General features: G+C 37.6%; 3 protein-coding genes and 1 long non-coding RNA gene across 4 annotated transcripts; 2 read left to right on the top strand and 2 right to left on the bottom strand.

Moving 5' to 3' along the window:
* Positions 1-25093: 25093 nt before the first annotated feature.
* fam83fb (family with sequence similarity 83 member Fb) lies at positions 25094-32764 on the top strand. Its single transcript, XM_017421074.3, has 5 exons — positions 25094-25809; positions 28544-28711; positions 29681-29802; positions 30519-31243; positions 31596-32764. Exons 1-5 carry the CDS (start codon positions 25336-25338, stop codon positions 31640-31642), a joined length of 1536 nt encoding a protein of 511 aa, XP_017276563.1. The 5' UTR covers positions 25094-25335; the 3' UTR covers positions 31643-32764.
* A 3621-nt stretch (positions 32765-36385) lies between these two features.
* On the bottom strand, positions 36386-48763 carry cyth4b (cytohesin 4b). The gene is made up of 13 exons (XM_017408271.3): positions 48631-48763; positions 46193-46275; positions 45993-46057; positions 44685-44751; positions 43685-43803; positions 43337-43417; positions 40845-40957; positions 39900-40048; positions 39374-39485; positions 38969-39045; positions 38568-38639; positions 38304-38458; positions 36386-37322 (listed from the first exon to the last, which is right to left on the bottom strand). Exons 1-13 carry the CDS (start codon positions 48647-48649, stop codon positions 37241-37243), a joined length of 1194 nt encoding a protein of 397 aa, XP_017263760.1. The 5' UTR covers positions 48650-48763; the 3' UTR covers positions 36386-37240.
* A 1220-nt stretch (positions 48764-49983) lies between these two features.
* Positions 49984-62492, top strand: rac2 (Rac family small GTPase 2). Its single transcript, XM_017408258.3, has 7 exons — positions 49984-50126; positions 56632-56703; positions 58462-58579; positions 59141-59203; positions 60888-61047; positions 61258-61391; positions 62078-62492. The coding sequence occupies exons 1-6, from the start codon at positions 50092-50094 to the stop codon at positions 61386-61388; spliced, it is 579 nt and encodes a 192-aa protein (XP_017263747.1). The 5' UTR covers positions 49984-50091; the 3' UTR covers positions 61389-61391; positions 62078-62492.
* On the bottom strand, positions 62159-64126 carry LOC119616919. The gene is made up of 2 exons (XR_005233007.1): positions 63095-64126; positions 62159-62805 (listed from the first exon to the last, which is right to left on the bottom strand). It is a non-coding gene; the product is annotated as an uncharacterized LOC119616919 (long non-coding RNA).
* Positions 64127-72089: the final 7963 nt, after the last annotated feature.

Below are 72089 nucleotides of genomic sequence, written 5' to 3'. Positions count from 1 at the left end.
TTTGCTAACAGATAGACAGGGATGCCCGTAACAGTGAAGGTTTTCGGCAAAGATGTTGCTCAGTGAATAATGTCATGACTATATGATGATGTATACGGTGAGGATTTCTCTCAGCTTTGGCCGCGCCAAATTTTTGCACAGTTTCGAATTTACTAAGTTAAAGCAATTTTTGACTTATCTTGATTAGCTGGGGCAGACATCCTGAAATTGACTAAATCCAAAAGTTAATCATTTGTTTATGTATATTCAGTGATTACTTTCTGAAAGTTTGACTACAATTCATTAAGTGGTTCATGAGATATTTTGCTAACACTACAGGCAAACAACCACACACATGCACCAACACAATCGAAAACAGTATTGCAGCTTTGCCTAAAGATAAGTAACCTACAAAACTGAAGTATTAATCAGAAGACGTCTGTGTAATAATTGGTAATTGGCTCTGTGCTCATTTTATGCACAAACACAAGAGGCTTGTTTACCAACTATTGACTTAATATGAAAATCACATTCTTAACAATCTTGTGTTCTTAAATTGCATTCAATCAATGATTCTGAGAAGATAAAGTATCATTATCATTGCCTATAAACACAGTTTGCTTTGTTTACAAGTTGTTGAAGACTGCTTATGCTGACAAAAATACTTTGTTGTAATTTAAAAATGGGGGAAAGTATTGAATTTTGTGGGCCTCATTAGAAAATATCTTTGTTAGATATCAAAAGCTACACTTATCACTTTGTTGTGTTTTTAACTTAATCTGGATTTATAGTCTATCTTTAAATGTAGTCAGAACAAGCTCAAACTTTGTTTAATTTAGATCCAATCAAGAAAACCTATGTTCAATAAAAAGTTAATCTTCAACTGTTTACTCCTTACAAATAAAAAAACAAAAAAAACTGGCTAGTCTGTGCCCATGGATTTGATGGTGTAGCCACTATAAATATCTGTTATACAGTTAATGTCTGGTAAAATGTTTGGAGTATATAAAACCCAGAACTGCAAACATAAGAATTATTTTCTGTTTTCTTTTCTAAAGGTAGATTTAGAAATACAGAGTTGGCTGACAATGTGCAGGTGAGGTGTTACAATGGCTTTACGAACACAGAAGCAAAAATAACAGGATAATGTGTGCCAGTGAATGTGGGTGGATTTGCACAGCAAGAAAGAAAGAACATCTAAAAAAAACACACACATTTTGAAAAACCTAAATTAGATGGTTTCAATAAAACCACTGAACAAAATTAAAACCGGAGCCATTTTAACTCAAACACACAAAGCCCCATTCTTCCAGGAGGCTGTGTACCCTTTTTGCTTTGTGCACACTTGTTTCCTCTCGTTGCTAATTCCTCTCATCTGTCTGTCTATCTCTGTTCAGCTCTGCTTTAATTATCAGCTGGCTGCAGCAGACATTGAGTAACCACTCCTGACAAGCAGGTGTGGAATGACAGGGGTGCACACAAATTGGTTGCACATACACACAGAGAATCACACTTTAACAGAATGCATGCAATCATCTGCCTCTATAAACATAAACAATGGGAGACACCGGCAGATATGAAATTAGGACTGCCTCTCTCACACACATACAAACACCGTATTTCTTCCAAACAGGGTGGCGGTAGCAGCAAACAATGTGGCCGATACTGCAGGCTGGTTGGAAAAAAGAGTGGGGGTGAGTGAGGATTAATTACAGGTGTGAAGGAAATAGAGAGTAGAACAGAAGGACAGGAGGAAAAAAAAATATGAGACAAGTGAAGTTAGATGAGAGAAAATGTGGTAATGCAAACAGTAAATGTCAGTTGTAAGTTGCCTGCATTACTCTGTCTTTATGTACCTCTAAGAATAAACTCAACCACAGAGGAAATAAACTGCTGAAATGAGCATCTTTTCTTGTGTATTGGGGTATTTAATATGTAAAAATTGCAAGCCAGTACTACATAAAATAAAGAAAAAGCATTCAGTGCATTAATTATCTAGTGTTGTTTTTCTGCAGATGTGTGAAGAAGTTTAAATAAAGTAAATTAAAAGTGACAGCATGCTATAAGACTGGGAAGGACTTTTGACTAAGGGATCAAACCAAATTGTCTTGGTTGACTCATATAATGCGACCACCACCAAATCTATATGGCAAAAGTAGAGTTTGCGGGTGTTTATTTTACTTCAGTTGAACAAGACCAATGCTGCGTCCAGCCCAGTGCATAAAGTTCTTTGTCTAATAGAAAAAACAGGGAAATTAATTTCCATTTTGTTTATTTCTACGATGCTAGCACATAATTTCATAGGTTCCACAAGAGGGTGACCTCATGAAGCTTGTTTGATCTGTGCCTCTGGCCTGACACCAAGTTTCTCTAACACAGGCAAGGTATACGGGCTGTTTGATGTGTCAGTCATACTGAATTGTGATTTGTCTGGCACTTCACCCACGCCCGGTTTCCCTTAAGAGACCCCGTAAGAGCTGAACTCACCAAGACAATTTAACTTCAGGGACTCCACTCAAACTGTTCTATCATGGAAAGGTGGAAATTCACAGAGTGGAATGGATGGTGATCTAAGGTAAGTCCAGTCTCCAGCTGTTGAAAATGGCTATACTTGACTGATGAAGAAGGACCCTAAAACAGAGCAGGCAAGAATCAATAGGTCTCCACTTTCGTTGGCTTATAACTGCAACTTTGATTTTTGAAGTTTGTGTGACACTGTTGGCTTCATTGAGGATCTAGAACGTTTTGAGTGGGAAACAGAATGTGAATTAGTTCTTTCAAATCTGAGGCAACGTCTGCTACTTCAGACTGAGAGTGAGTTGGTCTCTAAAGAGGACGAGGTCATAGATCCTAGGAGGATTGTTCATGAGTTGGGGTAGAAGCGTAAGAATAAGTTCTACTGAGATCAATACTCCTTTATGTGTTCACTCCATATTGTGACGTTGTCGCACCTTTGTTCTAGCCCCTCTTTGTTGCATTATCTTCTCATTGTGTTGCATCACAAGGAAGTGCTAGACTTCAAAGATCATTTTTCGTATCTTGTTTTACATACACGGCAATGAAATAATGAGCAGCAAAGTTCATATTCATGGTTCTCTGGAGTGATCATTGTTTTAGTCATTAACTAATTAACAGTTTGAATGCTATGATTTTTTTAATTAACTTTTTTAAATAATATAAAAATGATGCCTTGGTTTTATTTATGCATTTCCCAAAATGCAAAATATGGTGTTGTAATATGTTCCAATTAAATACAAAACTTCCTGTAGCTAGACTGAAGGCAGAGTTTGTTCATCTACTAAGAAATCAATGCAGTTTGGAATAAACAGTCTATACTTAATAATATTCCACACTTGTATCTGAATTGTACTTGTAGGTGTATTCATTACAGGTTATCTCAGTGCAGGACTTGTTTACAGACGGCAAGAACACCTAACCTGTAAGCATACTAATGAAGTCTGAACTGATGCTTTTCCCCCGTGCTCCACTTTTACAAAAGTGATCCTAGGTAATCAAAACTATAAAAATTGAAGGAAAAGAAAGAGTCTAACAAGCATCTTCCAGCTAAATGGATTTTACAGATGGCAGGTGTTATAATAACTGGTAAAATGAAGAAGTGAGAACCAAAATGTGGACGTGACATACAACCATAGACAAAGAAATTTAAATGCTATTTAAAGCTGCCCTGTGTGTATCTAATAATCTCATCGCTCCAGTATTTTCTATCAATTAGCTTTGCAGAAACCCTCAAGAGACACATGAATGCATACATAAACAGTTCTAATCAATCTAGTTGATTGGGGACCAAATCAGAGACAAGTATTCAATTTTGTGTGATTACTCCTTTTATTGCTGGACCACGAATGTCAGACTTTTTGTTTCTTTAATCACATTTGCATAAAAGTCTACTTTCATCTGATAAAAAAAATTAAAGAAAATCACAAAATACAACAGTCACCATCCCAACCAGAGACCTATATGTAAAAGAAAACTGCATTAGGAGTACATAGAGTAAGTTTTTTTCTTGTGGATGTATTAGTGGAAAAGACAAATCAGGGACTGTTATTCAGTTAGAGTTTTATTAGAGTTTTTTATTTTATTGAAGATGAGAAACTGTTTAATTAAAATAATTTGAATGTGTAAACAAAGTACCATGTATTCATTTTTACAAAAGGTTAATCACACAATGTCATATTATAAAGAGTAAAAAACAATAAAAACTATTTTATGTGTATTTCCTAGTACAGTAGAAGTATTAACTATTCTATAAAAATATGAACAGTAAAAGAGTTTCATATCTGTTTCTCTATGTTTCTTCTTGTAAAGTTTAAAGTCTTTTGGGATGATCAGGAGACACCACAGACAACGTCTTAGCATGAGTGAGGAGGCCTGCATCTTGGTATGGGTTTGTGAGTTGGCCTAGTCTCCAGAGGGACAATAATGATCTGAGGTCAGGGTCGGGGGGCTGTGAGTTATGAGAACATATCGATCCCTGTAAGCCTCGCAGTGATTGACGGTTGTTTGTAAGTCGAGTAGTTCTGAGCTCCATAATCTGAACTACAAACCCTAAAAATGTGTTTTTCAAAGTGGACGTAGATTGTATCTTTGGTGCATCTGTAAGGTGGGATTTCAGTGAATGATCTAGCTAACCTATTAAGCCAGTATAGCACTGCATTAGGAGAATGTGCATAACTCCAAGGTCTCTGGACCCTGATTAGCAGATGTGTTGAGTGATATTTTCACCAAATATATAGTTTCAGAGCCATCACGCAATGTGTCAATGAATCACCTGCTAAATGAAATCCAAGCACCAACAATCAAACTGAAAATGAAGACAGCATGGAAGTGGAAGTTACTCAAAGTATGTAACCTCTGTTTCTGGTTACTCCTGTTTTCTTCCACTACCCAAAAACATGCCCATTTGGTTAATTGATGATTTTTAATGGACTTTAGAAACCTGTATTTTTGAATGTGTTTACATTTCTTACATGTCTTTCAGTTGGCCTTGTGATGGGTTTGCAACCTCTCCAGGATGTATCCTTCCTCTTACTTGTCCACTGCAGGAATGGACTTTGTGAGATTAGCATTGAACACTAAGTTTGATGAGCTTACTGAAGCCATGTTGCAGCACCAATGATTAAGACCATCATTGTCACATTTATGCACAGCTGAGGGAGTGTGTGTGGTTCGGTCGGATGCTAGCTTTGACATGGTACTCATTAGTCTCCCCATGCTGTTACACAGTTAGACACACAGCTCCTCTTCCTGTTTGAAAAGGTAGTTTATTTTCCACCACCAGCTACTCAGTTAGCACAACTACCAGATCAGGAGCTGTCTTTGTCAAGGATAAAGCCTGAAGCCACAAGGACACAGCGTCTGCCAACAGCTCAACACTTTTAGTTTGCCATATAAACACATTTGGTTCCAATACACTGCTAATCACTGTCAATTTATTTGATGAAATCAATACGTTAATATGAAGTCATGAGCTGGTTTTACTCCTTGTGTTCAATTTGCTGATGGTCCCTTTGCAATTAATTTTACAAATAGATAGCAATTAAGCCTCAAAGAGCTGCAGGTCTGTGGGTGTTACTGGCTTGAATGACATGTCTGACACTGTAGATGTAGGGGAGAATGACAAGCTGTTTGGGCGAGACAGGCGAAGAGGTTGATTCACTGGTGAAGCAGAGTTTCTTGCACGCTGTTTTGATTCAGCTGTGACATAATGACTGTGATTTTGATGTAATCTGTCACACTCATAAGCAAAGCGTTTTTCAAAAACAATCTGATGTTTGCATGGTTATCCATTGTATTTACAACTGGTTCTATGATTATTTCGTCTTAGAGACCCTCAAAGGCTGTTGGTTTTATTAGTGATGTCAGTGCAACATGTGAATTGTTTACCATGTTCTAATATTCCAAGGATTCTGCACATTAGAAACTACAACATTGTGGTGGCTGCACTTTGCTGTCCATATTTCCATATGTAGAAGTCCTCAATGGGACTTCTAAATTTGGAAATATGCTTCAATAAGGCATCAGACATAAGATCAAATATATTTAAACACCTTTGCTAATCAGAGGTTGATGTCATTACGTTCTATAGCCATATCCACAAACAAATGCACATATTTATTCTCATCAGTTTTGTTTGTAGACAGTAATTCCTTCCAAAGGTTTTTTTTTTAAATAAAAGGAAGTCTGATTTATTGCTGATAATACCCTAAAATAAACAGGATGAGGGATGACTTTGCAGCAAGTGACAACTTGTTGCTTCGGAGTAGACAATTTATTGTAAAACAGAAAGAAGATAAAAATACCAAGTAAAACAATATTAAGCCTACAATATATTGTAATAAGTTGCAAATCAGCTACAACAGATTTTTTTATAATACTGCTGCTCACATTTCAATGTAAAATCTGGAATATGACTCTTACTCGGCATCTAAAATGTTTTGTTTCAGAGCACGATGTTGAAAGATGGAAAAGAGAAGGCTCTCCTGGATAAAAGAGTTGTTTCTAAGTCATAAGGGGAAAAAACAGTAATCAGAGTGAAAAATCAAATGTGTTTGGGAAAAGAACACAAAAAAATAGGTGATTTAGTTCAAGTTCTAAGACCAGTAGGTCAAATTTGAATTGAAGACACTTTTAATCAGCAAGGCTACACACCTTGATGTTTTTTTCTTGTCCCATTTTGCAGACTTCATAATTTGGCCCCAGTAAAGATTTCATTGCATATGTGCCTCTGTGAAGCCAGATGTGAAAAGCCTCCTCCTCTAATTGCATCTTAGTCTACTTTAGTCTGTGAAGCAGAGACATGAACATCCTTCAAAGCATCGTTGCCTTTAAAGAACTAAACATTTGCTAGTGCAAATACCAACAGGTAGAATGTGGCTGTTTTAATTAGGTCTGACAATGCATCTTTGTAATTGTCTTGTGTTTTAAAAATACCTTGAGGCGAACGAGGTCTTAAAAGGCAGTTGGTGCTTAAACCGAAGGTGCATATCTGTCACAAAATCTGCTAAATTATATAACAAAGCAGAGACGTACACAGTATTTTGCAGAGAGGAAAGTGGAGCGGCAAGTCAAAGGACGCCGACAGGAACAGATGGAGGTTTCACACACACACATACACAAAAGACAGTATAATTTACAGGCTCCAAAAGGGAACCGAGGTTTATAAATCAACAACTCTGTGACAGTCTCGACCCAGACTGTCAAAGTACTCCCAAAGCACATGTTCATAGCAGGACTGTCAATCAGAATCAAGCACCAGCACAGAAATGACACATAACCAAGAACCTGTAAGTATATAAAAGTAATGTAATTCTCTTTTATCTCTTCACCCACATCTGCTCAGGTTTACTTTTGGAAGCAGCCAGAGGGCATCTTTAACTCACTGTGAACTTCTTCTGTGTGTCATGATGGTGCTGCTAAAACATTCCTCAGAGTCATGAGGTCAAAGAACTACTGCCAGGATACTGTATTCATAATTTAAAACACTCAAGGTTTACATTGACCCCTGACCCCTCACATAACAGAGTAATGTCCGGAGCATGCTCTCTAAAACAAATTTGTAGCTTTTATAGCAACATTAATGGGATTCAACACCTTACTTGGCCTCACCAGATCTAAACATCATTAAATCTTTAAATAAATGTCTTCGGCCTGCAAAGGTTAGTACATTTCCATTTCCTTCAATTCCTCAAAGAGCTGGAGGCATTAATATGAAAGAAGATCCAATTTGTTCTGACAAAGTTCAGCACAAGCGAGACCAACATTTAAAGACAGCTGCCCCTCACATGAAAATGCATTTAATCTGTGGACGTTTTAATTGCAGAGTGAGGGAAGAGCATGTTTGACCAAGGTGATGTTTTTTTGGGGGTTGTTCTTTGGGTGAGGAGGTTCATCAAAGTATAAGCATTCTGACACAGTCACCAGTAAAAACAAAAACATTTTATATTTGTAGAAACCAATGTATTTCCTAGACTAGTCAAAGTGTACAAATTTCACATACATTTTTAGACATACAGGATCTACAATGTCTCCATTTGTTTTTGTTTTTTTTGTTTTTTGTTTTTTTAGTTCCACATAAACATCATAGCTACTTTGCTGTATTAAATTAGGATAGGATATAAAATGTCTGGTCAATCTGGTCACAAAGAAAGAAGGCTTGTACACAAATTGTGTTAACATGCTAAAAGAGAAATATAGGAATCTACATATTATATAGAATAGATTTTTTTTCAGAAAACTTAAAATGACTATGTCTTTTCAAACCAACTCGGTTGTATAAGCAGGTATAAACTAACACTGTGGCCATTTTATCTTGGCTTTTTTGTGATAATGATGATGAGCTATAAAAAACTCCCTCTGATTATTTGCATAGCAGTGTGTTCAGTGAGAGACTGCTGTCACTATCATGCTCAGCAGAAAGACTAATTTGTGTTCCTGTCCATATGGTTTCAATTCCTCCACAGCTGTAAGAAGTCTGAGACAGTCAAGATGCAAAAATATGATCTACCAATTGATTAACTGAGTTGGATTAATGTTTTAAAGTTAAAACGAATATTCAATTGATTAGCTTATTTTAAAAGAAGTTTAAAAGAGATATATTTTTAAAATAGAAAGTTTAATGTGTTTATTACATCATAACTGAACATTCAGTTGATAATTTTACTTTATATAAAGAGTTTAATGTTATGATAAATATTCAGTTGATTATTTGAGCTAATTTAAGGAGTTTCCCGTGTTTATTTAATGCCATTATGAATATTCAATGGAATTTTCTTTAACCGAATCATGTTATTGCAAATTGTATATTTTGTTTTGCACTGTTGTCAGAATGTGAACCAACACTTTTGATATGATGACATTTAAATCTGCAAACTAAAATAAAATAAAAATTTATTTTTAAAAAGCAATAATAAAGCCACTCTTTTAGTTTTGTTCGTTACCAGAACCTGAGAAGCACAGAAGTTTACCAAACAACCATATGACATTCCAAATAATATAATGTGCAAACATCTGCACAAACCTTCTACCAGTGTACCGCTGCATACTGGAACAGACTGCCACATGTCCACATGTTGAACTTTTTTTTTTTAATCTGTAAAAATAATGCCTCTAAACATAAAAGTCATGTATGAAAATTAATTTGCTGGAGTTTTGGTCTGAAAAGAAACATGGAGGATTTATATTGGCCATGTGCTGCATTCTAAGTCAGTTTTGCAAAAAATAAATAAATAAATAATAAAAAATGCAACCATCGTTCCTCTTCCAGCATGCCTGTCTATCATCTACCCATGACAAACAATGCATTTTAGGCGACATGCATTGGGAATCATGTACCAAACTGCCATAAGATGTCAAAACCATCACCGAATCAGCTCTTCAGAATGCTGAGAGGTAGAGCTGACAGGGCAAAGATGGAGCCTGCGAGTTATGGAGAATCAGGAGCATCTCAAGAAAGCAGCAGCAGGGGTGGACTGTATTGTGAAAATGTCTTGATAGAGTCCTCCACATATTTCCAAATGTACAAATAATGGTTTAAAAAAATTACTATGTGGTCACTGACCTGAGACCCCCACTATCACTTGGAAGCCACCTCAGCCAGAGAGATCACGCCTGACCAACATTCAGTGGAAAATGGGATTATGTGTCTGTGTGAGGAGGGCGACCTTGAAGAAGTGTTTGTTTTGGTTCTAACTCTTTCTCTGTGGCTTTCTTAATGCGCATTCCACCTCAGCAAAGTGATTTTAAAGCCAAATCTCCTCCTTGTCAAATGGAGTTGTTTTTTCTACAAGCAGAATGCAAACAGAACGTCTTGTTTCTGCTGCAGGTTTGTGTCAGAATAGAAACGACTTTTTGATCGTCACAGCAGTCAATACAACAGGTTTTTATTATACTTTTATTCTGACTTTTCTTTTCTTTTTAAATGATAGTTATAGTACTCAAATTCAGGTTGTTTAACACATTGCAATTAAATGTTATTTCTTCTAAAACCACATGTAAAGTTTTGTTTGCTAATAGAAATGTGTTGCTCGATAGAAATACAACAATTAAACTGACATATAATAAAATACTAAAAAATGCAGGCATTTCCTGGCAACAACGTTTTTTTTATTTTTAAGATTTCAAGCTAGTCAAATATGTCTTTGGAAATATTAGTCATTAGTGTTGTCTCTGAGTCTACAGCCAACAATGAGAAACAGAAATTATCCCAGATTCAATCAAAGCCAATTTCTTGCAATGATCTGAAAAATATTAAATTAAAAGATCTGCAGCGAACATTAGGCAAAACTAAAACCAAACCAGCTCCGTAAGGTATCAAATGCCACTGTAGCAGTGTTCAGTGCTTTTAGCTTCACATTAATGGACCAAACAATGTGTCTCTTTCAACCTAGAGGCTGGTGATTTCCAGTGTGTTGGATGTAGTTTGAAGTTCGTGGTAATTCTTCTCTGCTGCACCGGAGGTGCCTTCATGAAAACACAAGAATTGATACACTGTGGTAAAAAAAATAAATAAATAAATTGTGGAGTTGTGGTCTGGTTTTAAAATGATCACAAACACAGACATGATGCAAAAGGCAATTAAACTTGCAACACATTCTGAATGAAATGTAAAGAAAATCTTACTTGCGTATGTTACATAAAAATCAATGTTCTTTGAGGCAGCCAGCCTTGAACTGCAGTAAACTTTCTATTAATTTCAGTATTTGGCCACATTTTCTAAATAGTTCATTATGGCTCATGCATTTTAACCTCCCATTGAATGATCAAGAATTCAGCTCTGGCCAGTAGCTCAATATTTAGCATCATCTGTGATCATTCAAAATCTGCTATTTCAAATGGAATATGTATCTTAGAGTTGACTAAGTATCTGTATCACAGAGTCTTTCTTTGTGTCTAAAGACAAAACTGAGAGGGGAAAGACAGCTCAGAAAACACAACTCTAGCTGTTATGATCTAGTTTTATATTTTGGTTCAGTCAAATAAATCACATGATTTCTATGTGTAAAATGTAAAAAATAATGTTTATTTTTTTATTTATTATTTGCATAAGCAAATGGGTAAAGAAATGTGGGTTCCATTTTATCAACAACTGGAAGATATTGAGCTAAGGCACTTAGCAACTAAATGTGTTGTTCAAAGCCATCACAACAATGGAAAACATTTGCCGCTCTCCCACGATTCATGTCTTCACAGGTTTATTCTGACAGTCCAGTGTGGTCACATAAAACAGCTAGTGAGAACCAAGGCTCTCAGTAGAAATCTTTTCGTTCTTGTTTGTTTGTTTCATCTCATTTTGCACAAGGTACTCTGGAGGGATGACATCTAGTGCTGACTTTTTATCAAAATCATTTTTCATGTCATGCAAAAGTATAAATTACATGAACATGACAGGTAAAATCTGGCAGAGGCAATGTGGAATTTTATTAAACAGCCATGTGGTCAAAAACCTTAACATGATAAAACCCACCCAGATTAAAGTCAAGCAAAATCAAGATGCTTTCACCAAACATAACCAATGAGCTCTATCTATCTATCTATCTATCTATCTATCTATCTATCTATCTATCTATCTATCTATCTATCTATCTATCTATCTATCTATCTATCTATCTATCTATCTATCTATCTATCTATCTATCTATCTATCTATCTATCTATCTATCTATCTATCTATCTATCTATCAACCAGGAGACCATAGCAAGTCTATTGCATGTCTTTTTGGCAATGAATTCATGTTGTACAATAAAAATCAGTGATGGAAGACAATCCTAATTACTTGTTATAGCCAGGTCTTCCTTTTTATAACCTAATATAAAAATGTCTCAAAGCAAATGATAATATGTGGAACTTGATGTAAACCTGTTAAATCCTTTATATATATATATATATATATATATATATAAAAATTTTTTAAACATGTTATTTCGTATCAGCTGATAGAGCGCCCCCTGTCGTTTTTTTAATCAATCTTTTTTATATATAAGTTTTCTTCAAACACTGGAGTCAACGTTTTCCTAAACAGTCGTTTTTTTCTGCCACATCACGATAAAGTTGGATTATTGCTATGTTTTTTTATATTTATATGTTTCTTCATATTTCCTCCAATGAAACTCTGAAGGTACAAGATAAAAGTGCTGTCGGACCTGTTGACCCAAAGCCATGTGCTGAAAAAAGAAAATCATTATCCACGTTTGGACCGAGCATCCTGGATAATTAAATAGCGCGTCTCATTCAGTGAGATCAGTTTGTCCCTTGCTTTTAACATTTCAGACACCATAAATATATGCATTATAGTCCAAGAAATAACGTAATAATAAAATATCTAGTTTCATTTGGGGGCTTTAAGCTCAAATTGTCATTTTTTTCCGTCTAGTGGAGATCAGCATCTTATTAAATGTTGTTTCTCAGTAAACATTGAATTTTTTAAAGCTACAAATGTGTAAAAAAAAGTGTATTTTTCACAAGGTTTTTGTGATGCACCTAAAAAAGCATCTTTCTGACACTGATCGTCTTGTCAGCGACACGTCTGATGAAATTTTACCTGCGCTTTTCACCTCACCGCACCAAAAGCAACAGGAAGACTCGAAGAACACAGCGAGTTGCGCTCTCTTACCTTCTCAGACATCAAAGAAGAGCACGCGCACTCGTGTTCGAGAGAATAAAATAAGATCCCAGTAATCCGCCGAAATGTGAGCTCCACTTTCCAAATTCTTCTCCCCCCTTGCTTCCTGTTAACTCCTGAGCCTTTGCTGCGTCTCCGCTGCCTGGGGAGCTATTGATTTATTTTCCAACTACTTCCTCTCAAATCCAAAGCAAAAATCCCATCAAGACCGTCCCTGTGCAGGAAATAATTCCACTTATCGTCTTATTCGTCATTTTACATCATTTTGCGAAACAAATTGTCAAATATTTACAAGAGGAGGAGGAAAAGGCTCATAAATTGGACACCGACGCGCATTTGGAACGACTGTGCGCCTCGAGATAACCACGTGCCCCCCACCCCCACTCTTTTTTTCTCTCTCCCTCCCTCTCTCTCTCTCTCTCTCTCTCTCTCTCTCTCTCTTTCCTCCTCTCCAGTCTTTTTTCCCAGAAACTTAAGGGAAAATGCTGTGGGCAAGATCAGGAATTGGATCCAAGTTGAAACGATGGAGACCTGTCTCCATCAGCGCAGAGTGACGCGCTGCGCCCCGGTGGTTCGAGGGGTTCTCGGAGTGGCAGGTCGGTGTCGTTGCGCATAAAAATATCAAAGATAAAGGAGGGACATTTGAGGAGGCATAAAAAGACGTTTCATGTTTTGCCCCCGGGTGATTTCCATGTCCTCAGCTTCAGCCTTACGATCCAAAACGGTCCCCCTGAGTGTCCCCTGACGCTGATTCCTGCCGACAGTTATGCTTTGAAGCTTCCTCTGTCTCCTGGCTCGACTCGTCTCTGTAAACTCGGGGAAATCCTCAGCTGAGACGCATTATTATCTGAGAAAACTAGTGTAGCCTGTTGACTCTTGGGGGGGTCCGGAGGAACTCACCTGCCTGTTGCGGCTATTTTTGTGGAATCCGGGCGCACATTTCAAAGCGGAGGACTTTAGCAGCAATCGTTAGAGTGCGCGCGCACAAAAGCACGGACGGGCTCTGTGGGTGATTTCATCTCAGCCAACGCAGCGTCTGAGCCACTGAAAGCTCCCCTCTTATTCCTCTACGATCCGAGGTCCAAATGATTTGTTGAAATAAAAAAGAGGTGTTTAAATTATCCGCTTTTCGGGGATGCCAACCCCATTTTATCAACATGAACTAATCTTTGGTGGTTATTCCCACACAGTCTGTCCGTAGCAGAGGATACAGGTAGGGTGGGAGGCAAAAGGGCCTTTGAGGTGCTGCGAATGAATATTTTAAAGGCAGACGCGTGCACAGAGACAGAGAGGCGCGGGAATCCACCACTGTTCAAGTGTATGTGCGTGCATGCACGTGTGTGTAAGTGAGCAAGAAAGAGCTACAAAAAGGTGAAAATCTCCAGAGGGAGATTGTGTTTGCTGAAAAGATTCTCAGATCAGCACCAAGGACAGTGACCTTTCAGTGGAACGGTGCTTCTTAAATATTTTTTGTTCTGTTAAGCGTTTTGAAATTTGAACTGATCATTTTTCTTCCTAATGTTTGCAAGCACAAGTATAATATGACGTAATAAATAAAACATTTTTTTTTTCCTTTGGAAAATCTGCAGTATGGTAAGATTGATTATAAAGTCAACCAACATTAGGTGTATTAGATCCAAATAGTTCAGCTTCTACCTCACATTAAGAAATTTTAGGAAAATATTGTGCAAGATTTTTTGTGACTTAATGTTAAATTAACTGTTATTTAATTAATTGTTTCAGGTAACCCTGTTTATCCGTTAACAAAATGTGCCATGAACTACTTAATGGGTTTTGCTGGCCTGTATTGGTGCTGTGGCTGGAAAGCAGCTGGGCTGATGTGCAACTGAGATGGTAAATTGATGTTCCAATGAAGCAACAGCCATATATTGTATTTTGTATATCTGCTTCATGTCTTTCAAGACTGTATTGGATTATTTATACCTTTAATATGTAAAAAAAAAAAGTAATCATGACCAACTATTATTTAAATCTACTATGAAGACTAACACTCACATCCAGGTGATGAATTATTAACGAATGCAGTGATGAAAGCAATCAATTACTTTGTGTATCCTTTTAATACCTTAAGTTTATTATTTTTTATTGCTATAGCCAGAGGTGCCTTTTAAAGATTAATTTGACTGTGAATCATGAAGACAACAAAAGTTACTGTATAGCAACTAAAGCACACATCCATTCATCAAACTGTGTACAGCCCTTATTGTTTGTTCAAGTATAAAACAGCATAAACATAGTTTATTAAAATATTCTGTGCCAGGTAACCTGTTGTTTTCTGTAACATTGTACATTTGAACTTAAAGGGCATTCTCAATTTCCTGTTTGAGGAACCTTTCTGGTTTTGTGTGTTAACCCCAAAGGCTGTCATTTGAACTTGCTGTACAGGGCCATTATACTTACTCATACCTTTATGGTAGCATCGCTTCATTTCTTTATCTCACACACAGACAATTACATGAACATATAGACGGTGGCAGCATGGTTCATCAAAATCATTTAGGATGTCTTCATGTCCCTTGGGACCACAAACAGAACAAGGAAGGTCAAGTAGCCTCTGAGACACAGCAGGACAATCTCACCCAGGAGGTAAAAGCAATGTTGTGTACCTCTGTCACGTTCTTGCTGTCTGCTCAATGCCCAGTTGTCCCTTTTTACATCAGGTTCTCATACCGGTGATGGACCACATGGATTAGAACAAGGTGGGCCAGTGATATATGGCCAGCAGCATGAAACAACACGCCGTGATTGATTTATATTCTAAGCATCCTGCGCACATTCTTCTTCAAGGCAAACATACAAGAAGAGCTGGGGGAGAATAAGCTAAGTGAATCCTAGAGGAACACATGTGAATGGTTAAGTGACAAAGCCGGAGAAGACAATCGATTAGAAAGAAAAAATAATGATAAAACAATGAAAGTCTTAAGAATAAATATATAAAATATTGTGTAAATGTTAGTGTTGGCGGGTAATTAGCAAAAGTTGATTTATAAAGACATGATTTGTTGCTGGATCTCAAAAACTCAGTTTAATGCTAGATTTACACTCATCTTTTACGACGGACTGTTTACTTTCCCTTATCAGTCAGTTCAAGTCAAAGTGAATATGTTTCTGATGTTTTCAGCCGATCCAAAGTTTTAACAAATTTTGCCTTGGGCAGTTTAAAGATTTTTCAGTTCAGTCAAAAAGTACATGTAAGAATTTGTGTGCCATTGTTCCATTGTAACAACTTATGAGACTGCACTTATCTCTTCATAAGAGGTTTAATCCTAAATTATCCCAAACTATCAGAAAAATATGCACATTATGTTCTGATATGTTTGTATTCATATTGGCCATTATTCTTCTAACATTTAACATAATGATACATTACATTTTAATGATACAGTAAATAAAAGAATAGAAAATTTGGCATCAAATGAAATAAATAAATGAATTAAATTATATAAATTAAAACAGTCATGCATCATTTTGATTCTAAAGCCATACTAAAATCTTATAATGTAGAAAGAAAAGCTACTTATAAATATACAGTTTATCATGTTAAATATTGAATTTAAGTAACTTTAATCCTGTTTACTCAAACAATATGCCAGTCACGAGCAGCAAAGCTCTGGTCACACATGAAGAAAAAGCCTCCTGAGGAAACTTCATTAAAATAAGGACTGGCTTGAGTTTGTCCTCTACTAAATCACCTCTTCGCCCTCTCACCATATGACTGCTGCACTCTGTCTGTCTGAGATCTTATCTTGACAAGGCTTTCATCGCTGAGGAGTCTGGAAGACCCATGTTTGTTGGTGATGCTAATGCAAAATTTATAAAACTTAAGTTATAAAAATGATCAAATATTTTATTTTACACTGAAGTAAAATGCCTAAATACGTATAAAATAAAATAGATTGTTCCTTTTAATTTACCTATTATTACTTTTCATCTAAAAGCATGCAGAAGGACACTTAATAACTGCTGGATATCGTCAGCTTAATGGACCATTAAAAAGCTTAGTGGGGGGGGGGGAATCTTTGCTGATTAGTCTGGTTTTGTACTGTTTAAGATACCTTTTGGCTCTGGTCCATTCCAGTGACCTTGATGGTTAGGTGCTTTTAAGAAAGGTATTTATTTATGTCAAGTCATGTCACATATGTAATAAATTATATATAAATTATTAATCCTGGTAAAATAGGTTGTCAATAACAAAACATTACTTTTTAATACGCTGACCTTTCTAGCAATGAAGAAATCGCCCCTTGAGCTAATCAAATATTCCAAACTACATTTAGGGCTTATTTATTTATTTATTTTTGCTTGACAGGTTAGAAATGGGATTTGTTTCACATGAGGTGATGAGTGGATAAAGCTTCACTTCAACATGAGGGTCTGACTAAAAATCAATATGAACCACTAGAAAGCCCCAATGTCCTCTTAACTTTTCAAATTGAAATTAAAAAGTGAAAATTCACACACAAGTGCTGTAAAGGTTAGCTTTAAATCCCAACAACGCAAGTCAGAAGTGAAGCAGTTTTCTTGGGTAAAATATCTTCTATATTTAGTGACATTAAATATCTATTGTGGCTGGAATGAAAAAGTTAACTGCAGCTTCAAAGTACTCTTATGCAGGGTAATACTTATTTTCTCCATCGTATCTCAGTGCTTTCTTTCACCTGTTGCAGGCGTTTTACAAGTGCCAGATTCAAGTATGAAACAGGCTCATGAAATGCTTTAAATAAATCAGGTTAAGATTTACTTTTATCTGCACTGTCGTTGTTGACCGAGTAAGGCTTGGAAAATGCTTGGGGTGCTTTCACCCTGCTCTATTTTTAATATATGTCTCTTTTGTGTGATTTCTTTTTTTAAAGAGATATTACAGACTCACATGTTTTTAATCTTAAATCCTCTCATAAAAATGCACAATGAAAATGAAACAATCAATCTTAAAAGAAAAAACAAAAACAAAATAACTGTGATAACACACTGGTGATAGGAACAGTATATTAGGATACAAAAAAAGACAATCTGATTAGAAAACAAGAGACAATTTATTTTTTAAAGAAAAGTTACAAAGGCATTATGTCATATTGACAATATCTAGCCCATATGTTTTTAAAATAAAATAGATTTAAACAGAAGTTTATAATTTAAAAAAGTAAATTTAAAAAGCTAGGCCAGATCTTTTGTAAGTGTTTGAAACATTTGCAAAAATAAAGAAAGAATCATGTTAGAATAGTCTTCAAGAACACTTGAAACCTCTGAGGATTGTTAAAACATAATTTGTCTCATTTCATTTTCTTTATTTAACCAGATTTAAAACCCCACTGAGAACAAGATCTCGTTTGCAAGAGGAACCTGGAGAAAAAGTCTACAGCACAGGTCATAAAAGAGTTACACAAGTCACAAACACAATAAAAGGGCAATCATTACAAGGACTAAGATTTAGGTATTCAGATTCAAAGATCTCTCAGCAGCTGTTAGTATAATTTATATATGACATACATAAATATATAGGGGGGATCATAAAGATTTGTTTAGACCTAATGTTATTAAGTGTAATGTCATATACAGATTGTTCTTTAAAGATTAATTTTACTTTTCTGAAAATTAATCAGGTCTCTTGGGCACCAGTCTTTTAGTACAGTGTAGTCATACTGAGGATGTTGGAAGATTGCTGCTGAAAGGAGTTGTTTTATGCTTTATAATTCAGTCTGACATGAGGAAAAGAAGCAATCATTTACTTCTTGTCAAGTATATGCTATGTTTTCATTGTTTTGAAGAATTCTACAATTTTTTCTTGTTTTACACTTGGATGTAAAAACCAAACTCAACAGACTAATTCTGCTTTCTGATGCTTAAATGGGCACTGCTACTTAGTCTTTTTACCACATACGTTCACTGCTCAACGTCCAGCCAACTTTAAGCTTGTCAACAGACCTGAAGTCGTGCACGCTCACGGTGCACCAGCAGACACATAAACACACTCACACTCTGAACACTCGCTATGGTTAAACGGTGCTTTGCAGTAAGGGTGGCAGGGCCAAGTGGTGAGGGCGCTCTGTGCTCAGCAGCGTTGCATTTTTCACTGACTGCCAGCAAGGAGCTCAGTCCTTATGTCTAAGTCTGCGTGGGTGTTTCCATTTGTCATACAACATCTGTCAACATACATATTATACACATGACAGCCTAACACCTGTTTGTTGGCACATGTATTATTCACCAAGCCACGTGTACAGTTCATTATAAAAGAAAAAAAGAAGAAGATGACACCCATATGCAAGAAGCTGCATTAGTATGCACACATATTGCTCCTCTTTGTCTTTTGGAGAAGCTGGATCTACTCCAGTGGCTGCTTCTCCTTGGCTGTGTACAGCTCAGATTAGGGGCCCATGACTAGGCTGCAAAGGCAGAGTGAGCTGCCTCATCATCTGGCAGCTCCGGGGTAGCTGCAGGCCTCGGAGCTCTCCTGGAAAACTCGCATTGTGTGGCAAAATGTCTATCTCTCTATCAGCAAGCTGAGCGACTTGTGCTCTTTTGTGCTTGTGATGATACTTTAATGGCCAATTATAATGAGTGCACAGGGTCCTGGCCTGATCTGTTGGGACATCCTGACAGCTGCAGTTTGCACAAAATAATGCTACAGAGTCTTGTGTTCACTTTGCTTCTCTCCTTGTGTTCCTTCTCTGCTGTGGAACCAGGATTTGGACACATGACTGTTGCTCTAAAGCATTCACGGTAAAATTGCAGCAATGACTCTTGTGTAAGTCCTATATTTGTTTTTGTAAATTACCAAAAAGCAAAGGTGAACGGTGTAGTTTTGTTAATGTCTGTGTGCATGTGCTTGTGTCTTTCTGTTACCAAACTATCTTATGAACCACTGGATGAATTTAATAAAACTTGCAGAAAGCAATCATCTACAACTGATAAACTTTTGAAGTGAAAAAATCATTTTAGGTGTGTCCAAAGAAATACAGAGAGAAGGAGGAGGATAATAAAGATACAATTTGTTTGTCCAACATGGTGGTAATATTTTAATGAAGAAAACCTCCTGGTTGATCAGTCTCTCCTCATCCTTTAATACTGTTTAGAATAATTAAGCTCTTTATGAGCATTTTTTTTCTTTATAGAACTTTCAGAATTTTTTGTTATATTGCCAACAAAATTAATGTCATTTTTTAATTATAACGAAAATAAATATCTTCATAAATATATATATGTATATGCACAATTTTTGTGTTATATTTTCAATAAGATTAGTTTTATTTTGAAGAGGTAACAGAGTAGAAATAAACTTTTAGGCTGTGTCTCATTTTCCACAGAAACCATTTCCACTTATCCTACCTTTATTGTTCTTTTAATCTGGCCTCTTTCCCATCTTCCTCTTTGGATACTTAATGATGCAACTAAGAGAACATAGCAAATGAGGTGGGGAAAAAGCCGGAATAAGATCCAATCTGAACCCAGTAAAAATGACGGTAAGTCTTTCTTGTCCTGTTCATTTAGCCGTCCACCATTTCCAGTCACACCTGTTTGTAGCAAACAAGTCTTGACTGCTGAGTAAAGATCCACAAGGAAAGCAACAAAGCTAATATGGCTAAAGTGCTCCTGTTGCTGGTTTCTATTTTTTTCCCACACAGAAACTCTTTGTCTTTCTCCCTCCGTTCACTCGCAGCCTTCTGTCTCTCTTGACATTTAACAGTCCGTACGTGTATGCTCTACAATTTCTTGTCATCACCAACAATCTAGTTATCTAAAGTGAGGTTAAGGATGTGAGTTGAAATAGACAGAACAGGGTCGAGACAAGTGATGGTGACATTTGCTGGCATGTTCTCAGTAGCTGTAGCAGCTGTAAAAGGAGCTGATTATTGGACGAAGGAAGGTGATTGTGATTAGACGGTACTTTGGAGACAAAGAAAGTATATTACCCGTGTGGTGCTGATCAAATAGGCCCATTAGCCTTAAGTAGTCTTTTAGGAAGTCATGTTAGAAGTTGAACTTAACTTGTAAGTTATTTTCATGACAGTAATCATCTTGATATCTTATTTGTATTATTTATAATCAAGCAAAATGTAAAATTGTTGAGGATTAGCAGGGTGGAGTTTGCATGTTTTCCCTGTGCATGTATGAGTTGTCACGATAACCTGGTTTCTTCCCAATGTCCAAAACATGACCGTTAATTGGTGATTTTATATTGACCTTAGGTGTAAATGCATGTGTGTATGGCTATTTGTCTTGTGTGTGTTGGCCCTGTGATGAACTGGCACCCTGTCATGGGTGTATCCCCTCTTTCACCCGTTGAGAGCTGGGATAGGCTCCAGCCCCTTCTTGACCCTCAACTAGATAGCACAGGTAGAGAAAATTAGTGAGTGAGCACAATGCTACTGTAATGTCAGCATCAACAAAACAGTTTGAAATACTTTTGTTTCCTTAATGATTTTAATCTGGATTATGCTTGGATTATGCTTGTTTCAAATGCAGCAAACCATCGAGGGCATTGTGTTATATGATATCAGTATGGAGGTCCTGTGGGCATCCCATCTCCTGTGGCTGCACCATCTGCTGCTTCTGGCAGGGAAAGTGAATAGGACAACCTGGGTAAATATACTAAGCATGGCTAATCAACACTAGTAGACAAATAATCTGGACATGAGTCTCTTCGGTGAATACCAAAAGGATTATTATGAATCAAAACAAAACTAGAGAAATTGAATTTCCTGTGAAAATGCAATCAAAACCTAGCTAAAAGGAATAAAACACAAACTAAAAGCTAAAAGTAGCAAAAGGCTGGCTAAAAACATGAAAATAATTGTATCCAAGTTAAATCACGATTCACATAAATAATGCATGGTATAAGTGACAATCCAGTAACTTGTGTTCCTTTTTTTATTGTTATTTGTTCAGTTTACATATTGGCTTTATCCTATTAAAGGTTACTCAGAGGAAGTTGGACCTGCCACTGGGCCGAGAGGATGATAAAAACTGGACCAGTCCAACACAGCATAGAGCCAACAAATAGACAGGCAGCCATGCACTCACATGCGCCTAAGATAAATTTAAAATCACCCATTTATTATGTTTGATGCATGATTTTGGACTGTGGGAGAAAACCGGAGCAGGCACAAGGTTAACAAGCTAAGAAAATGCACAGCAAAGCTTGAAACTAGGGACCTTCTTGCTTTACATCATTTGTTAAGTGCCAAGCAACGAGTGTGAGATAAAGTGTTATTGTGCATGTTGGAAAATTAAAAAAGAAGAAGAAACAAAGACACAATGTGTGAGTGTGTGTGAGAAAGAAACAAGTTCTAGGCTGTTAGATGTAGAGTAATACTGTATCTCTGCAGCGTAACATCATTACCCTGTCAAGCTTGTGTTTGATGGACAGGCTAGCCTCTGAGCTGATGTGTGAATCTGTGTTTCCCCTCTACTCCAGTACTGATTGAACCTCTGTTTGCCTCCATACATCACCCCCCCCATCAGCTCCAGTTACATACCTAATGGCACTGCAGCACTCTACTGACCCCTGTTGATCAGCTCTTTAAGTGGTTCGAAACCTCCACTACTTCTTTGATACCCACTTATTCTTCGGATGTGGAAGAAGGTATACAAAATATTTCCCACTATTTTCAGATGAATCTTTGAACTTTAAGTTCTCTTTGGTGTTTCCTGCTTTGGGTTTTTGAGTTTCAATTTGGAAACTTGACTATACAGTATATGTCAAAGATTTTGTAAAACTGGAGCCCTTTTTCATTCAAATTATTTAATTAAGAGTCAAATATGGTTTTATTTCTCAACTTATCATTTAGCTTTATCATTCTGTTTTCCATGTTTGTGTTATGAGCTTGGGCATCCCTGTTCTTTTTTTGGGGGGGGACTGAAGGTTCAGATAAAATGATAAGATTGGCCATTGTTCTGTGATTAAATAACGTAAAGATTAGTGTGTGTGTATGTAGAGAGTAATGCAAGACAAACATAAACCAACTACAAACATACATTTGTGTTTAAAAGCAAATCAAACCAAAACAACTGACTGAACCGCGCATTGATGAAATCATAACAATAAACTTGATTTCATCACTCTGCAGGGAATATAAATATAAATTGTGAAGAAAATAACATTTGAGTGAGAGATTGACAGAGCACCCTCCACAGAGTGGTGCCCTCAGAAACATCTTTGTTTCTGCTGAATTATTTAACTCTTAGACCTGAAAAACAGCCTGTGTGTTTGTGTGTGTGTGTGGAGATTTGTTCCTATAGACGTTTGTGTTCACGAAGAACCGACTTCATCCCCCCCATCTTTTCCTTGCGTCTCCACCCACTCTGATCCATCCTCTGTCTGTGTGTCACCCAGATTAGATGAATATGTATGGTATTAAAATGAGGGTCATGGCAGCCCCGTTTGCAGGACACACACAGGAAGTGTTGCCATGGCGATGAGTATTTGATTTAGGTTAACTGAGATGTACAGTCTGTATCAGACACCCTGAAACTTTAATACAATATTTATTTGTTTTATGTTTTGACAAACAAAAATAAATAAAGATTTAAGGTAATGTTGGCGGGTAATGAGAAGTTACAAAATATATGTCAGCAGATTTTATCGTGGCAGTACCCTAACCCTTCTGGATTCAAGCAAATTCCTAAATTTTGAGTCTAATTCTTGATAGCCTGTGTCTGTGGTCCTCCAGGAAACAACAGCACAGGTGCAACTATTTACAGCTGTTTGGAAATAGAAGCTCAGTCAGAGTTTCATAGTATGAATCATGGATATGAGATGTATGTGACCAGTGAATGCAGGTCCAATTGACCAACATGAGCACACTCTTATCCATCGTCACAAAGAGAACAAGCCCACGGCACTGATTATCAAAGGAGGCTATCTAATACATTACATGGATTTTCTTAGACAAATGATCTTTTCACATGGGTTCTTTCACAGGCAGGCCTTTAATTCACTAAAGGATGATTCAACAAAGTTTAGTCCTTTGAGCTGAGTTTTACTTTGCTCTTCAAACATAAAAAGTAATATAAGGTCTGTGGAAGGTCAGACACTGGACAGCCATCAATATATTTGCATTTCTGTAATTTTAAGGCATGACAAAATAAATATTTACTGAACTATGCCCTTACTCTGCTTCCGATCATTTATGTGTTACGCTAATTTCTAAGTATTCAGTGCATTTTTATCACTATATATATTTTTTTTTTTAATATATAATTTATCATATTTTCACATTGGAAAATGTGTTAAAATACATTTTGAGTCTTTATAAGATCTGTAAAAGTGTTTTTGGCAAATCCTTTAAAGGTCAAATCTTCATGCACTGAGTCCTCTGCATTCCATCGTGTGTTGGTTTTCTTGTGTTTAGTACAAAGCCCCATTCACAATGCGAGACAAAAGCTTTTTGCAGTTTCCAAATGGAGGAGGAAAAAGAGCTGAATTTTAAGGCTAGCAATATAAATTCTCTCCTTAAGTCTAGTGGACAAGGGGGAAAGCAAAACAGTTCACTTTCAGTCCATCTATTTAAGAAAAACACATGCAGGGATACCTTTTTTTTCTTTTTAAAAAAAGGGTAAATTAGTCATGTATGGTCCTAAATCCAGCACCTAAACGTCAAAATAACAACTCACAACACTTCAGAAGCATTTGGTAGAAAGCTTAGGGTTTTTAGTTTAAAAGAAAGAAATAAAAAGAAAAGAAAAGCCAGTTGAGGTGCTCATATGCTCATCATGGCAAGCAGTTCATCAATGCCCCATTCATCACACTGTATAGTAGTAGGTTTTTTTTGTTTCTGTTTTTTTGTTTGTTTGGTTTTTAACTATAGTTGTTCTTATAGTCTAAAAACATAAAAGTCCACAGTCATAGTATTCTCAGAATTTACTATCAATTCGTTTTTCACAACAGCAAGAATATTGTTTTAATGTAATAATAATAGAAAAATATAACCACTTTTTGGTTAGATTAGTTTTACACACTTTGACAACTTAGAACATATTTGAGAGAGAAAAGGGAAACTTTTAAAAGTTAAGTTTTGTGTATTGTACCTTTTCTTTCTAACTCAAGCTGTGGTTTATATCCACATATGCGTAAGAGTGAAATTTGCACATTCAGACCTACATGGATGAACAGGCATTATGTATTTGTACTCTTGAGATTGTACTTTCTATTGTTCGGAGTACAGTGAGTTTAAAGATAGGCTTCTGGTTTACTGTCTCTTGATGAAGTCATATGATGCAGCCTCTGGTCTATTTTTATTCAGTTTGCACAGGTCATTACCTAACCCCAGTAGCTTGAAAAGAAAAGAAAGAGAAACACAATCACAGCGCTGTAAAGGTTTTTAGGATTGTCTGGTTACTCTAAGTACAATCTGTAAATTCTCATTCTCACTAAAATTCTTACTTTTTACTTTTAAGTAATAAATGTCTTTATTTTATTTTTTCTAGTCCAATTCACCCAAAGAACCGTCTAGTTAAGATGAATAGTTGATGCTGTTGATTAGGGTCAAAACGAGTCACATGTAACGTTGCCCATACAGTAGTGGTCTTTGTTCTGTTGGCACTTGAACGCACCACGGCTCCTCCGTTTGCCCCGCCTCTGCCTCGTCCGGTCAGGTAAGAAAACTTTCCCGGTTTAATTCCACCTGAGCTGTCACGGGTTTAGTCACATCACCCGGCGCGCGCTGAGTTCCGGCCAGTGTTGACGTTCAACGCGACCATGGCTGAGTCCCAGCTTGTGTGCATGGAGGACGGCCACATCGGAGCCAAAGTCCCGGAGTCCAAACCGGAGTTCTACTACAGCGAGGAGCAGCGCGCGGCCGTCGAGGAGCTGCTGAAGAACGGCGACGGCGCCTTCAAGACCCGACTCAAAGATGAGAACATGAAAGACTTTCTGTCCGCGCGGGAGGTCAAACTCTTGACGAACACTTTCAAACAGTATGACTCCGGTCACGAGGGCGACAGCAGCAGCAGGTCCGAGCAGGGAGCCCCCCCAACCGACGCGGATTCGGGGGTCCACTCCACCTACTGGCCCCAGATGTCGGACACAGAGGTGCCGGCGCTGGATATCGGCTGGCCCAGCGGGGGGTTGTTCAAAGGGATGACCCGGGTGGCGGTGCACACACACCCGCCCAAAGAAAACGGACCTCACATCAAGGAGGTGGTTCGGAGGCTGATCCAGGAGGCCAGCAAGGTGAGAAGGGAACTATACTGCTCTTTGTTTTTATTATTATTATCTTATCAATAACCAGACTGCTCCAAAAAGTTAATGTCTTTATGAGGTCATGCCACAAACGGCGTAACCTCAGTCAAAATTCTAAAAATAGGCTACATGACAACTTGTATACCTGCTTATGATACACAATATAAAAGAGGGATTATAGTGAGAGTATTTGGGGAAGGAAAAACAAAAAAAAACATGTTTTCTCGACCATAACAGACACACAAACACATTCAGTAATAAAGAGCGTCATGAGGCAATGTGTGTGAGCCACTTCCAGGAAGTTCCAAGGCTTTTGGAGTTCCCTCTCCTGAGTAAGGTGTTAGTCATTGGGTTCAAAGCCTAAGGTGTGTTTGTTGGAGTGCCAGGGAGATAACATCAAAGCTTGTGCAGGACTATTCAAATAACAAAGACAAGGGGGAAGTTATATGTATATGAATTATTCAGGATAATCTGCCTTTTCAATCCAATCAACACCAGCACTCATTTAAATAATGGTGATGGATTAAGGGGGGACATGGGGAGTACTAAAACTGTCAGAAACAGAGGAAACCCAGAACAAGCCTGGAACCAGAACCTGTCATCTCCTTTTGATACTGGAACTTGCAGGAAGTTTTGCCAGTTAATTCGTGTGGGGAACGAATGTTGAGTCAAGATTTCCCTGCTTTTAGTACGATGAATGTAATTTTGCCATATTTATTAGGGGAAAAAAAGTGTTGACGCAGTTTGTAAATATTGACCCCCCCATCTAAGGTCCAAATGTTTTTGTTCAGTTTATAGTTTGTGCAGTTTTGTCCCTTTGCTTCCCTGTTTGAGTGAATCAGACTTTGTTAACTAGTAACTTAGTACCTGAAATGAGTCTGTGAACACGAAGAGCCACTTGGGATTTTTCCTCGCAGACAGCTGGAGCCGAGCTGAGTCATCTGTTCCTCCCTCCCAGCAGTGCAGTGGCATGTTCCCTTTGGCCCAGCCTGCCTCAGTTTGCCTCTTTAAAACTGGGTCAGGACTACAAGAGCACATGTCAGACACTCAAAGGTCTTTAAACTTTTGTTTATGGCACAACTTTTCCGAGCATTCCTGTTGGAATTCCCTTTTCTTTCCCTCGTCTTCGGCCTTGGTTTCACTTGACGTTCTTTCTTTTGTTCAGTGCTCGCAAAATTTGCGTTCCCTTTCATTTCTGCCTCGCTGCTCTTTTTTTCTTGCTGGTTCACATTCTTATGCGTGCTCCTTCTGTTCATCCTGGTTACAAATTACTCCGCAAATGTTAAAACAGATAAAGGCAATGGTTTGTTGTAAGCTTTATGCCTTCTTTTGTCAGCCTTGGAGGTAATTTGTTTTGTTTAGTCTTTGATATTCATAAGGAAAGTCTGAGAGGGAAAACAAAACAACAAACATTCAGGAACGTGCAGATTTACCTTTACATGCACATGAGAAACTGCTTCCTTTTTTAGTTTTGCCTGCAGAAGATGAGAATCCTGCATTGAGTCAACAAGTCCCAACTTTTAACTCTGTTTGTTAAAGCCTTCTTACATTTTTTTTTCTTTTTCTGTGGTCACACAACAGGATTGACTAACAGAGGAGAACTCGTTGGAAATGTAAGGAGGCATTACTTTCTTGGCTTCATCCTTGGGAAAAAAAAATTGGAACAATGACACGGAACACGGTTTTTAAAGTGTTTCTCAAAGCTCTCAGTGAACATGTTGCTGCATGTCAGGATACATGATTAACACCACATTTTAACAGCGTTATGAATAAGACTGGATTATTAAGATTAGATGAGGAAAACCTTGGTTTGCAAAAGATTATCTGAAGGTATTTTTTTTTTCTTTCATTTAGTAAAAGCAAAACTGTAAATTTTTACTGATCCCAGCGTTTCTAACAGAGCAGAAAGCAGCAGCTTCACTTGGACATTCCTCCAGACAGGACACAGATTTAAGTCCTCTTTGTTGTTCTGCAGTTTATCTATATAATCTGTCTTGTCTGTCGGACAGGAATGCAGCAGCAGCAGGATGACTGCTCTTTGTCTTTTTGCACTCGCATAAAACCAGCTGCGAAAGTCTTTAACCTTGATAGCAATGCAAAAGATTGTAAGTGTGTTTGTAGATGTTTAGGACAGCCACGTTCAATCCTGGTCCTCGAGGGTCACTGTTCTGCATGTTTTAATTTGAGTTGAATGAATGGATGAAAAACAGGCTTTTACAAAAAAAAAAACTGAAGACATGCTAAAGATGAAATTCAACCAAAAAATCCGATGTACTGAAGCAGAGAAACATCTAAAACATGCAGGATAGTGGTACTCTAGGATCAGGATTAGATACTACGGGGTTAGAAACTTTTAATTTCACCTTCTTTTTTAACCATTAGAGACATTTTTGCCAAACCGCTGTGGAGATTTTGCTTGTCTCTGCAGTCCAAAAGGTATTAAAAGGATTAAATGTGAACCGAAGGGTTGAGTCAAACTTGAGTCTCAAGTTTTTTATGTCACAACACATTTATTTTCTCTGCTACTTTGTTAGGTTTTGCACTTTTAGTTTGTTTGAACACATCAAATAGAAGAAAACTCTGTTGTTCTTCGTTTGCAGACTTGCAGTATTTGAATTTGACTTTGTCAATTACCCCACACCAACCCATTCTTTTTCAGATTTCTGATAAGATGTTGTCGCATTAAAGAAACTTAACAAGAACTTTTTCTCTGCCTCCGTTTCAGGTGATAGCCATAGTGATGGACATGATCACAGATGTCCACATCTTGCAGGACTTGATGGACACAGCTTCGCGTCGCTCTGTGCCCGTTTACATCTTGTTAGACAACCACGGTGTGCCACACTTCCTGGATATGTGTTCCAGGCTTCAAATTGCCTCACAGCACCTCCGGGTAAGTCCGTGTGATTTCAAAGGAAATTATTTTAAAATATGCACCAAAGACAAAAGAGAAAGAACAGATCATCCTCACGGGTGCGTGTTGGACTATCTAAACACCTAGATGAGCACCAACTCTTGATCCCCCTTGAGAAAGAACATTGTGGCATGACAAACAAAAGACAAAGGTTGCACAAAGGGGAAGGAATCAAAATTGGCCCAAATTGCTTGCAAAGAATAGATCTTCTTTTTTTACTAATAATTTGTAGGTATTTCTAGGGAAATTGATTCATTTACATAAGCACCATATCACAACCTGTAAATAAATTTAGTCTGATTTAATTTGTTGCTGATTAAATCAGATTTTGATGATGAACAGGTAAAAGTATTAGATACAAATAGGCTGAAGTAACTTAAAGTTGATGCATTTGTGGCGTCGTAAGGAAATACTTGCTTCAACTTTCAGTCCTAGAAGGAAAAATGATGATTTCAGCATGTTAAGAGTGTCTGAAAAGTTAAATAAAAAAAGGCATTTTGATGGAGACTGAAAGCAGACAAAGACAGGCAAGATATAGAGGTTGTCATCAGGGTGAGGGGAAATTTCCTGAGGTACAGTATGTGTCTTCTGTTTTTTTTTTCCCTTTGAGCCAGGAAGCTAATGGGCAAAGGGCACAAAGCCTGTTCTCTCGCATTGTAAACACATAAAAGCATTTGTTTTTGTAATTTAGACATTTGAAGCTAGAAATTCATCAACATGCATCCTAAAAGTGATTTTCTGTTATGATTGATATCCTCAACCTGCTTCTGAGCTGCTAATTGAAAACTATTTTCCCACAAGTAAGTTGTCGAATGTTTGGGCAACCTGCATTGTTTTAAAAGGGAAACTAGCTGATATTTTGCCTACAACTTTAGTACAGGTCATGTCATCTTGTTGACTGTCTTGCGCTCTTGTTTTGCCCTGACTGTGACCCTTTTTGTGTTTCAGAACATTCGAGTTAGAACGCTTCAAGGAGTTGGCTTCAATTTGTCTTTTGGCAGAATCCCTGGCTCGCTCTGTAATAAATACATGCTGGTGGATGGAGAGAAAGTTGTCTTTGGCTCCTACAGGTAAGATTATGTGTATGTTTGTTATTTTAATCTGAAATAAGCTTCAACAATGTGTATAAAAGGGGGAAAAAAGTGACATTTAAATTTACTTTCACTTATAATTTGTTTCAGCCTGTTTGAACCCAAGATTTATTATGTTCTCTTTGTACCACACATCCGTTTCCTCATTTACGGCCAATAAATTATCCCTAAAAGAATGGTTGGGATGGCTGGCTGTTCGTGTGAAAGCTATTTTATAAACAGCCATAAATTTTGCATAACAAAGTTATTTACACCAAATTCTACAGTAATTTTGAGCACAAAGAGCAGCGGAAGTTAGCTGTAGCACTTCCAGTACAGTCATCAGGAATGGCATCATATTTGTCTTGGAATAACAGTATATTGTGAAACTGACAGCCACATAAAGGTTTATAAAAAGGTGGTTGTATGGACTGCTATGACATTTTTGAGATTGGAGCTGGTTTAAGATGTCAGCAGTCCACTTAATCCATCATTACCTCATCGTTCTGTTTCTCCAAACTGAAGACAAGGAGACTTTAATTGTTCATAACCTTTCCACAAAACTCCACTTGAAAAGATCAGAGCTACCCCTTTAAGTTGGGAGGATCCGTCTGATATTTTCTGTGTTGGTCCTAATTTTTTTAACATTTGCTCAAAGCGTAGTGGATTAAAGATTACAGTGAAGTTCACTGCTTCTAATCTTGTCTGTGTTTCAGTTTCACCTGGTCTACGTCTCGTATCGACCGGAACATGATCACTGTGATGACCGGACAGGTGGTCGACTTTTTTGACAGGGACTTCCGGGAGCTGTACGCCATCTCTGAGAAACTGAACCTCTACAAGGAGTTTCACATCAGTCCGCCCACCGCTAACTCGACGGCCACGGTTCGTTCTAAAACGGCGCCAAAGCGCCCGTTGTTACCAGCAACCACGTCCCGTTTCCAGGTCAGCTTAGGGGACACGCGGAATGCTCCAATCCAGGTGCCTGCGCACAAATTCCACAACCCCAAATATTCGCTGGTGTTTGGTAACACGACCCCACGGCCCTCAGAATCTCTCCAAGATTTCGGAGCTAATAGGGATGCAGTCCTGGCTGAGGTTTCTGAAGAGACGGAACAAGGGAGGCCTCGATTGGCGAACAGCGAGAAGCTGGACAGGATGAGTCCACTGCCCTCTGAAGCCCCAAGCGAAACCTTCAAAAAACCAAACGGCGTCTCAAAGAAGAAAAGGGGACTTTTTTCACGCAAGAAAAAGTCGAAATCTTCAAGTATGCTTTCTGTTAAAAACCGAGCAAGCCCTCCGCCTCCAGAAAGTCATGAGACAGATGAGACTGAAGATGGTTTTGTTGTCATAAGTCCATCCAAAGGGAGTAAAAGGCTGTCTAAACTGGAACCAAACACGGGGTCTCAACAAACCGTCAACACCGCACACGACAGAGAGAGTAAGTGTAGTCCACTTTAAGTCCAGAAAGATGACATTTTCTAAATCCAGCAGCTCTGGTAACATTAGAGTAACTATGTTTGGATATTAGGAGAGTAGTTTTTCTTTTCCGTACCTATTTAAGCAACAGTATCAATTTTAAGAATTTTCTGACAGATTAAATTGTTTTCATAAATAAGGGTAATACTATAAAGTAGTTTTGCAACCATTGAGCCCAATATTCTAATTTTGTGGAAAACAAATAAGTTTACATTTTGTGCTGATTTATTATCTCATAGTTCAGGTTTTTGGATCTTTGGGGTTTACCTTCAGGACTCTCCTCTTACAGTGATCTCTTGTTGTTTTCTTCACAGGCGTTAAAATTCGGCATCGAGGGAAACACGGATGTAAAGTGTCCTGAGCTGAAGCTCCTTGTCTCTTAACACAAACTGCAGTTTGCCCTTCCTAAAGTGAAATGCACTACTTTTTTTAAACATTGATTGCACATAACATTCAGCATCTTACAGAAGGACCACTTGAATCTACAGTCCTCCGGATACTGATTGATAGATGATGTCTTTATGATTTAGTGAGATGTACTGCAGGAGCTTAATGATCAGAGTTACGTAATTTTTGCTCTGTACCAAACTTGCTCTGGCTTCATTTTTTTTGTTCCTTGAGTGACATAAAGTTGACTTTTTTAAAGTTGATCAGTGATTATTTGTCACATTACCCGTTTACCAGATGGATGAATTACAAAGTGAGATTTTTGGGCTGTACTAGGCACTTTGAGCCTCATGTCAGTGTTTTCAGTACTGCAGCATTGGCTCCGTTTTAACCTCGGCTGGATCACCATGGCAACATATTCTGAACTGTCTGTTACCCCGCTCTTGAGGAAAATGATGTTCAATTTTAAATTTAAATTGGTTGTAAAAAAATTGACATCTGCACACTAGTACCTTTTATTGTGCTGTACTTTCAAGCAATTTTTGAGCCATCTTAAAAAAAAAAAAAATCTATGCAAACTCTGTTTGCAGCACTGCTGCAGAAACTTACCTGACATTCATTCTGTGATGCCTGTAATGCATAAATATGTTTTTATGCTTGACTCCGTTTCATTTCAAAGTTCATTCTTTGTAGATTTTGTAGCTCATACATTATTTTTTTATAATAAGTATAATTATATTTGTGTTTCTATTGAAGAGCATTCACTGAGTTATTAGGCTTAATTTGAAAAATGGCAACTGTGATTAGAAGTAGGGAAAAATCATACTTCTGGTTGCTCTGCAATAAGAAGGCTTTAATTTGACTATGAACTATTTGTCAGATGATTTTTTACTTCAGTTTGCCCAGTTTTAAGAGTGGTTTCTTCTTTATTTCAGTTATGATAGTATTAAAACTAAATCCAGTTCTTGATAAAACTGATTAAAAATGCTAGGGTTATGGTTTAGGAGCTCCAATGTTCTGCTGTCATGTTTGAAACAAATGGCATATGTTGAAATTGTATTATAGGGGAAAATAAATGGAACGGATTGTGATTTTACCAACATTTTTCTTTTATTTAAGGTTCAACAACTGTAGTGACTTCTCTGTCTCTTTAATTTTCCTTTTCACGCCCACTTTTATAGCATTCAGTCTTTGGACTGAAGGAGGCACCACTCGCTCTGTGAATCACACAAGCTGAATGGAACATCCGGGTTATATTTCTGCTGCATGTGTGCAACATCTGACGTTTTGTGTTTTGTTTTGTTTTTGTACATTGAAGCTAAGCATCAGAAAAGCCGTTGTCAGCAAACGTACGTAGTTGAAACATTTGCCGGTCGTCACAGTGACTTCATTAGCAACAAAACAAAACACATTTTGCTGTAGTTTCAGTTTGTTGACTGTATCAGATGTTTAAAATCCAGCTTACCTGCTGTACATTTTTTTTTAATTTTATCACTTTATTTGACAGGTCCGAACACAACTAGATAACTTCTTAAAAATGTATTTATTTGATCATTTTTTAAATTACAGAATTTATAGATGATATAGAACTTTTTGATTAGGATATTGCTTTGTAAAAAGATAAAGTAGATTGTAGCTGTGCTGCCAGAGGTCTGTAAATCTACACATGGTTGCAATTTACTACTTACAAGGTCACAAATATGCAGCTTTACAAGCCAACATATAAACAAACAGTATCAAACAAAACATAATCCCAAAAATAACAGATTACCACTGACAGGAATTTTGTTTGTTTGTGTGTCAATTTACAGAAAAGACTTTGTCTAAGCTGAAACCTATGACTTTGTTGTGACCTTTGTCTTTGCACGACTTTTTCCTTCTGAAGACAGCAATTGATCTTCAGAGAACTGACAACTAGTCACAAAGAGAAGTTAAATAGAAACAAAAGTAGAATAGATCACTCCATATCCTCTTTGTGTCATTTTGAACTATTACGTGCCTTAAGCGTTGGAATAGTTATGGTTAAATATACATACTTCTTCTTTTTCTGTCGGCTGTTCCCTTTTCAGGGGTCTCCACATCGAGTCCTCCTCCTCCTCCATCTAACTCTGTCCTCAGCGTCCTCTGTCCTCACTCTAACTTCCTCCATGTCCTCTCTAACTGCATCCATATGTCTCCTCTTTGTCTATTTCCTGGCAGCTGCATCTCTAACATCCTTCTACCAATATACCCACTGTCCCTCCTCTGCACATGTCCAAACCATCTCAGTCTGGCCTCTCTAACTTTATCTCTCAGTCCTTCAACCTGTGCTGTACCTCTGATGACCTAATTTCTAATCCTATCCATCCTCGTCCCTCCCAAGGAGAACCTCAACATCTTCAGCTCTGCCACTTCCTGTTCTGTCTCCTGTCTTTCTGTCTCCAGACCAAACAACATGGCTGCTCTCACCTCTGTCTTATAAACCTTTTCTTTGACCTTTGCTGCCACCCTTTTGGCACAGATCACTCCTGAAACTTTTCTCCATCCACCATCCTACCTGGACTCTCCTAAATCCATAAAGACATGAAGTTTTTCCTTTATCAGAGGCTTGGGAGCTAGAGGGTTCAGTATCTTAGTTATTTCTAGGGCTGGCTTGTTCTGGATGAAGATCTCTGAGGTTGTTCCAGGGATCTGTTGGAGCCACTCCTCCAGTTTTTGGGGTCACAGCACTAAGTACTGTAATGAAATGGGAGATGACTGTTAAACTCAAGAACTTTGTTGTCTCCTACCATCTGTATCTTACTCTGTTATTTCTACCAACAGCTTCTCATGCGCTATGCTGTAACAGAAGCGCTCTGTAGTGGCAAGAAGTAATAACAGCAAAAGAACAGAACAATAATGCATTCACTGTGCAAACCCAAGAACACAACACATTGTCCTTGATTCTCCACAACTCCTCTATGTCCCTCTTTCAGCCCTTGGTATAACTCAAGCTTCTTGTACTGCTTCTTTCTGATGTTAGTCACTTAGTAGTGCTACATTTATCACAACTGCCTTCTTCTGTAGCTTGTTCATGACCATAACGTCCGGTTTGTTACCCATTACCCATTTATCAGTCTGGAGGTTCAGGGTTCAAGCCCTGGTGCCGTCAACCTCCGAGCAACCTTGGTCACTTAAAGAGTGACAAACATATAGATGTAGTCATACAGGTGTTATACCTTAAACACCTGTTACACTATATTGTTACAACAACAAGGACTGCATCATATTTTGGGGAACCAGGACATTTTGATGACAAATGGGTTACTGGAACAAGACGAGGATGAGGGCAGAAATCATCATTGTTGGAAAGCTACAATATACACAAGCCTAAAGAGAGGGGCTATGTGGAATTTCTTTGTTTGTTTGTTTCTTCTGTTGAGGTTTCAAGTTAAGAAAATTGGTATCATAAAGTATTATTTGCTCAATAATTCTAAATTTTCTAATTTTTTTTTTAAGCTAAAATTGAGGATATCAGGCGTCACGTTGTCTGCAGCAGTTCCTCTTTGGGACAAGGAGTGGTGCTCCGACATTAAAGACAAAAAGGATGAGTGCACTTCACAAACTGACCACTACACGCCGCTAAGAAAATTACCTATAGGTCAGATCTCAGAGCGGAACAACAGCACTGATGGGAACTGAGCTGTAAAGGGTGGGGTATGTTGTGGTGAAATATTGAAACAGGAAGTCAGAACTGCAGCAGGAAGAGGTGTTCGCACAGTAATTTTATTTTACTGACATGCTGCGGGCCTGAAAAGGTGTTGTTTCCTGTAAAACTTGCACATATATGTTTATCCTCAAAATACTGCATACATTTGTTTTTTTAGAGAAGAGCCTGGCAATACAAGTGACCTTCTGGATAGTAATAATATGGATTTTTTTTTCATTGTGACCTATTTTGACGGGGTTTTGTTGTGCTTAAATGATACAGAGTCATACTTGTGACATAAGGCTACATGTTTGACCACAAAAATAATAACAAAACTAAAATCCGGTTGGTCTTGTTGGGAAAAGATGACTTCTGGACGTACAGTCATTCAGCGTAAACACAGCAGGAGGAACGAAGGACAAGCTGACCTAAATGTTGTCATTTTGGAAACATTCATAAAAGAACTTTATAGTTGAATGAATCTGACAGCAAAATGGTTTTATATTGTTCATGAACACCGAATAGATATGACGATACAGAATGTGACCTAAAAAGAGTGACCGTAAACAAAACCTGGTGATCTGGTGTCCATAACAGAAACGAGTAAATTAAAATCATTTAAAGATGTGTAAAGAGTCAGGTAAAAACAATATGTGCCTCCTATAATAACCATAACCGCATTTTATAAAATATTCAGGATATCCAGCTCACTGAAATGCTGCCATAAAAACTTACTTGTCTAAAATCATACTTTCCAATTCAACTCAATTTAGTTAGCAAATTTGTCAAAACTAAAAGGTCAAGAAAATTCCAAGTGCTAGTTTGGTGAAATAATATCACATGCAGTATCAATATTTGGTTAAAAACTTCACCATAAAACACAAATTAGGGTTAAATGCTTCACCTAAGAAGTACCTGACGGCATAAGAAAGAAGCGCAGAAACGGTAAACATGAGGAAGTCGAATGTGGTCAAAAACATTCAAAGAGCATTCAACTGAAAACACAGCTGTCAGTGTGCTTCTTGAACCTCAAAAAGGAAGCTACTCCTGTATGTCAACACACTTTTAATTAAATTATTATTTCTTATGAACAGGACAAATGCAAATTCTATTTGGTATATGACACACAACACAAGACACAAGGAAATGATTCAAATACTACATTATACACATTCACCTCATTACATAGTTGATACAAACATTTGAAAAAATAAAAACTTATTGCACTATGCTTTCAAATCGAGCAATATTAGAAATATACACAATTTTTCTGTTTATTATACATTCGTTACCACCATAAAATACATATAAACAAGGTGATTTAAAAAAACAGAAACACATAAACATTCTTGAAATTATTTCTATACAAATAAAAAACAGTTCATTGGCAAATTCAGTTCACACTTTATTTAAAGCTCTTATAATAAAACCTGCCAGGACAGAAGTAAGGTTGCTGCTTTTTACGTCTTTTCACTGCATTTATGGAGCTGTTCACATATTGCGTGCTCAGTTTGTCTCTAAGAGGTAAAAAAACTAAGTCAGACAAAGCTCTATAAAAACAAGCTATTTTACAAGACAGAGGAAAAACGCGCAGTAAATATTCAGCCACTCAAACAAAAATGCTGTAAACGGGATGCAGTGCACAAAACCTAATAGAGATCTGAGAGATCCTTCATGGCTTTGTCAGGCTAATACTGAGTCATCAAAGGGTTTTTTTGTTTGTTTTTTTTTCACCTTTGACACAATTTTCTTAGTCATCACTGTCAGTGGTGCATTCAGCCTCATGTGTCCGTATTTTCATATGCTGTGAGGTGTTTGGAGACGGTTTTAAGGAGGATAGACTTCCAGCAGAATCACTCTGTGATGCTGTAATATAAGTGTCCATGAAGTTGGAAGCCCCACTTCTCAGTCCTGATGGGTTTGGTTTATCACTTTCTTCTTCCGCACTGTGACCAAGTCATAGAACGGATCCTTTGTTATACTTGCTCTGTTTGAAGCAAAGATAATTTTAGCTAGGCAGTAGAACTTCAATTACAAGCATTCAAATCTGTTTTCTTAGTTCATGTCACTTGAGATTGGATAGAGACACACAAGATAACCTAAAGCTAAAGACACAAGGCGAATTTAAAAAAAAAAACTGCACATAACGACTTGCAAAGCCAAGGTTAAAAGCGAAACCCTGCTGTGAGATGACTTTGTTAACCACACGGCAGTGCTGCACTGGCCAGAGTACACGTCGATACAATGAGGTATTCTTAACCCTACATCATCAGGAATGTAAACACCACAGTGCATTTCTGTTTTTCTTACATGAAACCATGAAAAACATTTTTTCCAATTTCTTAGAATTGCAGCAGATCACTTGAACCAATTTTTTCTAACATGTTGAAAACTATAGCAGAGTCGCAGCGAAGTTAACACTCAGTGTGGCTGTGTAAAATATACTGAGAACAACTGAAAGCTTTGTTTTTCCAAGAACTCACAGACTTCATAACTTCAGGGTTTTTATTCCATCTAACAAGTGTTTTATTGGCTTACAAAAAAACTTTACCTGGGTTTGACTTTCCTCACTACTGCTTGTTTAACTACTGTATTAGATTGAAAGGAGCCCGTATGGGCCCATATCCTGTTCACATCACCAACAATGTATTTCTTAAGAAATCTGATTTGCACTTGACGATGTGGGTCATTGTGTGTGAACACCTGCATACTTTATGCATTAAAGTGAGACTGTTCACACCTTCCTGCCTGATGTGTCTTTGTTTTGCATGCCATTCCTGTATCAAAGTACAGATCAGGAATGATGGAGTCTCCGTTTATATGATGTTGAGATGTATCTGACCTGGCATCATTGAATAATTATCCTGCTTTATAACAGCACAATACAAATGTAGCTGTTGTAAAGTTAATGTACAGTTTAATGCAACTTATTTTGTCTTTGTTGGTGTAGATATGTTTGTACTCTGACCTGATGGCCTCAATCCAGGAGTCTCTCTCTTCAGCAGTGGAGGCACAAATGGTGTAAGACTGGTGTTTCCCCTCCACCACCCGGCCGTCTGTCTCTGTTTTACATGCCTTGATCTTCTGCCCTCGACTGTTGGGGTTGTACAGCTCCAGACAATACTAGAGGACAACAGACAACTAACATCAGAGTCAAAACATATACTGGCACATCCCCTATGTATTCAGTTTAACTGGATTAGCTTTTAGAAGATGTTTGGGATAAACTTACTGGTTTTCGAGCGTACGCCACTTCTCTCACACAAAGATTCTCTAGAGGGATGATGCCTCTGGGTTCTTTATCCTGGAAATGGGTTCAAAAGAATGGGTTTCAATTGAAACTGAGAAATGCTCTTTCAATGATAAGCTAAACATTTTCAAAAGTCAAACAGCAGTCCAGTTGCCTTCTTGAACTTATTGGGATTACTGTGCCCAGGATGACTGAGAACATCCTCCAGCACAGTTAGTGATTATTGGGTCTGAACAACTATTATTTTGTTGGTCAAACTCTTGAGTTTGAAGTCCTCTGCTCTAGATTACAAAATTTCAAAACTCTCCAACTTTACATATCTAAAAAACTGAACATTGTAGTGGAGTAATGGTGATACTTGAGGAGTAATGTGGAAGCCTTACAGTGGTGAACTCAAAGTAGTAAAGGCAGCTGTCAGTCAGGATGAACCATCGCCTCTTCCACGTCTTAACACGGCCTCCTGAAAGACAGAAATCCAGCAAAAATAGTATTTTTTGTGTTGTTAGTTGTTACTGGAGATTTACAAATCTCTAAAAGTCCCCAGGAACAAAAAAAAAGAAGACTGCTGTTTGAGTAAATATATAAAACTTTTGCAACTGACAACGGATGTCATGTTTGCATGCAACCACACAGAAGTCCCTTCCAATACTGGATTATTAGCACTTCCTCTCTACCTCCCTGCATGTACATGCATGTGGCAGACTGGTCAGATTTAATGTGCCACAGAAAGATGAAATAATAATTTTATTACGTTTAATGTAGTAAAACACTTAAAAGAGGAAATTTACCAAGTTTGAGGAGCCAGCCTTCTCTGTCAGGGTTGAAAAATGTGTGAGTCAGATCGTTTCCGTCATCTTCTGGGATTTTGAAAGGCTCGTTGCGTATGCTCTCATACAGTTTCTACGAGCAAAGGAGTTGAACAATTAAACTGAGTATGGCCTAATATGGTAAGTAGTCTAAAACATGAATGAATCCGAGACTGACAAATTGTATATAAAAACAAGAGTTCTCTCAGTCTATAACAAGTTACTAAAGTCAAAATCTAGGGGATGTACTGCAAAACCAAACCAAACATAGTGTGTCCCTTCAACAAATACAATTAGCACATAAGAAGCCTCACCACACATCTTTTATCCACACCTTCATATTGTAAAATAAGAAAATTAAACCAATAAAATTTACAGGGCTACTAGGTATAGGTTTATTTAGAAAAAAATGTTAACCAGCTAAAAAATCAGCTTTATAATCCTCTTGGATCATTGTTTCCTTGTGTCTAATACACCGTACATGCTGTAACTAGCTGAAAGTTCTCACCGAGAGCAGTTCATTAGGCAGATCCTCTCCATTGTTGATGCCTCTGTTCATGGATATAAAACGCTCCAGAGTGGTTTTGTCCTTCACGTTGGGATTGTGGAGGCTGGTGTTCAACATGATGACCGCAAAAGACAGAATGTAGCATGTGTCTGTGGAATAAAATCAGGCAAAATTCATGTTATTCAAAATTAAATAATGAGATCCACTTTAAGGAAGTATGACAAATACAGTAAATCACACAAAGATAGGTTTAAAGCAATAGTTCAGATCAGATCTTGTGACGTGGGTTTCTCTGGAAAAATGCAGAACAATTCGTCCTACTCATTTAACACCGTCAGTTAGAATAGAGTTGATGAGCTAACAGCTAGTTTTGACCAGCGTCCAGACCAAAGCAAATTGTCTAAAACAATTTGATGCTCAGAATTTCTAAGCAGTTTGTCAGTTTCTTATTACACAATTATTTTATTAGAAATATTAAGATATTCCTTCTGGAAGTGCCACGTGCACCGGAAGTGCTACAGCTAGCCATCACTATTTGCGGTTAAGTTTGGATGTTCTCCCCTGGCGTGTGTGGGTTTTCTCTGGGTACTTCGGTTTCCTTCTACAGACCAGAAACATGCCTGCTAGACTGACCGGTAACTCTAAATGGTTCCTTGGTTTTAAGTGAGAGTGTGAATGGCTGTTTGTGAACAGAAACAATCCGCTCTCTTTTTCCAAACTCCAAAATGAATTGTTTACAACCTTTCCACAGAACAAACCCCACTTGAATATATCTGAACTGTCACTTTAAGAAAAAAAAGTAAAAAGAAAACTAATTAAGTCATAAAGCAAAAAGGCACTGTGGTGAAACAGTCATTTAAAAATATCTCCCCTTGTTCACACACACTCTTTTCGCCCACATCATTGCAGTCTAGACGATTAGTAGGCCCATTCGGTGATGCTAACCTGTGGACTGGAAGACGTTAGTGTTGCATTCACAGTAGCGTGTGGCGAAGGCCTCCATCATTCGGTCGATTTTCTGAGCTTCACCAGGCAGACGGAAACTCCACAGGAACTGTCTGTCGCATAAACACCACAGTAGACTTTACACAAACTTCAAGTAGCTATGTGGTCAGCATGTAAACTCTGACTATACCATAGCTCTGTGTACAATTCTATTTCTGAGTCAGACTTTGAACATGCAGCATTTAGATTCTTCATTAGATAAGAGAGAGAGATCAAGTGTAGCCCATACTTTATGCCACAGTGTACTGCTATAGTTACATGTATAATACATGTGCAGTAATAAAATAGCCACTAACATAGGTGTTATAGGAACAGTCTTGCTATTTAGTATATACTATATGTTGACTCGATGGAGTTTAAGATGCTATATCGTATGTTAACTAAGCTCAAGTTTTAAAAGCATTAACATCTTACTTCAATGCCTTTTTCATAACTTCATCTAAATTATAAAATTAAAAAAAAAGACAGCCTCGATGACACCAACATGGAAGTCATGTAGTAGTCAAAGCTGCAATTTACATCAAATGCTCGGTAGAATGAGTCATTACTCCTGTTACAAGTGAAGCCATAGTCATAGTGAAGTGTCCTTTCTGTCTGAAGCAAGCCAGCCAACATTTCTTTTACATCACCTTGTTTTTGACACTTCTGCTAGTGGTTTCGACTTGTTAAAAAGGGAGTCATTCCTTTCCACTGTCACCAATGTGCTGCTCAGGATGGGAGATTGTGACCAAGTGAAAATTTGACGCAATCAGCTGGCTTCCTTAGATATATAACTTTCGCTAACTGGAATTTTATAATGTATGTGAATGCTTTCGTACAGTGCCCTGAGAGGACCTTTGTTGTAAATTGGCTTCATACAAATACACCCAATTGAAAAAGACAACAGAAACCGCAAATGTCTACAGAAACAGGTCTGCTGGTATAGACATTAGACAATAAGATAAACTCAGAATTCATGTCTGGCTAGGGCATACAGGAAGCCAAACAAAAAGCAAAAAAACTGCATTGTAAGCATTGCAAGATCTTGTTTGCAGCACAATGATCATGGCAGAAGAGGCTACAGCGCTACAATATAACTGCACAACAACAAAATAACTTACAGGCAGACAGAAAAAACAGAAGGCTGCCATTATAATCTTGTTCACCCCAAAATTTCCTGAGAATTGTCAGGTTTTTTTTTCATTGACAAGCTTATGTAGATGGTTTTAAACTTTATACCAAGATATTGCCTGGATGTGCAAAGCATCCAACTCACTAGAAAATAGGCATCATTCAGAAACTGTGTGGTAAAAGGTGTTAAATCCGCCAGGCAATGGCTCAACAAGCTGGTTGTGACATTCTGCTGAAGGTGGCGTTTTAAAGCCACCACTCCCATACGAGCTGCTAAAACTGGAGTTTGTGGCTTCTCTTATGGGCTGGTGAAAATTGCATTAAAAGGTAATTTAGATTACACAAATCTGGATCTTGTATCAATTTTGTAAAATAGTTAGTTTTATATTATTGTGTCTGTTTTTGTTTTAATATGTGTCTTTGACAATATATATATTTTTTCTAATTGCTTTAATATCTTGTTTTGTGCTGAAAGGGAACATGCTATTAAAATTTGAAGTGCAATAAAATTAAATTGCAAAACAAAACAAAAGTTCATAGATTGACTTTTTATGTTCCATAGAAACCATGAAAGGCAAGTAGAACATAATCTATTCTTGAAGTCCAAAATTGCTTTTCCTTTTGACTCTATGGACTGTGAACAGTGTTTTTGGACATAAACTTTGCTATATGTTTATTATGTTTATTTTTCCTGCAATAAAACAGAAATGTGTTGCTCATTTTTACAGGGGTTGACGTGATCCACTGTCGTTGACGGACAACTAGAAGACTAAGTTGGATGATCAAACACCTGAAAACTGCTATATTGTGTTTATAGAATCAAAGGAGTTGATGTTTTAAATGTCTTCATACACGCTAAACATAATATATGTGGTTAGACAGAAGGTCATGTAACATTATTCTCATTTCTTGCTTTCGGTGGACATTTTCATGGACTTCTTCGTGCTGACGGGTGCAATAAGACATCATAAGATCCAGAAAAGAGGAAATTTGGTCAGGCATAGAAATTACAGTAAATGTTTGTTGTTGTTGTTGCATCTGCCGTTCAAGGAGTCTATGCTTCACAGACTGAAACAATCAAAAATAGTTTACTAGGCAGCTGATTGATGACAGCAGGAAGCTGAATGGTGAACTGGACAGATTAAAAGGTCTGTATGTTTCATAAGTCCTGTATCTTTGTGGATGTGGAGTCCTACTCCACATATACTGTGTGTAAATGAAGGACATTTTCTTCTTCTGAGTCTGGTTTTGGTTGGATTCATTATTTTCTCCATTATCAGTTAAATATACTGGGACATGAGTGGCGCCAGAAGAGGACGAACCTGAGAGCCTGAACCAGGCTGAGGTTGGAGAACTCGTGCAGCTCCACAAAGGTCTTTAAGGTCTGAAGATGGAGCTCATCCCTGTGAGGAGAAACAAACCAGAAGAGTCAGTCTCACCTTCTTATTTTCTTCTTCTAACAGCCGTTCTGTTCTTGAAATCTGTTACATTTTCTCAGTTTTACCCTGCAACAAACTTCATATGTAAACATTATATAGATTTCATAGCTCCCTTTTTTCCAGTTCATTATTCTGAATATTCCTTGGCATTTCTAAACCCCATCTTTTTTTTGTATTCTCTCCTCTTTCTGACCTCCCTCCTCAGTGTGTCCACTCTCCCCTCCTTATCACCTTTCTCCGAGGAATTCTCCGATGGCCGTCTTGTTGAGTCCCTCCTCCTTGTAGAGAAACTCAGCGATGGACTGAGCGCTCTTATTAAGCAGTTTGTTCTCCACCAAGTAATTGACACCCTGCAAAAAGCTTTACTGTTAGCAGGAAGTGTATTTCACATTAATGCACATGTAAAACAAGGTGCTTTTTAAGTTTAGGACATAGAGCACACATTCATATATCAGACCTGGGTTCAAATACAGCCAGCAGATGAATTCTGACCCACTATGGGCAGCACATTTTGGTTACTTTTGTGGTATAAAGTTAGAAGGGACCATTGGCCCTTGGGAATTTTCACATTAGTGTTGAATTGATAAAAAAAAAACTTTGAACAACGCTGACACCAAGCTTGTAGTTTTCCAAACACTGCCCTCAGCGGTAAATGTTGGGTTCACAATGATCTCATCTGAAGTTACTAAAACAAAGTGTGCAACTTCCGTAATCTCAATTCCTTAAAACTAATTTCTCTTCCTCTTTCTGTCGCAACACAGGATTTTGAAAAGAAGGCCTGAGTTTAAAAATACACTTGCTTTTATTCACATAAATCACTTTTTTTTTTTACCTTCTACCCCTCGTTCTTTTAAGCTCTGATGTGCGACATTTCCACTGTCAGGACTTTTAACACTTCCATACTGGCTGACATATGATCATGAAGTCCAAACGTTACACACATATACTCAACTCTTGAAGTGAACAGAAAATAAGCCTAGTGATACAATTAACCTGCAAGTAAAACCACTGAAACGTCGCTGTGAGCCTCTGTCAGCGACGGTTCACAGACTCACGGCAGCAACTTTAGAAGAAGTGACCCAACACAGCGACGAGTCCTGAAGGTGCTCAGGTAAAACACTGACACTTCCTGCCTTGTATTTTAAGAGCCCATTGACTTTATTTGGACAGCTGCATCTCAGTAAACCATCAGCCCACAGAGACACACGCAGAAATAGACGCCCTGGCTCACCTTTTTGGGGTCCATGTTAAATTTCTTCTTCCCGTTACAAAATTGTTTGTTCTTCTGTAGGGTTTTGCTGCAAAGCATAATTGAAGAAAACGATGGATTACAGAGAGTTGAGTTAAATAATGCAGAGAAACATTAGGCCTCCCGTACTCTGCAGGCGTAAATTCAGAGTCAAGAAAAGCCAGTGCTAACATTTTCAGCTAATTTGTGATATAATGTGACAGAGCAACGTAGATATAGAATCTTTATCTGTGTAAAAAAAAAAATCTAGATAATACAAAATAATCAAAAAAAAAAGTGCTTTTCAGTGTAAATTTAATGTCTATATTAATTGATTTGAAAGAAAAATTAAACAATTTTGTTTCTCATTATGAAAACAAAAACTATAAGGAAGTTAACTTAGCTTTGCAGAATGACGTAGCCCATAGCTTGTTCAACTGAAGTGTTTATTAGAACTTTAATAATGTCCGATTACACTTTTTCGGTTAAGTTTGGAATACAAACTTAACCATGTGTGCACGGGGAAAGTCTGCAATGTTGGAGTTTACACCACAGGGTGTTATTCTCACCAAAGAGGACGCTGTTTGTTAAATGACTTCAGCCTCTCATTTCTATTCCAGCTGTTAGTTTTTGGGGGTTTTTTTTGGTTTTCCCTTCACATATTTATTGCGAAATATATTTGCAGATTTGCCACAAGTGGCCAGTTTGGCTTCCCATAGATAAAAAAAGAAGACACCATTTCTGACCACTCAGCTGACCGTATACAGCAAATTTGTTTTTTGTTCTGTTTTGTTTGGTTTTTTGAGGAGGCCTTAAAGAGGCCAATCAAAAATGAAGCGTTTTTGGCAGGAGATGACGTCACGATGTCTCCGCAACTTTCTGTAAAATATAATGTCCTGTAAACATTAAAAATAGACACCCAAACAAGCCGAATAGCTTATCTACTTCTTGTGTCATATTTGGTTAATACCTGCAAAAAGTACATTTTAAAACTATTGTTATGTTTGTGACTTTGAGTAGAAGATTCAGTTTTTAGAGCTGTTCATTCTTTCCAACAATTGCTGATGATTTTAGGAACAGATTTCCACTTTTCAGACTGATAATCATTGATAAGGATGTTTTTCCTGCTGAAAAAAACACCAGCCTGAAAGAGGGGTTAAATTATTGCAAGGCCACCACGAAACTGAAACAACCTTGACATTTCTGTGGGAGCATTTGTTGAATATTCTGAGGTGACTTAAATAAAAGGAAAATGTGGTTTGTTAAAAAAAGAAAATAGAGAGTAGGGTTTTCCCCCAGTCTAAAACTCACCTTTCTTCTGCAGACTCAAAACTGAGGATTTCTGCCATGACATTGTCTATTTCCATCTTTAACCTCTGGATAGTGAAGAAAAATGGACACCTTTAACATTTGTGTTTGTAAAAATTAAAAGGTGCAAAGACGGTTCAAGCTCTGATGCACTAAAATAACTTGATTTTGCAGCTGGTATAACATCTGTGTGTAAATGTTACCTGGATGTCATCCAGAAGGTCTTTCTTGTACATTTTGATGCTCTCGATCTCCATTCTCTCGTCTGCCGTGAAATCTGAGGAAACTACACAAAGATTTAAAAACACAACATAAATAAATCAGTCAGAGTCCAGGTTCATCCACAGCATTCAAAATAGCAGCGCGTTCATTTGAAATACTAGCTAAAGGAGCTTCTTTGTTTAAAAACCACAAGAGTTTTCTCTGGAAGATAAGCAGGACAGCTGTTATGGTTTTCATGTGACTAACAGCTTTTATTTCCACCTTATAAATACACTTTTTCATGATAACACAGACACAAAAAGACTGAAACGCCTATTTTAAAAGCATCTAAAGGTTTTTGTTATTTTTCCTTTCAGTCAAACCCTCACACCTTCTTAGCTTCTCAGCCTTTACACATTCATTTTTTGATTATTTCGTGGACCTGCATGCTCTCTGGCATCCATCAAGGAGTGCTGCAGCACCCTCAACACCCTCACTTCCCACAGCCTTCTTTGTAAAAAGAAAAAAAAATCTCTCCATCTGTACATTCGAACTGTTGCTTTGCTGCTTGCTGTTTACCTTCTGAGCCCCTCCACCACCCCAACACCCGCCTGCAACATCCAACGGGGCGGGGGGCTCTCTCATCCCTTTCCGTGTGTTCTTGGAAACAGACCTGTGAGGGTGAACCAACTCAGAGCCCAGAAACCAAATTTGTATTCTCCAGTTGAACATTTAAAACATCAGCAGTCTGACTGAAGCGCTGGGAATCTTTGGGCTGCATTCCTCCACAAAAATCGTGATTTATTCAAAGAATGCACGTTTTAGCTTGGAGAAATGTCCTGATTTAAAAATGTTGAGCTATGGTTAGGTTAAATCATGTTTTAAAATAACACAAGAAAACAGTTTTGCTTTAATATGTCTTGATAGTTCTTATGCTGTTAGAGTATCTCCCACTGCAGACAGGAGCTGTGAGGAGACGGATACAGAGCAGATCTCCTTATTTAACTTGACAAATGTTCAAAACTAAGTCTTTCTCCTTCTTTTTCAGTTAGTGCTGTTATTTCTTACTGATCTGTATTTAACCAGAACCCAGGTAAGAAAACTAGTTAACTAAAACATTGGTCTCCAATCCTGGTCCTCGAGGGCCACTATCCTGCATGTTTTACTTGTTTCCCTGCTCCAACACACCTGATTCAGTGGTTAAATCACCTCTTCATGTTGTGCAGAAGCCTGTTAATCACCCATTGTTTCAAATCAGGTGTGTTGGAGCAGAGAAACAAGTAAAACATGCAGGATGGTGGCACTCGAGGACCAGGATTGGAGACCACTGCTCTAAAAGCTTATTATCGCCTGCTGTTGAAGGTCAGCATAATATCTTTCCAGACAGATTTTAATGAAACTCTCAGAATGTAATCAACCCAAATTCAAGATGACCACCACAACAACAAACTTAACAAAGACAAAAATGTCAGTTTTCCAGCTACTGAGCTACAACTGTGCCAGCACAGACGCTGAACTGTGCAAGATCAGTTCCTGAACCTTTGCTTTTAGCTGCTACAGTCAACTCTGCCTGTCTGTTATCAGAATATTGTTTCTTGGTACAAGACTTCCACTTCTCCACCCTTCCTTTACTCATCTTGAGAAACAAAGCTTTAACACGCACACCACATCACACAGCTAGTTTAAGGTCAGGGCTTTAAAATGACAGAGAGGAAAAATGAAGCAGCAAACAGAAAACAACTCCAGTAACTTTGAGATGTAAATTCAAAAACTGATTATTTAGACTTAACTAAACATAGGAACTTCTGTTTTTTGTTTTGTTTGTGTGGTTATATTATTATCAGTGATGCACAGTCCTGTGAGAGAGACTGAGTGTCTCTTCTCCATTTTGCCTAAGAATCAGTCTGCATGCCCTTTGCCAAAGTTGTCAACAGTGCCAGATGATAAATATTTTCACCCATAACTTATATTTAAACACCAGCTGTTTCACATGACACATACGCAGGTCAGATCAGACACTATGGGATTCAGTTTAGTGTGTTTTCAGTAAGTTTTTATGTCACAGAAAATGGAACAAGAACATTGTTAGAAGCCTACAACGAAAAAAATAGAACTGATTTCAACATAAAAGTTCTTCTTGTGCAAAATAAGATCCCGATGCGAAGACTTCTGATCCTCCCAAAGTGGAGGTTCAGTCATGCACATGTCAAAGACTAAAACGAACATCTAACACATATTCATCAGCTGGTTACTGCTGTAAACTTGTTTTGCAGACAAATATTATAACAAATTAAAGGATGATGTCACTCATTTTAACAAACTAGAAGGATTTAAATAGTAAAAAGAAAATCTCACATAAAGCCTTTGTTAATACCTAAAGTAACCAAGAAACAATATGAGCCTTCAATCAAAGCAAGAGTCAAAGCAAACCAAGTCTTACCCATTAGGCAGTTGGTCATTTGTGTCCACAAAAAAAAAAAACAATGAACAGAAAAATCTTGGCAGAGCTGAAAAACCCTGTTAAGTGTCTGTCTGCTTCGGCTCCCGGTGCAGTTAAAGCTGAATGAAGTTGTCTCTTCTAACCCCACCTCTTCCTCATCTATCACAAGCCCACGTAAACACAAAGCCTCACAGCGTTCGACATAAAAAACACTGACAAGTCCTGCAGAAGGGTCCAGATTCAGGGAATAAAGGTTTTACCTAATAAATTAGTTATTCATATTTAATATTTTACTTCAAACTGGAAATAAATGAGATTGGTGATGATAGAATTTCAGGATATTAATCCTCGTGATGACAATTTTGTAAAACTGACATTTTTGCAACATCAGGAATCAACTTTCAGTAAACAACCTGAAGTAAAAAAACAGCATTAAAATAGAGAATAATCCAAATTATTATTTTCTTTCACAACTATTTAAGAGTATTTATATAGCGTTGGTATTTGCCTATAAATTAAACATTTAAATTGAAAAAATGAACTAAAATGAAACTACAATGTGAAGAATTACTAAACTCAAACGCTGAGCGTTTTTGCTGCTTAAAGTCCAAGGTGTAAATGTGCCGGATTTTGACCAGGATGGTGCTGAAGCGCCATCTTGTGGTCACAAAACAAAACAACATGAGCGGTTCTATTGGCCTGTGCCTCTGAAACGGTTGTAGCTGATGTTTTGTACTTTGTTTCCTCTGCTGTCGATTTGTAAATTGCCAAAACCTTACATGAACATAGCTTTAAATGGTGTCTTGTGTTACAGGTGTTTCAGAGAACACAAATCTGTGGATAAAATCTCACCACATGGAACTGATTGGAGGGTAAAAACTCATAAAAACAACTCTGTGTGTGAATTTTTCACAACTTTTTAGGCCAGAGTCCACTCCTATCTGCGTATGTTGTGTAATTTACCGTATGTTTGCACATGCATGACAGCGCAAGTAAACTCAAGAGGAAGTTTCAAGACTAAGCAGGGTTTATATATATATATATATATATATATATATATATATATATATATATATATATATATATATATCTGCACCACCTTCCTCTTTTCAGCCATTTTAACATTCAATCTACTTCAGCAGAAACTATTTTTAAATTTATACCCATAAGCTCATTATGTTTTTTTAAAATGTTTTTTTTATTTGAAAGATTAAAAAAAAAGACCCAGACTAGACCAAAAACAAATAAAAAAGGGACTTGAAAAAGAGGAAGGTGAGATGAGTGCAAAAACAAAGGAGGGGAGGCTGAAAAAAAAAAAAAAAAAAAGAGGTGGCATAGGCTGCAGAGGGAGGGAGGGAGGTGTGCAACAGTTTCCTGTAGTTGCATGCTCATCTCTCAGCCTTCCTCTCTGAGTGCGTTTCTGTCAGAGAGAGGAGCGCAGGCGACGCTGAGCGGAACAGGATGCAGGCTATCAAATGTGTGGTCGTAGGAGATGGGTACGCCATTACTTTATTTCACTTTTCTTCTCTTTAACCTAAGCTGCCTTCAGGTTTCAGAGGCGCCTCCGTTGATAAGTGATGGAGAGAGTCAGGCCCGGGCTCAGAATTTAGGCGCCGTTGGGGCAGAAATGTCAGAACGGCAGCAGCAGCAACAGAAAAACGAACAGAAAAAGGGCCGATGAGTTTGATCAGTTTCCGGGTGGCAGGCTGGTGTGAACTGGGAGAACAGAGTGTATCCAGATGGAGGGTTCTTTGGTGTGTGAGTGCACTGATTTGAAGTGATGGCACGGGACGAGCTGTGCAGGTCAAAACTTGCAGGAAAAATGCTGGAAAGAAGCAAACCGAGGGTGCAGCCCCCTTTTCTTGGGAAGGATCTGACAAATACCAAGAAAAAACAGCTGTTTTTGAGGCCCAGAGAGCAGGAAAAGATGAGAGAATAAAAACTGAATGTAAATAATTCATCAGGCTAAGATGGTCCTCTGACAAAAAGGTTGGATTTCTGTGACCTTCATCATGTTTGTTGCACCTTAAAAGTTGGAACAAAAGGCCTACTTATCATAATAAGGAAAACTAAATTAGACGTCCGTTAGTTGAGCCTGAAAGCGATCAGTAAACAGCTGAAGGTTTAGAAATGGCTCACAGGTGCTGCAGCTGCATTTCCTTCTGTGTGGAGCTTCCTGATTTACAAACTATCAAAATGAAGAAAAACAGGAAGCTCATAAAAGGCATAAAACTGCAACAGCAAATGCTGCAGCTAAAGACAAATTTATGGGCAGTTTGTTTTTTTCTGTTTCTTTTTTTTTCCAATTCCTCAAGGCAACATTTATCTATGTGCCAAAGCTGCCTCGAGGCAAGAAGATTCAAACTTGTTCTTTATCTGAAGCAGCAGGGGGAGCACTCTGAGGGTTGTGAAGGATAATGATGTGATTTCATGATTCTGTTGTCTTTTTTAATTGCTCGCAGCCAAAGGCTATAACGCGTTTGCCCATGTCTCTGTGTGCATGCGTGTGTTCATTTGTCTGTTAACAAAATATCTTGTGAACTACTGGACAAGTTTTAATGAAATTTGTTAAAAGTAAGCACTGGATGTACATCTACAACTGATTAATGTCTGGAGTTGTCTTGATTTTGAAATGACTACCACAGGCAACTGAACTTTAAAAGCACAAAAATGGCTTTGACTCAGTCAATTTTACAGATGTTTGCCTTTAAAGCTGGTGTGGTCACACCTGAGACTGATCCCCAACACATAACCTGAGCACTAACAGTTTTCACAAGATCTTTGTTTAAAATTTGGCCATTAACTGTTTGCAGTCAACTGTGCCTGTCTGTTAGCAAAATATCCTATGACTCACTGGATATATTTTAATGAAACTTTCAGGAAATGATCATTTGATGTATGTTTACAACTGATTAGTTTTGGGGACCATTCCAATTCAAGATAACTGCTCCAACCAGCTGACCTTGGAAAGCACAAAAATGGCTGTAATTCAGCCAATTTTACAGATATTATGCTAGAATTTGATCTGATTGTAGCTGAGAGTCATTCACAACACATATTTCAAATGCTCGTCATTATGCAAGACCTTTGCTTAAAACTTTAGTGTTAACTGTTGGAGTCAACATTTTCTGTCCGTTAGCAAAGTATCTCGTGAACCACAGAATGGATTTTAATCAAACTTTCAGAAAAGAATCAGTGGCTGGACATCTACAACTGATTACCCTTTGGAGTCAATTAAATTAAAAATGCTGTCCACAGCTAATCAACATTAGCCAACAAAGACGTGGCTGTAAGTCAGCCAAATCAGATCTGCAGATGTTGAGCTAACATTCGGTGTGGTAGTAGCTGAGAGTGACTCACAGCAGCACAGACTGAGTGTTTGCAGTTAACCTTAATCTCAAGGTTTCAGCAAAATGGACCCAACCCGCGCGTTTCTCAAGATAAAACGATCTTAGTTCCAAAACTCTGGCGTGAAAGGCGGTTGAGGTTCTATGAAATGTCACGTTTGGACCCGGTGGGCCCGGTGGAAACCTCCGTTCTAAAATAAACCGAGCAGCTGAGCTGTTTGTGACACATGTGAACACGTGTTTGTCGGTTTGTCGGTCGGCCTGCCTGTGTGTGTGTGTGTGTGTGTGTGTGTGTGTGTGTGTGTGTGTGTGTGTGTGTGACAGGAGGAAGTTGGGTTTGGACTGAAGGAAGTTTGCTGTAAGCTTCATATTTAACGTGACCTCTTTCGTAATTTCAAACGCAACAGAGACGACGTCCCAAATGAGCCTCAGTGGTTCAATATTAACCTACAAAACTCTGGATTTTACTGATGAACGTCGAAGGCAGCAAAGGCCAGATGTTTGACAAAATCTACAGCTTATGTTCAGCTCAGCTTTTATAAAAAAAAACCTTAATATTATATTGTTTTTTGACAATTCTAATATTATTTCCACCTTTTAGCTGCATGAGCTTTCATCAAACCATATAGTTGCCAACTACAATTGGATCTATGAGTGGAAAACACAAAGCTGAAGTAATATTTCTATTAGCATTAAAGCTAATGGGAATAAATCTTATCAGAAAAGGAATCTAAGACTTTATGTTTTTGTGTGACTTATCAGTGGCATCATGTCCAAAACATTTTGTAGTACAGTGACCTCTTTTGGGACGCTTTAGAGTTAAATATGTCGCCAAACAAGTGACCTCTTTTGAAGTCAGCCCCAATCAAGATGGCCGCCACGGCTAAGGGACCTTATCTAGCTCTAACTTAGTCAGTTTTACAGATACTGAGCTAAAATTTGATGTGGTCATAGTCGAGAGGCATTCACAACACATACTTCTAGCACAAACTAATCTGTCCTTAAATCTTTGTCATTAACTTTTGGAGTCAACTGTGTCTGTCTGTTAGCAAAATATCTTATGAAGTACTGAACAGATTTTATTAAAGCTCTCATAAAGCAATCACTGGATGTAGATCTACAACTGATTAACTTTTTGAGTCAATCCTATTCAAGATGGACGCACTGCTATTTAGCATTACCCGATATATAGATATGGCTGTAACTCAGGTGATTTGACAGATATTGAGCGAATGTTGGTGTGGTAGTAACTGAGTGTTATTTTCAACACATACTCTGAGGGATAACAGATATGAAACCTCACAGTATCACGTTAGCTTGCGCATAACTTCATTGGCTAAAACGTTTTTACTTCTCAACAAAAGCTGTTTTTTTTTTCTCTCTCACAATGTAAAGCATGATGAGTGTAACTGGAAGTGGCTCTGGTTCTCTTCAGTTTGTCTTCATTGCAGCAGATTATGACACGTTTTTTTTTTTTTCTTCACTGTGGTTTTAAACATTTCACAACGTGCTGCTTGTTCTGTCTTGACCGAACTAAGCGCAGGAAGTAGCCGGTTAAAGAGCAGCACAGAGCGACGTAAAATGTCAGACCTGAGAAAAGAAAAAAAAAGTCTGTGGGAGGAATTAAACAGGAATAAACAGGCTAAACAAGAAAAATGTTTGATTAAAATGCTGACCAAAAAAAAAGTAGAATGATGATTACAGGAAAGACCTTTAGGTAAGTTTTTTTTTTTTTTTTTGAGGGCTCAGTTTGGCTGGTTCCTGTTTTCAACTGATGCTTCTGAAACAGATCAGTTCCTTTCTGACTCACACACACCCACAGAACACACACACACACACTGTCAAAATGCAAATCATACTCCTCACAGCCACCATTACAAAACACTTAACCTGATGCAAACCTTTTCATTTCACCTGAACCTCATCGGAACAGCAAAGTCAAATCGCAGAAGTGATTTGGAGCCTAGTTTCAGGAAACTTCTACTGGTCCTGATAAGAACCGAATCAGTTCATAAAATTATGTTATGAATAAATAAAAACAGTAAAGTCACTTGACAGTTGCTCATACACGTTAGCTGACTGCATTTCTCCGAACAAGCTAATTATAGATTTGTCTGTGTATTGATCATTTTAATTTCTAATAAATCAAACAGTATGATCCTGTTACCAAGGAGACGGGGTCCCGGTGGAGCTTTTGGTCCATCGACGTAACTGTATGTAAGGTGTTTACTTTGTCATAACCTCAGCTTATCTGATCCAAACCGTTTGATTAAAAACAAAAACAACAAACTAAAAAAAAAGGGGGATTTTATGTGTTTCTGAGTCAGTGTTTTCGTCAGTTCCCAGGTTTTCTCAGTGAGAGTCTCAACATCTTCACTTGTCAGGCAAACAAATGAACTCTGGTGGCATTCATGCATTACCACATTATTTATTAGTTTATTTATTTTCATCTTTTGGAAGTACATTTATAGAGCCTCTTGTCCCAGGCTTCTCTCGCCTTCAGGGCTCGTCTGCCTCCACCCCAACCTATCTCCACTGCTACACCAGCCATCTTCACGTCCTCCTCCTCCTCTACATCCAGGAATCTTCCCCGGGGTCTTCTTCTTCTTCTTCTTCTTCTTCTTTTTCTTCTTCTTCTTCTTCTTCTCCTCCTCCTCCTCCTGCCTGGCAGCTCCAGCTCTGACATTCTCTGTCCAATATCTGTCCTCACCACACGCACCTGCCACACGTCTCCACCCACTCCATCCTGCTCGCACCCTCTGTAGTTTTAAACCATTTTCTTTGTCTCTGAATCATAAACAGGTCGAGGTATTTCAGTAACAGTTTTTCTTTCTGCACACACCAGATCTGTGACTTCTGAAGCTTTATGCAGAATTTCCAGGCCGCAGTATATCGCTCTCATCTTATCTCGATCGACCCCGCGGCCTGTTTTTTGTTTTAAATCTAATCTGAAGCGAGTCTAAACATGACAACGTAAAATAACCCAGGCTCAAAAGTGAAGCGATAGTTTTAAAAAAATAACAAAAAAAGATCTTAGGTTAGGCTCTTTAGGTTTCAGTTCTTTATAAATCTGATCCAAGCCTCATATGGTTTGTTTGTCAGGAAGGAATCAGTTATTTGATGAATAACAGAACCAAACCGCCTCACATATGTCCACCGTCATGTGACCGTTTGAGCATGTCAGCGCCAACCGGGCAGATTCAATCCGTTTTCACCTTTAATTTATGTTTATTTCGGCAGCCAAAGGTGACGTCAGATCTGCTTGAATTGTGTTTCGCTGGATAATTTTCTCAGATTTGATTGACAGTGATGTTCGGCATTAAACTCTGACTGGAAGGTCAGAACATACAGAAAATAAAGAGTAAGGAGAACAGACATCTTCTGTCACATGGTGTTATGATGTAGTCAGAAGGTGGTTAAAATAAAAACCTACAACTTTTAGAGCTTTGAGGGGTTGGCTGGCTTTTGTCTGAAACTGTGTGACATAAGAACAAAACTGAACTATCTGTTGGGTCTTGTTTGTACTAATGATGCAGACCGGGAGGAGAGAAGGAGCCGGAGCCTCACTGTCTCCTGCAGCGACGTTACGTTTTGATGCTGTTCTATGTTTATCTTTTATTCCTAAGATATGACCAGAGAGGCATGTTTCAGTGCAAAGTGGAAAGACTGTGTTTATCATGGTGTTCCCTTTTTGTTTTTTTTTTTATTGTCCAAGTTTAATATCAATATTACTGTATTTTTCAGATACACTAAAGATTAAATAATCTTCTATTTCCAGATATTTTTCTATCTCCATACCCCAAAAATAAAGTCCTGACATGGGATTTGAACAGAAATTCTGTTTTAGTGCTGAATGCAGAACTAAAAATAAGATTATACCATGAAATTATAGGCTCCCTGCAGTCTGTGTGCGTCAATTCTTTGCAGAGTTATACTTGTTTTTAGGTGTTATTTAAGCAAAAAAAAAAAAAAAAAAATTATCAGAATACTGAGCCTGGACCTAAACAGCATCTTTATAGGAAAAACTTCAGATAAAACATTTGGGGCTTTCAAACTTCAGGCTTCAGATGATCCAGTTTCCCTTTCAGGAACTTCTGTTTGGTGAAAGCAACACGTGAAAACATTCCTCACAGCTTGACGCAAACTCAAACAGAAGCAGGCGGGTTGGTACTTGTTGGATCATCTCTGACGTGCAGCTGTTGGAGCGAGGCGCTCGCCGAGCTCCTACAATGAGTCTGATAATAATGTCTCAGATCATAGCCTGCAGTGATGGCTTTTCTGCTGACTGGAAAGGAGTTCCTTTTTTACACTTTAGATCTGACAGTAGATGGTTTTGTCACGCAATGAGTTCTGCATGAAAATTAGGTTAAAATCGTGGCCGACTATCAAACAACGTTTTTAAAACCATGTCAGGAACAAATAGGTCACAGTAGCAGAGGGACTATTTTCAGTCAGCGTGAATGTTGCATCATTTCTTCTCAGGACAAGATTTAAAACTTGCTCAGTTTTGCCCAAATCTGACAGACTGTGACAATGATGTGAGCACCGCCCTGCTGTAAAGTATGTTTATGGAAGTAAAGTGACCTGTTGGCTGAGATGAGTGCCCTAACTGTGTTCTAAAGTCTCACTTTATCGGATTTGTCGTGTGTTTCAGAGCTGTGGGTAAAACATGTCTCCTCATCAGCTACACAACCAATGCCTTCCCCGGGGAGTACATCCCCACTGTGTGAGTATAACACACACACACACACACACACACACACCTCTGCATTTATTTCCACAAAACCGCACATAAAGAAAAGAAAACAAAAACAAGAGAGAAATCACATCACAGTGAAAATACTGTTTGAATGCTGAGTTTTAAAAGACTTTGCTGTATTTTACTGTGTTCTTAAAGGTAAAACAGCAGCTAAAAGGTAGAAGTAGCAAAAGGCTAGCTAAAAGCTGAACAGAGCAGAATGGTAGGTAAAAAAATAAAACCAGCAGAAGAAAAGAAAATATATAGCAATTAAGCTGAAGTTGAAGAGATTAAGGCATTCCAAAAATCTCAATGTATTTCTACTGGAAATAAAATTAAATATTAATATAAATTTTACACAAACCAAAAGTCACAACACCCTTATCCTGAATGAACTGAATGTTTTGATATATGAATGGCTAAAATAGCATAAAGTGCACAGAAGTACTTGCAAAAAATGTACTTGACAGGAAAGCAATACCGCGAATGCTGAATCAGCATTTACACAATAAAACACATTTACCTAAAACACCTCAGCCTTTTCTCGTATTTCAAAGACAAGCGGTCAGACACAAACAACACATGCAGGCTGCAGTAAAAGCCTGATAGCCACTTTGTCTTATTTGCCACGTTACAAAAAGGATGTTTTCTCTTTTTTGCAGAATCTATTGGGAGGTTTAGCCACAAGTTGTTTTCAATATATAGATTTTTCTCTTGATTATTAGTTTTTTGGTAATAAAATCTGACCAAAAATAAAACTGTGCTCAGTTCATGAGCTAGAAATATCGTAGACAATTGCAACAACCAAAAAGGTACCAAAATCACAGTGAGATGTTGTCATCAACACTATTATTAATATAACTGTTGTTAGTAAAAGAGCAGGTAATAAAATCACTCACACATCACAGTTTTAAACGCTCAGTTTTGAACTGACCAGAAGAACAAATGTGTGATCAGAAGAGTAAGTGTTGCTAAACCAAAATTAGGTGTGTTAATTAAAGTTATATAAAAGAATAACAAAAGGACTAAGACAATGCAAGCAGAAAAAAAGTCAATCTTTAATCATTTTAACTTTCTACATACAAGTTTTTATATAGTTTGTGGGTTTTATTAATTTATCATGTCAGTTTTTCATTTGTTTATTGTAACAAACTTTCATTTATCAATAAACAACAAGAAAGTCTTGTTTATTAGTTTAGTTAAAGCTTTTTTTTACAGCGACAACAGGACATGTTGGGGCAGAAAATAAAAGCTCAAATATCAACCTCAGAGATGTGCTAGAAGTGTTGCTGTGTTTCACTGTCACCAGCAGGTGGCAGTGTTGCTTCATGCCTGTAGTGTTATAGAAGACGTGAGTGATTTTTGTTGTTCTTGTTGTTCTTTGTTTTCTGAGTGAACAAAGACAACAAAATGCTTCTAATCTTCAGTCAAACTGAGCCTTAGATAGTCAGTTTATATTGTTCATTGTTGTTACAGCTTAACTTTTTCTTTTTCCTATTTTTCAATAAGCTGTTGTAAAAACAAAGCTATCTTTTATTCTCACTCTAAAGACATTTTTCTCTAACCTTCGTGTTTTCTGTAAGATCAAACTCCTTTCAGGTCCCAGATGACTCATAATCCATAATTTGAACTTGCTGTGATGGCATGTGTGTGTGTGTCGCTCATTAATCATGTGATGGATTGCTTAAATTAAACACTCGCTCAGTGGTCCATTGACTAATGACTGACCTTTTGTGCTCCTGACAGATTTGACAACTATTCAGCTAATGTGATGGTGGACAGCAAGCCGGTGAACCTGGGCCTCTGGGATACAGCAGGACAGGAAGATTATGACAGGCTCCGTCCGCTGTCCTACCCACAGACGGTAGAACAATCATTTCCACACTCAGACGTCTGATCCAAATACTAAATCAGTTTAGACCCCAGCTGTGGAAATGAGAGAGTTTAAATTGCAGCTGTCAGATCCGCAGCGCGCGGACTGAACTGCATCCTCATTAATTTAAATGACAGGAACAAAACTAAAAGGGAAATGTTCTTTAGGAAGGTGCTGTCGGGAAAAGGAAATTAGGTGTATAATATCTGTAATTGAGTGGCAGGTTTGGAAAATAATGCATACCAAAATGTGGAAGATGAACAAACCTAGAGGAGACATTTTGTTCTCCTTTAGATTTGATCAACGTTTGATTTATCCTACAACTGAACTGAACCAACAATTTGATGACCCAAAAAGCATTCATATCACTTAAACATCAGTAGTTTTTACTTTTGAACTTATTCTAAAACATAAGAAACATATGTGGCTGTGTTATTATTATCAAAGTATTATTGTTATAGTTATTCATAGTAGCTAATAAAATGATATTCTGTAAAACACAAACGTGCTATAACTGTTGTTCTGTTGCTTTTCCTTTTTTTCTCCATCCAGGATGTTTTCCTGATCTGTTTTTCCCTGGTGAGCCCGGCCTCCTACGAGAACGTCAGAGCTAAGGTGGGTTCCATCTGTCTGTCAATCATCACGTGTCACCTGTCTGAACAAATTAGGCCGCTGTAACACAAAATTCAAACGAAAAATTGTTTTTTTTGTTTTTTTCATATTTTAATCAACTTTCTCGTCCTCGGCTCTATAAATGTCTCAGCATGCATCATAAGAAGTGCCAGCAAAAAGAACGACATTAGGAATTAATTTCACCCCCTTTATTTTGTCATATCGCTGTTTTAAAGAGGAGCAAAATAAATGCTTGCGTTAAGAAGAAACTGGAGTTTGTTGCTTAAGAAACTGACACAAAGGTAAATTAAAGTGAAAAAGCAAGTGGAGGGGGAGCAAAACTGTGAATCCTATAAACTGACGCGGAGGTTATGTCTTTTTCCAAAGTATTTACATTAAATTAAACATATACCAACATGACGACTGTTCAGGAGGCTTTAAGGTTTTTTTGCACTGTTTAAACAAGCTATGCACAATGAAATATAGATTATAGGGGATTTAATGAGGGAAGAGATCTGATTCAGACACCACCTTTCATAAAGGTTCATTTTTTTAGATTCATTCTATTCTTACACACTTGTGTGAGACATTGTTTTACTGAATGTGGAAGTCAAAGACTATTTTCGAGTATCCTCTAAGGGAAATAGCAAAAAGACAAAAGTAGTTTTTTAAAAAAAAGTCTCACTAATAAATAAACACTGAAAAATGAGAAATGTTCCAATGATCCAGAATGGCCTACACTGCTGTCTACTTGAGTTTAGTTTCTCAGTATCTTAAATATTTATCAACCTGATTGGTTATTTCAGTGTTTTAGAGTCAGTCTGTTTTGATCAAATACAGGCAAATATGAAATCTTACAGAGCAAGTGTCATGTTGGATCTTACTTAATCCTGTGCTCGTTAAACTCATGTCACTAGTATCAAAAAATGATGTGTGTTAAGATAAATTCTCAAAATTCAAGTCGTCTGTTTTGTCACGTTGATGCACAAACCTTCACCAAGCAACTCCTCAAGTTCGTTTAGACTACCAAATCAACAAATATCAATCTGCCAAATAAATGTTTCATATCTTTAATTTTCTGAGATAAAAAATAACCAGTCTGCTCCCGTCTGCTCCCGTCACATTCACAAGTTTTGTCTCTTTAAATGCTTAAAGACACTGAATGGATAATAACACTAAATATGAATTTTAATTTTGGTTTAATATGTTGCCTGCACAAAACACTGAAAAGTTCAAACTGAATAAGTGGTTAATTCCCTTAATCTCCTCACGTCAGTCAGAGGGCTTACATGTAAGCCACTAAGTAGGTTGGATTTGTCATTCAAATCCTACTACAATCACGGAAAAATAAACAAATCTCTTAGAAGAAAATATGTAGTAGGAATAACAGGGACATAAACAGAAATGGAAAAAATAAGAAGAAATTTAGGATGGAAAGAGAGCAAACAAGGAAATGACCAAGGGAACAATGAGGGGGAAAATAATAAAATAAAATAAAAAACTGGTCTGAAATTAAATTTTGTGCTTTTTCTTAAATGGTTAAAAGATTTAAGAAGACAAACACAGATGTATTCAATGTGTATTTTAGGACTTCCTATATAACAGAAAAAACATACATGATTGATGTTTCCCTACTTGATGCCTCCTCTCGTCTCACTCCACTTCCTGTTATTTTCTACATCCTCAGTGGTACCCGGAGGTTCGCCACCACTGCCCCTCCACACCCATCATCCTGGTGGGCACTAAGCTGGATCTGAGAGACGAGAAGGAGACCATTGAGAAGCTGAAGGAGAAGAAGCTGGCACCGATCACCTACCCTCAGGGCCTCGCTCTGGCCAAGGAGATAGGTCAGTCAAACTGGTAGTGTTCTCCCAGGGCTTTTATTCAGGTCGCTATCCTTTCTGATGACCTGAGCTGCCATAGGAACTTACAAAATGAAGAAAAAAATATGGAAAAAACATGTTTGTTATTGTTATCAGAAGTCCTAAAATACAATATGAAATAAATACAATACGTACGTTCATGTATGTGGGTGCTTTTCTGTTCTGTTGGTACAGATGCAGTAAAGTACCTGGAGTGCTCCGCTCTGACTCAGCGTGGCCTGAAAACAGTGTTTGATGAAGCCATCCGGGCTGTGCTCTGCCCTCAGCCCGCCAAGGTCAAGAAGAAGGGCTGCGTAATGCTGTAAAAGGTAAGACTGGAGTCCACACGGGAGGGGACAGGAGGGAAGAAGAAGGGCCAGGTAAAATGTAGGCAACATAACGGAGAGACAGAGCAGTGAGGAGTCATGGTCCTTTCTTTAGATCTCACCCATTTTCCCAGTTTTACTGAACAGATAAAAAGGATAAAAGTGACTAGTTTAAAAAAAAACACTGCAGGACAGGATCCTGAGAAAACACAGAGAATAAAAGCAGATTCAGGCCGTATGATTCCATTAATGTTTCATTATATTTGTAAAACAACACAAAATATAATTATGTTTACAGATTTCAGGTGCTGTTTTCCATTTTGCTAACAGGAGTGCAGACACATAATGCACTAGACATCAAATAAAGACCAAAACATCACAGACAACACTGAACTGTTTTCCAGAGGATCTCTACTAGTATGCAATACAAAAAAAAAAAAAAAAAACAGTTTCTGGAGTTTTTCTGGGATGACCATGTTACTTTAACTTAGTCTACAGTAATACCTTAATGTGTGAAAAGGATTAAAAGAAATTATATTTTTGTTGTTTTGTTTTTTGAATATGGAGTAATGAGTCATTTTGCTGATGAAAAAAAAAAGATATTTGTTCTAAACAAAGAAAGAAAAAGTTAGGTTTCTTGGATGTTCTTTTAATCTGTCATTTATGTCGTTGATTTCAACTCTTTTCAGGACCAGAGGAGTGGAAGACATTCAGACTGCTCTCCCTGCAAGGGTTAAAAGAAGATTTGAACATCCTTTTTTGTCCACTAATTTAAAATATATATATATATATACTTTGACTGATATACCCTAATTAAAAAGTGGCAAACCTTTTGTGCCACCTACTCATGTCGACTGAATTCAGGTTGAGATGCAGCAACAGGTTTTGTTTCTTTGAAAATCGACCGAAAAAAAAGGCAATTCGTCAATAAAACTGCCCCAGTTTACACCTTCTAGATTCACCCTGTTGTCTTAAAAGATGTATGTTAGCTCCATGTAGGACTCATTTTAACAACGTAAAAAAAAACATGCTGCAAACTTGTGATAATAATAATTCTGGCTGAGAACAAGCAGTGTTTCCATAAGATTGGTCCATGATGTGTCACTGAGAAAACATGCTGATATGAATAACAAATATATAAAACCAAAGAGTTAAAATGTCTTTTGAATAAAGTTTGAAACAAATGTATTATATACTGTGGTGTCAAAATGAAATAATAAACTTTACCTGTAAAGAGAAACATTGAGAATCTTTATTCCGTTTGTCAAGTTTCAGCACCAGAAATGTGTCATGATTTCCATGTTCACAGCAGGAATGAGCAGAGTCCGTCTGAGATAATGTTGATGTATCTGATGGCATTTCTGCCATCTGTTCTGACCGTCATCGTTCTCACTTTGCTTCCCTGAAGGGCAGGACACTGTGGCAAAGACATCAATCTGACTAATTTGGGGCCATTACCAGTGGCAGCCTGATTAATGGTGTAAATGCAGTTACAGTTATCTCATCAGCAGCTGGAACAAAATGGTCATTATTTGTCTGAGTCTTGCTGTGTGTACAAGTATAAATGAGTCAGTAAAGCTCAGAGGTTCAAATAATATGTTCAGTGTCAAAATGTCTTTCTTATCTAGATCTGAATGAAAATAATTATAGAACCTCTTGTGTAGGTCTGTATGCTGGTGTACATTTTTTTAGATTTCCTCACTGACCTGACAAAAGCTCAGTTAGGATATCCACGTGTTTCCTTCCTTTTGGTCTACATGAGGATGTGTTTGGCCCGATGATGTGGAGTGCTCATGACAGACAAGTTGTGTACCAGTGGGTGGTGAGAGTCAAACCGAAGGTGTGGGTCAGTTTCCTGTAGACCTCAGTGTTGAGGCTTCCAGCTGTATTCATCTGCACCAAACAGTCCAAAAAAAGGCAGCTTGTCATCGAACACATCCTCTCAGATGAACTTTATGGAGTTGAGCTGGTTTGTGCAGGTCTTTGAAAAAACTCACCAAATCCTGCTCTTAGTTCAAGAGAGTTTAAGGGATGACATCAAAGGGAATATGGTAATATGTTTCACTAATAAAATATGTAAATCTGTCATGATTTGAGTTTATCTGTTATTTTTTTCTGTATGTATTTTCATTTTTTGACTCCTTGTGTTTTTCATGTCAGTGTATATAGTTTAGCTTTGCTCCTTGGTTCTTTGTGTTCTGTATTAGTGCATTGTTTGTTTTTCCTGTGTCACTATTCACCTTCTCTCTGCTCAGTTATTCTCGGGTGTGCCAGCCACGCCCACCTCACCTGTGCCTCGTCATGCCCCAGCTGTAACCCATTTCCTACTCACCCTCAGTTCCTTTAAAATGATCTCATTTCACCTATTGCTCGCTGGTTCATTCCTTTCCATCTGCTTCATTGTCCATGCTCTTGTGTTTTAGTATGCCACGTTCAAGCTCACTGTTTGCTCGCTCCTGATTTACTTCACTGTAGGTTTAAGGTTAGGTCCCTAATCCCTTCAACCCTGAGGACACCATAACCCTAGCCCTGGGCCAAAAAGCCCTAACCCCTTCAACCCTGAGGAGATCCTAACCCTAGCCCTGGGCAAAAAGGCCCTAACCCCTTCAACCCTGAGGAGAACCTAACCCTAGCCCTGGGCCAATAGACCCTAATCCCTTAAACCCTGAAGAGACCCTAACCCTAGCCCTGGGCCAAAAGGGCCTAACCTCTTAAATCCTGAGGAGACCCTAACCTTAGCCCAGGGCCAAAAGGTCCTATCCCCTTAAACCCTGAGAAGACCCTAACCGTAGCCCAGGGCCAAAAGGTCCTATCCCCTTAAACCCTGAAGAGACCCTAACCCTAGCCCAGGGCCAAAAGGCCCTATCCCCTTAAACCCTGAGAAGACCCTAACCCTAGCCCTGGGCCAAGAGGCCCTGATCCCTTAAACCATGAGGAGACCCTAACCCTAGCACTGGGCCAAAAGGCCCTAACCTCTTCAAACCTGAGGAGAACCTAACCCTAGCCCTGGGCCAAAAGGCCCTAACCTCTTCAACCCTGACGAGAACCTAACGCTAGCCCTGGGCAAAAAGGCCCTAACCTCTTCAACCCTGACGAGAACCTAACCCTAGCCCTGGGCCAAAAGGCCCTAACCTCTTCAACCCTGACGAGAACCTAACGCTAGCCCTGGGCAAAAAGGCCCTAACCCCTTCAAACCTGAGGAGAACATAACCCTAGCCCTGGGCCAAAAGGGCCTAACCTCTTAAACCCTGAGGAGACCCTAACCCTAGCCCAGGGCAAAAAGGCCCTGATCCCTTAAACTCTGAGGAGACCCTAACCCTAGCCCTGGGCCAAAAGGCCCTGATCCCTTAAACCCTGAGGAGACCCTAACCCTAGCCCAGGATCTAAGGGTCTATCTATCTATATATATATATATATATCGATCAAAATCACAGGATTTATTGTTGATGATGAAAAGATTAAACACAGTTAAGGACTTGCAGGTAAATTATTTTTTTTCCATTTTATGTAGGGGGAACAGATTATTTCAGGCAGCTGAAATATTTTGTTTCCCACTCCTAACTTTGGCAAATAAACAGCAAATGTTATCAAAATCGCAGGATTAATTGTTGATGAGGAAAGGATTAAACTCAGTTAAGAACTTGCAGGTAAATTAATTTGTTTCCATTTTATGTAGGGGGAACAGATTATTTCAGGTAGCTGAAATATTTTGTTTCCCCCTCCTAACTTTGGCAAATAAACCCTAACCCTAGCCCTGGGCCAAAAGGCCCTTACCCCTTAAACCCTGAGGAGAACCTAACCCTAGACCTGGGCCAAAAGTCCTAACCCCTTAATCCCTTATAATATAATTACAATATAAATATTGGTAAACATTTTACTATTAAAAACACATATGATACATATGATTTTATGTTCTGTTTTTAATCCAAAACTCTTCAACAGTTAAATATTACTGACACCTGACAGTTATTATGTCAGCTTATATGTTTTTGGATCCAAGCTTTATATTCAGGATTGCAGAGGTCCATGATTGCAACAGACTGCTTACATACAAAGTCAGGATCTCCAAGAAAAGAAATGACACCATAAATCTTGTCTTTACTAACAACTCCTCCACCAGAATCTCTCTGGAAAAAGAAGAAAAATGCTTAAGCTTTACGTTTTTTTTCTATCACACAGTTTTCTAATTACTGTAAAAACTTTGACCACCGATGTAAGATTTAGGAGGAAGCCAACTTACATAGCATATGTCCACCCCAGGAGTTTGTCCACAGAACCAGTGGTGATCCTTCTTAAGTTGATAAAATGCTAGGTATTTTTCCCTCAGGGTGTTTCTAAGATTTTCACAGTCAACAACATTAACATTTGCACAGTGTAGAGTTGGTGACTTAGAAGGCTCTAGGGAAGAAAGCATAAAATGTTTACTAAAACTATCTTGAAAATTTCTAAAAATTATTCAATCACTGAACAGCAGCAAAAAAAAAACAAAAAAAAAACCTTAACTCACATGAAATCTCATTTACTAACAAATTACAACAAAACAACACATTTAGATTTTAAACTATTGTTATAAAAATTTTAAAAAATATTTAAAACGTTTTCTCACTTCTGGTATTATTGAGTCCTCCAGAGGTAGCAGCATGACCTGCAATCTCAACTCTGAGAAATGACACAAAATAAAGAGCTTACTGTGTGTGATATACTGCAGGGCTGCTGCTCAGTTCATTAAAAATTTGCTGTTTATTGAAACAGTTATGACTTTTATCCATAAACCTGCTTGCTAAAGTATTATGAACCAAATTTCTATGAGTCAGGTTGGTGAACTTTGACCTCACTAGTCATAGTATAATACATTGTTATTTCAGAAATATTGTTAAAAAGAACTATTTTCCTAGTGTTGTTGAGTAAATCAGTAGCAGCAGTCAGGGTTAGAGATACACCAACAAAAATGTTTATCATTATTTTTTTATCTTTAACTTACATTTTAGGACGAGTGTCACAGTCAGAAAGTTGTATGGGTTGAATGTCGAAGGTGTGGGGCAGCTGCAGCAGCATAATGTCATGAATCCTGACTGTGTCAGTGTAGATCAAAGGTTTGGCTTTGATTTCCACTTCCTCTGCTGGATGCAAACTTATGCTTGCAAAAGCAGTTCTACAGGTAAAAGAAAAGAAACAATGAACTTCACTTAGCAAACTGAAAACTATCCAACAGAAGGGTTTGTATGCACCTTTATCACTGATCTACCTGCTGCCGCTTAGACAAATCTGAAGAGTGTCAAAACATCCAACCTGTTCCCACCTCAAGTTATTGGACCAGGAGTGTAACACGTAAATCTTAATGCAATCTACCAAAGAATCAGTTGACTGCAAGCATTAAAAACTGATCAGAAATCAGGTTTCCTCATATTTTATGCACCTTCTTTCTTCAAAGCAGAAAGAAAAGCCTAAAGGCTTTTAAAAGCTTGGATGGCATGTTGGCCTCTAAGACAGGAGAATTTCAAGTAAACAAGAACTTGAGTGGGCGCTCTGGTTGCTGATTTGTACAGACATTTACAGTTTTTACTTTGCTGACATTTTAATAACGGTTGAAAAGGTATTCTAAAATCCACCGTGCAGCCATGTGCGAGCACAGCTGTGGGACAACTACAATGTTTTTTCCCTTTAGAGCAAAATTTACACGTTAAGTCGCTTTTTGCAAGGTTTCATCTCAAGAACTCATCTGCTAATGTTTTCCAGAGCTTTACATGGCAGCGTAACATCTTACATTGGTCCTTAATGCAGTCAAAAAGAGAATACTGCCACACACACACACACACACACACACACACCATACACGCTAGAACAAACATTGTGATTTCATGGACTATTAATAGGAGTTACTGAGTAGACTATCTCTTCTATGTTTACCATAGTTGTGAAAAATTTTTTTTTTACCTAATACATTAACATAGCACAACTGAATCCTATTTTTTTAAGTTTTGTTCACTTTACCTTTTGTGTAAATTTAAAAAATAATAATAATAATTCTGAAAATTGCTCAATCTGTTTGTACAGTTAATTGCTTCACATATTTTCTATTTATTTATTTTATCCTGCTTACTTTTATCCCATAATTATTCAGTCTGAGACATCAGTAACAGCATCACATGCGTTCCCTCTGCAAAGTTTACCTAATACCACTTTTTGCTCTCATAAACATCAAACGCTTAGACACTACTACGTTCTACGTTAGGCAATGATTTCATTTTCTTACGCATGTGGCTTGATACAATGCGCTGCAGTTAGGATCCAGCTCTTAGTGATCAAAGAGCCCCCACAGAAGTTGGAGGATCCATCTGGACCAGTTACTCTTAGTCTGACGTGGTATCAACGTTCACATTGACGACCTCCAATAATTCTCTTCTGCACGTCCACCACTCTGCACACTGTGCCACCTGAAAGAGGAATTTGCACATGCATGACTTTGAGCAGGGTATATTTCTGTTTTCTGCTCTCTAAAAGCTGTTCTCAAAACAATAAAAAGGGTTAATATTTTTTTTATAATTAATTTATTCATCCATCTTTTTTACTCACTTCATTTATAAGTAGCAAACTAGAAAACTGTCCTATTGTTCAGTTTTTCTAATGTTTATTGTCAGTAATATTGAATACCACCAGAATATTAATGTCCAAAATGCTTTATTATTTGCAGATGTTTTCTTGCATCAAACATCACCCACTTTCTCAAAAACATACATGTTTAGCCAGTAAACAAACTGTGCTTCAGCTGAATGAAGTCTCTTTAAGAGTTAATAGGCATTTTGAGTAACTTTCTTGTGAAATCTATAATCAGTACGTCTATTGACTTTAAACCCTGATCATATTATAACAAAAGTCACATAATAAACATTAAAATAATTTTAGATAAGATACCCTGAGAAATACAAACCAAATACTTACTGACAAACAATGAAAAGAGGAAAAACATCAAGTAAGCCATTTCTGTCCGTCACTCTGTAATGAACTTTGTCTGAATAAATAAGTGCTGTTTTAGCCAGGAAATGACTCTTTATGGAGGCAACGTGTTTCATTTTAACTTACTAAACTCATGCGACATTCTGTGCTGCAACTCCGCTGAAGTTTAACTTTTACTCAAAGAAATAAGAGTTGATTCATTTATTTATAAAGACGCACACGATTTTCCTAATGCGAAATATGAGCAGTGCAAGCAGAAAGGTTCTTTCAAGGAAAAAAACATTTGCATCGGTTGAGTAGTGGAGTGGAGATGCAGCGTCGTTGGAGAACTCAAAGGCAAAACAAGGGAGATTAACAAAAATCAAAACTTTTAAAAGGAAAAAAATAACTATGGACAAAAGAATTCTGGAAATTCACAGCAGGTTATTCATTTTATCTGCAGTACTAGATAGATAGATAGATAGATAGATAGATAGATAGATAGATAGATAGATAGATAGATAGATAGATAGATAGATAGATAGATAGATAGATAGATAGATAGATAGATAGATAGATAGATAGATAGATAGATAGATAGATAGATAGATAGATAGATAGATAGATGTTATGTAAATTGTGTTTTGAGGTTTCCATTTCAGTAGCAGCTTACATAATGCTGGTGTAGATTCTCAGTCGTCCAGGCCATGGTAAATTTAAAAAAAAAAGTTAAAAAACAAAAACAACTGGACTTCTATTCTACAGAATAGAAGTCCAGTTGTTTTTGTTTTTTAACTTTTTTTCAGCTTACATAATGTTTTTCAAGAGCTTCATAGGGGTCCCTATCAGTTTCTTCAGTTTTTTGAGTCACAAACTCAGATTCAGCTAACCCAAAAGGTGACTGAAAAGAAAAATGCCCTTTCTTTGAAGCAAACATAAAAGAAGTTAAGCTTCCCGAAGAAGCAGTCTTCTATGATGCTTCAAAATAAACTCAGGGAACCATTTCACTGCAGCTGAAAAGGTCAGTGATTTCACTTTAAGGCCCTACTTGTTTGGGTTTTTTTTCATATTACCTTTGCATTTATTGCCATCCTTCATTCCTTATCTTCTGCCTTATTTCCAACTATAACAACATGAAGTGCCGAGCCCTTACAATAACCACAACTTTATCCAGAGATGCAATCTAACTTTGATTCTACTCTCAAAATGTGTTGTTTGAGGTGTAAAAAGGACATTACTTTCTTAAAGATCCTTTCAGATTATGTAAATCTAAATGTCGCCTCGAATGGGTCCTCTAAGAACTCACACAAACGCATACTGCATACAAACACTTCATTTAGATAAGAGGAAAAAAACATTTCTAAAAAGATTTATGTAAAGGAAAAAACAGCAGCTCAGACAACTCGGATAAGTGTCGCATTCTTATGACTTTCAGAATGAATAATCTTAAAAGGATTGCTAAAAATTTAAGTTTTGTTTTTTACAAATCAGCTTGCAGGGTAATAAGGCATTGGTGTTTCTCCTGATCTCTAATCATCAGTTACTTTAGAGTTGATTGACTCACTCTTTAATAACATGGTCATAACTGTGTTAAAAAACATTCCCGCTCTTTAAAAATTAGTATCCAGTGTTCATCAGTGTGTTGAACATGACTGAGTCAAAATGCTGCTACACTCTAAACTCCCACAGAATCATAAAAACAAAAACAGAGAATAACTGATAGGCACGAACAGAACATTACACTGAACAGAAATCTGTATTAATTTGATATCTTTTGGCATAAATTTTACAGTTGAAAACTGGAAATGTGTTTTTGTTTTTCATCTAGACCTGCTTAATGATCATCAAAATGTTGCATCACAGGAGGAACATTAAGAAAAAAACATTTAGTCATCCTTACAGCAGAAGTAATAGGGGGAAGAAATGTTTCCAAAGAGAGGAAACATGCTGGGCTGGTTTATGTTTATGGGTTATCAGTAGAAAAAATGGACACAAGGCTTTTGTAACAGTTTAAATAACAGCTTACGCAATCAGAAGATTAATATTTTCTGTACAAATACCAGGTTTTTACCCAGAAGCCAAGGTCAATCAATTGTTCACTTTAAAATGCTGCACCATATTTTAATGCTATGCTTATTAATTTTTTACCATCTTTGAAAATAAGCTTATTGCGACTGCTGTGGTCCAAGCTTAACAACGTAATCAGTGCCGGCCACAAAGCTGTCACTCTGGTGTTACGGCTTAGAGGAGGTGAGATCCAGCAGTTTCTTTCTTCTGTTTTACGGCGACCTATCTAGATAATTGCTTTCTTGACAAATCTCAACGAGCAAAAGTAAAACCACAAACGGCAACACGTTTGCTAATTGGAACAAATGTGTCACAGTGAAATTTAAAATAACCTAAACAGATGTCAAAAACTCATTCTAATTAGGTGATCTAAAACAAAGCAGGAAGTTCTCAGTTTCTTCGGGTGAGTCACAGAGAGTCGCATTCTTGTTGCCCAAATTTTAAACTTATGATAGAAAACATTTGAGGCTATAGCCCCAAATGTTGATACATAAGCAATAATAATTTGTAAAAAGTGGTATAAAGCTGTCTATTTTCTTTTCAGAATTGTACTCCAGTAGATTAAATCACAACTGCTTGGGTGGCTGCCAAGGTGAGCACCAAGCAGGCCAAGGTGCATGCTAGGTGAGGAACAAATTAATGTGCACGGCCTAAAACACAGTTTGGCAAGCCGTGCGCACAAAAATAAGCCATGGTCACAATCACAAAGAACTTTGTGGGACTGCAATTGAAAATTTACCTGTTTTTGAGCAATTTTCTCACGATTTTAAGTCACCAACTAGTCTCCAACAGCTACGGCTCAGTGAGCTTCTGGTCTTGATTCAGTAACAAAACAATCCAAATCCAGTTTTTACAAGAAAACTGATTTGAAGCCAAGATGAATCACCATGTGACAGAGTAGTTTTTGTTTTTTTGGCAGCCAAAAGATGGTCCAACACTATAACAATGGGAATGTATTGATTGAAAGCTAAAATGATAAATGCTCTTTTCCACCTGAGGCTCTGCCGTGAGCCGTTTACAACCTCTGCCAAGATGGTCTCAACAGAGAGATGGAGAACAAATTAAAAACAGTTCTTTCATTTTTTTAAGCATTATTAGTATGATCAGTTTAGTTTAGTTTAGTTTAGTTTATTCATTTCATTAAAAAACAACAAATTTTATATACATGGAAAAAAAAATAAAAAAATAAAAATAAAAATAAAAATCCATATATGTATCTTAAAAAAAAAACTCAAATCAAATCATCATCATCTAAAATGTATTGTATTGTATGTTGGTAAGTTGATTAATATTGTTTTTTTTTTCTCTCTGAAGCCCTGTGAGACAAAGTGCCTCTAATTACATTTATTGTATTATTATATTATTATTATTATTAGATATTCTATTCTTCTGAAACACTGTTGACTGGAGAATGTCATCCCTGGGATTACTGGGGTACATGCCCCATTCCATAATTTAACATATCTTTGAAATCATAATATGTTTCAACTATACAATAGCAATTTTTTTAATGCATATCCTTCATTACAAAAAAAAAGGTTTTAAATAAAACCCTGCCACTCATTTTTACTTCATGGTGTTTTTGTTTTGTTTTGTTTTTTTAACTAAAGATGGACATGACCCCAATCATCGTTGCAGGTAACATTCTTTCTGTGTTGCCTAAGATGTTTCCAAGCACATTTACATAAAAATGCTGACGTT

Source organism: Kryptolebias marmoratus, linkage group LG3 (genome assembly GCF_001649575.2).
Source record: "Kryptolebias marmoratus isolate JLee-2015 linkage group LG3, ASM164957v2, whole genome shotgun sequence".
NCBI classification, from domain to species: domain Eukaryota; kingdom Metazoa; phylum Chordata; class Actinopteri; order Cyprinodontiformes; family Rivulidae; genus Kryptolebias; species Kryptolebias marmoratus.
Note: the sequence above shows the minus strand (reverse complement) of the source record. Positions and strands in the feature narration are given on the sequence as shown.

Coding starts and splice junctions, on each gene's coding strand:
- cyth4b (XM_017408271.3), bottom strand. Junction 46,058..46,192: donor ACCTTCTGGATGACATCCAG/GTAACATTTACA, acceptor TTCACTATCCAG/AGGTTAAAGATGGAAATAGA. Junction 38,640..38,968: donor ACTACTTTGAGTTCACCACT/GTAAGGCTTCCA, acceptor ACCCATTTCCAG/GATAAAGAACCCAGAGGCAT.
- fam83fb (XM_017421074.3), top strand. CDS start 25,336: ATGGCTGAGTCCCAGCTTGTGTGCATGGAGGACGGCCACATCGGAGCC. Junction 25,810..28,543: donor TGATCCAGGAGGCCAGCAAG/GTGAGAAGGGAA, acceptor CCTCCGTTTCAG/GTGATAGCCATAGTGATGGA. Junction 29,803..30,518: donor GTTGTCTTTGGCTCCTACAG/GTAAGATTATGT, acceptor TCTGTGTTTCAG/TTTCACCTGGTCTACGTCTC.
- rac2 (XM_017408258.3), top strand. CDS start 50,092: ATGCAGGCTATCAAATGTGTGGTCGTAGGAGATGG. Junction 59,204..60,887: donor ACGAGAACGTCAGAGCTAAG/GTGGGTTCCATC, acceptor CTACATCCTCAG/TGGTACCCGGAGGTTCGCCA. Junction 61,048..61,257: donor CGCTCTGGCCAAGGAGATAG/GTCAGTCAAACT, acceptor CTGTTGGTACAG/ATGCAGTAAAGTACCTGGAG.